This window comes from Saccostrea echinata, unplaced genomic scaffold (assembly GCF_033153115.1).
Source record: "Saccostrea echinata isolate AGI-Se365-2 ecotype Australia unplaced genomic scaffold, CSIRO_AGI_Sech_v1 ptg000001l, whole genome shotgun sequence".
In the NCBI taxonomy this organism is placed as follows: domain Eukaryota; kingdom Metazoa; phylum Mollusca; class Bivalvia; order Ostreida; family Ostreidae; genus Saccostrea; species Saccostrea echinata.
This window is the reverse complement of record NW_026889750.1, coordinates 5,849,652-5,921,740: the sequence shown is the minus strand read 5'-3', so window position 1 is coordinate 5,921,740 and position 72,089 is coordinate 5,849,652. Positions and strand designations below refer to the sequence as shown.

General features: G+C 32.8%; 1 protein-coding gene across 31 annotated transcripts; it reads left to right on the top strand.

The window, feature by feature from the left end:
- Positions 1-15,425: 15,425 nt before the first annotated feature.
- LOC133184031 (zinc finger protein 768-like) lies at positions 15,426-62,907 on the top strand. 31 transcript variants are annotated; one of them, XM_061318923.1, is made up of 5 exons: positions 15,426-15,503; positions 20,200-20,398; positions 20,516-21,810; positions 21,956-22,215; positions 62,504-62,907. In XM_061318923.1, the coding sequence occupies exons 2-5, from the start codon at positions 20,273-20,275 to the stop codon at positions 62,890-62,892; spliced, it is 2,070 nt and encodes a 689-aa protein (XP_061174907.1). In that variant the 5' UTR covers positions 15,426-15,503; positions 20,200-20,272; the 3' UTR covers positions 62,893-62,907. The 31 variants fall into 31 exon arrangements, with proteins under 31 accessions (XP_061174907.1, XP_061174908.1, XP_061174973.1 ...); XM_061318924.1 differs by lacking the exon at positions 62,504-62,907 and adding an exon at positions 59,022-61,001; XM_061318989.1 differs by lacking the exon at positions 62,504-62,907 and adding an exon at positions 56,777-57,090.
- The last annotated feature ends 9,182 nt before the right edge of the window (positions 62,908-72,089 follow it).

The following is a 72,089-nucleotide window of genomic DNA, read 5'->3' as shown; positions in this document are numbered from 1 at the left end:
CTAGTATCACTGTTTGATATGCTTGACATTTTCGAATAAAAAGTTTGCAATGACATGCCTAAGAAATTGTGGCTTCTTCCTTTTTTGTAAGAGCAATTACTTATTTTTTAAAAAAAAAAAAACCAAATTTAAAGTGGATGCAAAATTACGAGGCATGAACTAGAATTAAACAAAAAGGGCTTAAATTCATTCTAAATTTTGAAGTGTTTAAAAATTAATTTCATTTTGTATCAGATTGTTTTGTCATGCTGGTCCTAAGAAGTGTGTTGCCCGATTTCTTCGTGCAGAATGAGGCTATTTTGTGGAAAGAGAGGAAATATATAAAAGGGTTGACTGCGTAGTTGGCCAGCATAACGACCGTGCCTATGTGATAGAAGGTATGTGTTAATCTTGGTCTAGAATCCATAACATTGTACTGCATCAAAAGAACCATCATATTATTTATCACAAATGGCAACTGGCCAAAAACATAGCTAATGCAGATGAGATAAACTTTAACTGTCAATTCTGAAAATTGGCGGTTTTTAACTTCATTGAGGGAGACTTTGGGGAGGGTCTTCAATTTCATCAATTTGGAACAATGTAAGAATAGCAACATACCAAAAATGATTAGAATCATGGGCACGCTAACATAAGTAAAATAGTTTATGAACAAAATGAAGTCGGGGCATCCTCTGATAAAAGATATAATGCATGCATACAAAATGAAGAGAATGCTCATAATTAAGAGCATACCAAGAGAAATTTTGAGCACACGACGACTTGTATGCGAGCAATGAAAGTGGAGAGGCTCAGAGATCAAAGAATAGCGTTCATAGGCCATAAGGACAAGGTTACCACCTGACCACATGATTGGGGTAAAGGTTGCCCAGAAAGACGCAATACAACCGACAACATCAAAATCGAACTCGTTGATCTGGGGAACAAACACGGGCATGTAAATTACAGCACTGGCGAAAAAGTCACTCAAAGCCACCAACAGGATACACATGTGTGTTACATCTTTATACAGGCGACTTTGAAGAATGTTGACAATGGTGGCGATGTTTCCAATCAGGGAAACGACTGTTAAGACAGTGCATGTAGGGATTAACCAGCAGGTTCGGAGCTGAGTGAACTCGTTGATCGAACAGAAGGTGATCTCATATTTTGGAGTGGTGACATTTGGTGAAAAGTTAGAGAGGACTGGCAAATCAAACGTGGAATTTTCCATGATTTGGGTCCTTCTTTTTCTACAAAAGAAACTATAATCCTTTTACACAGATTTCGCAGAGCCTTATGAAATTGCTTAAGACAAGATTTAAAGAGGCTGGGGGGTTGTGGCCATTTTTAGACTATATTGATCTCCTTTAGAAGAAGAGCTCCATATGAAGATATAGAAAATGATCAAATTTTAAAACTAAAATTTTTGAAATTTTTCTTTGCCAAATGATAGTTGACAGCTTAAGATATCATATCTAAAAAATTAAGTTAAATCTGGTGGTTAATTTGTGGTTAATTTGTTGACCCCCCAGCCTCCTTAAAGTACTATAAACATCAATCTGAATATGAATCAAGCATGTGAATTTCTATTTTTTTTTTCAATATTCATTTTGTGAGGGGCAGCCAAAAAAGTGGCAGTGAAACAATCAATTTGCTTTGATAATCGTCTTTTCCTATCATGATATTTGTAATAACTAATATAAAATAAGAATTCAAATTTACAGTTTATGTGTATAATTTGTTGAAAACTGTTTATAAAATTTTATGATATTTGGTCTTGAAATATACTTTAACCAATATACAATTTTCTTTGATCATTTAACACATTACAGCCCGAGAAAAATAAAATTAAAAATTCGAAAATAGGATGCAAGATTTTGCTTTAAAGCTATACTAGATATAAATGAACGCGTAATTTATATCAAAATAAAAAGGGTTTTCTCCGCAAGTAAAGTGGACTATGGAGGCGGGGCGGAAATTATCTAGATATTAAACAAAATCTTACAAGACTCATTGTTATTAATGATCCATTAGAATTAAATAAATAGATCTTGAAGGAAATTAGAAGTAATATTTTCAAATTACGGACAGGTTTGCTGATTTTAATACGGAATACGCAAATCCAATGTTCATACTCGTTACGTGATGACGACTCGAAGAAATGATTCCTTTTTATAAAACATAAGTGAGGTTACGTTGTGAAGATCCTGTCGAGTCCATACAGATATACAATTAAATGCTTGCCAAAATAAATAAATAAATAAAAGTTTCTGAAATTATGAATGAATACCAATGTCTTACCTTTTTCTGATATTGAGCTTTTTCTTCTTTACAACTTCCAAGGATAGACCCTCTACAGAACTGGATTAATGGCTTTGAAACAAATTTAGTCAATTAATTGTGTTTAGACTAGACTGGAATGTTCTTTGCCAAACACGTAAAGTTCTACTGATATTTAAGGAAATAAGGATGGACTTATATACCATCAGAAACATTTCGCCCCCTTCGTATGACTACGCCTATTGTCAATTCACTTTTTATCTTCCATCAAGAGAGGACATTAAAAAATGTTGGATTAAAATAGATCGATATCCTAGTCTATTTGTCTCTCTAAAAACGTGGACACATCTAGAGACTAACTAAACTGATACTGGCTGTTTCTTAATTCATGTCTTACAGAGCATTCCATTTACAGTTTCGTTTAATACATGGAATAGCAGTATATAGGCACACATATCTATCAACATATATCGGGTTTTCTTTGTATGTCTAATGTCGAAGATTTTCTCGCCTCCATTGCCTATGCAAAGAGTCATGTACCTTTGTTGAGCTTTCTGGCTTCCCCTATGAAAACATCAAAATATTCTATATTGTTTTACCTGAAATTAGTGCATTTTTTGGATAGAGTTTTTTTTTCTCTTCATGTATACAAGTTTACGGAGAAGCTGAAAATATCTATCTCTTATTTGACATATCGCACTACAACTAGTTTTTTTTTTTTTTTTTTTTTTTTAAAATAATGGCCATCTTATAGAAAACTGCAAGATTCACGGTTTGCGGTTGTTTAAAATTTTAATATACCTACACTGCATGGGTAAAGATCTCATATGAAATATGGACTTGTTGTAAATAACCAATAAAAAGAATCTTAATAATCTAGTCCTATGGAAGCAAACATTTTTAGATCATTGCCTTCAAAAGGATTATGTACTTTAAAAAAAATGTGATGGCAAACTCGCCTCTTATTCTCTTACATTCAAAGACTAGGGGGTAATGGCAAACTGACCAAATGGGACTTCCTTTTCATACAACCGAAGTATGATTGAAAAAGTTATTTATACGTAGATTCACAATTTTTTTAACCATAATACACATAAACATTAAGTTTCCTAAAATTCTCAGATATGCCATTCTTGAGTCAACTTGATAGTTACAGAATTCGAGTACTCGAATATCGCTTGATCACATCGACTATCGACTTAATATTTTTACTAGATTACTAGTCAAAAATATGCTATTTTATGCAGTTTTTCTAAATTCAGTATAAAAAACTGAGAGATTATTTTTCCTCATGCAGCTCGTCTATTGGTGTTAAAGTTTACACCCTCCTCTGATGTAGATTTTTTTTGAAAGATAAGAATTATATTTTTTGCATACGTAAGTAAAAAAAATCCGTAGACAATTTAGTGTGTAATAATGGCCTAACAATTAATATGAAAAACTTCAGTCAGCAATCGACTTAATGGAAGATTGCATTTGCTGACAAGGTCATTGCATCGACCATAGAACTTGCAAAATGTTTACTTCAAACGATATTGTTGATATCCTTGTTTCATCGACTTGTTTGACAATAGCTTAGCTCGTTTTAGAAATTGTTAGTACGTAGAGCATGATCTTGTGTATCGATTAAGCTGGGAGACATTTACTCCATATGCAGGCGATAAGTTTATATTGCTACATAGATAGGGGAAGTTGACAATAGAAAAGTTGAAATCACGTTTATCATCAAGGTTTGTTGTTAGGTTACCATTAACGTCTTTTTCTAGTAAAATATACAAATATGAAACAGATTTGTCAGACTCTAAGGTATATTTTATTTCAAGATCACTGGGATATAAACAACCCGAACAAGTCGAAATATGAATAGAAGTAACCATTTTTAAGTGATAATACGTCGTCGATACATCTAAATGTCGAGTTAAAGGCCACAACAAGTGTTTTTCTTCTTCTCATGTAAAAGGTTTTTGATTTTTTTTAAAATAAATTCTGCTTCATAAAAATATAACAATAGGTCTGCTAAAAAACGGGCTCAATAATTACCCAATGGAATTCCGACAAATTGTTGGAAGACTTGATCTCCAAAAAACAACATAAGCCTTCAGTGAGTACTCCTACGGACAAAAATAGACGGAATAGTAATAATATGTCTCCACTTTGTTCCGGATGACATTATAAAATTTATTTAGAATGACGTCTTCCCATAGATTCTCATAGTTCCGAATTTCTCAAATATTTTATAGATCAGATAAATAAATGCACTTGGAAAAAAAGTTTCTGTCATCAGAATAAAATTGTGGCAAAGAGCATCTCCTTTCCTGTGCCAGTCTTCTTACTTTCTTAATCTTATAAGTATGTGGATTACACAGGATCAAATTTGACAAATCTTCATTTTTTTTATTTTTTTTTATTTTTTAGTATAAAGTATGTATATGAATTTTATTAGATTAATTCTTCGTTGATTTGCCCATATTTTTTTTTAATCCCTTATCACATTTTATTTGATTTTCCCTTTAATTTCCTCGGAAACTTTTGGATATTCAATGTCATAAATCACTGGTCAGTCATTCATGAATCTCATTATTTTTGTTTGTCTAAAGCAATAATAGGGGATAAATCCTTCCTTGTCAAAATTATTTCAGAATATTCTTCTTGATGAAAAGATTTATGCACATAAAAGAACAGGCCCTTAACCTATCTTTATCATATTTTATACATGTTGATAACATATAAATTGTCATTGGAAATGATGAGTATCCTTTTTTATTGCAAAGTAACCCGATTTTTAGATATAATGTCCATAAAATATGTGGATTAAGCCTTGTAAAATGATATGTTTTTGTATGTTGATTTTTACAACGTTTCATTCACCTAAATAGTCATTTTGGGGGTTTATAATAAAAAACAGATTGTATGGTAACAAATTGATTTTAATATAGGCACAAAATCTTCTTTAAAAATCTTTAAATTGCAAGGAATATTTTATTTAGTTTGAAATGAGTAGTAATCTTTAGTTGTCCTTTTTTATGGAATTTTACGTTTAGATGGTAGCTGAATTCCATAAAGATTATGTCGTGACCGGAAATACCGGTATAAGGAAAGAGAAAGCAACTCTGTGTGGATGATATAGGTGGAAAAATCCTACACAAAGACAAAAAGGAAGTACCCCAACTACCAATGTTCTGTGTAAAATGATGCTATAACAGAGACGAACCAAAATCACTAACAAGATTTTATTCCTTGTTCTGCTTCCAAATTGCTCAGATAAATTAATATGCAATGTACCATAGGCCGCCATGTTTTCTATTGTTTTAACTATGGGTTATCTACACTATAACCTATAGGCGGTGCATGTCTTAAATTGCATACAAAATCAATTAAATTTTATTCAAAATCTTTAATTTATTCTCGGTAGACTTTAGAAGGCTTCTCCATATCGTCGTCATCGTTAAACTTTCCAAATCGATCGTCAGAATGGTCCAACTGCTGTATAACATTTCCAGGTGTAACCGGCTCCTGGGTCAAATTAAAATCCGCTTGAGTAAGAGATAAATCCCCAATACCATCAAACACATTTTTTTTCTAAACGCTTGCAGATATTGAGCTGATTTTTGGTATGTGACTTTTCCTTGATGAGTTATAGATTAAGTTTTGCATTTCGTTCTGCTTCTTTGTTTTTTGACGGAATTATGGCATTTTCAAATCTAAATGGGAACCAGATTACACTTGCCGATAGGGGACTAGTATTGCTAATGCAATACTCTCAGAATGCTTGTTTAAACTCAACATATTTGTAGTACCTTATATCAGCAATTTCTGAAATAAAGTGCTGCAAATATGCTGAATTTTAATGAAATATAAACAAATTTAACATTGCTTTAAAAACATGCAGTACTTAATTTTAAATCAAAAAACGTCTTTGTTTTGTAAATGTACTTTATTCCACGGGGTCATGATTTCGTGGAATCACTCTTTCTGTTCAATCCGCGAGTATAAAATTACGCGGACATCTTGGATTGCCGTTATATGTTTTTAATGAATCTTTAGCAGTTTAGTACGCTGTGACAAATTTCCGCGGAAAAATTGTGACCGCGTACGTAGCGGAAATTAATCCCACGCGGAAAAAAGTACGTCTATATTATTTTAAAATTTAATACAATATGAAAAAAGAATGAAACTGCAAAAAAGAAATATCCTTTTAAACATGTAAACGCAGGGAAAAAGTTACCTTTTGTATTAAGCAGGAATTGGTCAATGTTCCCTTATAAACGAGGTCACACTTAGTGGGACAACATATAAATCCTTAAGAGCAAGCATCTGTTGACAAATAACACAATTTATGAGTTCCTCATTGACAACATATAAGTAATCTTTGGAGACCAGGTCTTCCAACAATCTGTTCGAATTCCGTGGGCACTAATTTTACTTTTTCGTTAGCCGACCTGTTTTTATATTCCTTTGAAGCAGAATTTGTTCAGAAACTTCTACATGAGAGGAAGAAAGCACTTGCTGTAGATTTCAACTCGACATTCAGATATAGCAAAGACGGGTTATCTTAACAATAGCTACTAGTACTTACTTCCATTCATATGTCGACTCGATATATCCCAGTGAACTCAAAATAAAAGTCACCACATAGTCTGTCACATCTGTTTATATAGATGTTTGACTGACTATAGTCGGTAAGAGCCAACTTACAACTATATGTAAACTGTATTATATGTAAACTGTATTATAAACGAGATTACTTCCATTTCATCGTCAACTTTCCTTTTTATGTCGCAGTATTCCACTATCACCTGCATATAGTGTTTATATCTCCCAACTAACTCGATACTCAAGAGCATGCCCTGAGTACTATTAATTTTTTAACCGAGACAGGCTAATGACAAATAAGTTGATATTACAGGAAAAGAAATTCAACAGTTTCGTTTAAAGTCGTCATTTTGCAAATTCTATGGTCGTTATAATGATCTTGAACAATATTAACAAATACAACATATAATTAGGTCGTATTTTGACTGACATATTACTTTAACATGACATCGTTTCCTTTGAGATACTTTTTTTCTTGTTAATAAATCCTTTCAGACGTCCCTCGTAGAGCCTCTACATTGTAAACCACTCATTTATTCCTCGAAAATAAGTTCGATACATTTTAGGACTCTAGAAGAAATACAAGTACTTCCGGTTGGGATAATAAATGTGGGATGAAACCAGAGACGTCCAAGTTTTCCATTCTGAGGTCTTTGGTTTTTTAGTACAGTACAACCTTAACCGGAAGTTCCTGTATCACGTCTAGAGTCTTAAAATGTATCGAGGCAATTGAGTGGTTTACTATGAAGAGACTCGATCAAAGACGTCTGAAAGGATTTATTTGACAAGAAAAAAAAAGTCTCTCAAAGTAAATAATGTCATTTTAAAGTAGATTAATGATTGATATATTAACAAAGTACGAGCTTAAAACGGGGGTACCTGAAATTGAGTTAGGTACCTTGTGGAAAGAAAAGGAAGAAGGTGACCCCATATACGAAACAAGTACCTGTGGTTTATGACCTATTCACATATTTTGTATTGTTTGTAGGATTTTTGAGATCGATCACTGTTAATCACCATCACCTATTTCATCTGAGGCTAAGGGAGGGGAGGGGGGGCATATTCTCACTCTCTCTTCGATATTTTTAGGCATAATAACGTTGGAGGGTTCGACCAAATCGCAACAGAAAGTTGGGGGATCATGCCTTGGTACAGTTTATGCTTAGGTAAAGAGAATTCAAGTTTTTTCACTGAATGATGGAATGCCTCCTAAAAAAGGGGAAATAATCCAATATATATATATATATATATATATATATATATATATATATATATATATATATATATATATATATATATATATATATATATATATATATATATATATATATATATATATATATATATATATATATATATATATATATATATATATATATATATATATATATATATATATGGTCATATTCTTCTCAAAATTCAATCGGTCATAAAAGATTGAAGTTATGTAACATGTTAACTTATCTAAAAGTACTGACACGATGTTAATTCAATTTTGTTAAAATCATGAACCCCGTCGGTAGGTTCGGGCCACAATAAGGAATCGAATAATTACATTGAGTATACAGAAAATTCAAAACGTTCTCAAGAAGAACAGTAGAACCATGATTAGGGATATTAATATCAAATTATCCAAAGGAGTGCATATTCAGATTTGTTCAAATCATGGCGGGAGAAGGGGGAGGCTGTGTAACGTAGAATATTGACCCGGGGTTCATTTTCAATGTTGAATGAACTGATTTCCATTCCGGAGTGATCCTACCTCTATACGAGCGATAGAGTGACTTTTCAAGCACGCACTTGCTATTTACATGACCATGTGACCAGAGAATTTAAGGATGCGGTAACTTAAAGGGCTTATCATCTGGATGATGACCATGAAAATACAGACACAGAATCGGACAAAGAGGCAGAAAGAAGAATATTCAATTTAAAACCCAAGAAACTAAGTACTGTACGAAAATGTAGAGATCAATCTGAGTTATGGAATTTTAATATTTATAGAGTCGTTACCAAAAAAAAAAACCGAAACGAAAAAAAACAACAAATGTAAAGACCAAGACTTATAGGGAGAATAGTGAGCAATTTTTTGTGAATTTCCATCCTCGATAAGATAGAAGGAGTCAATCTGTGCTTGACATCTGATTTAAAAGAGAAATTTGAAGATTTTGACTGGTCAAAAGGCATGGTCATTGCCGTAAAGGCATGCTACTGGAAGAAGTTGTCAGATACAAGTGTTTTGTGTGTGAATTAAAAAAATGACCAAACCCGTATTTTTCAACCTGCACTAAAATTACAGGCAATAGGAATAAATTTCTATGTCTCAGCATATGTCTTTAGATAGTGTCTAATTACCTGTCAAATATATCATAGATATCTCAATTCACAAAAGTTATGCCCAAAAATGATTCTAAAAATGTCAGGAGTGCAATACCTTTTTGTGACATTTTGAAGATCCGTGAAATAATTAATAATGGTTTATGGTGGAAATGTAGACTTTCCTGAAAATATTCAAAGTATTGAGCTTTAAATGTAGACTGTAGCAACTTTTGTTTGACCAAGTTGTGGTCATAACTGATTTTTGAAAGAAAAAAAAAAGTTATACCATGTCAGGAGTGCAACAGAAAAAATGTAGTGTTGTCAAAAAAACAAAAACAAAAAAACAAACAAACAAACAAACAAACAAAAAACAAAAACAAAAAACAAAGAAACAAATTTTAAGATAATTAAGCCAAAAAAGATTTTTCAAAGTTTAAAACAATAACCGATATACAAATTTAAAACTTAAAAATGTTACATAAATCACAAGCAGCATTAATGAGAGTCAAGTATATGTGCATACCCTATAGGGTCAGGAGTGCAACATTTGATGTTTTGTTCCTCAGCATGAAAAAAACTTATCAGTATATGATTCTCTGATTTTTATTTTGGAAAATAAAGACACAAAGAACATTTTTAACAAAAAGATTTATCAATTACAGGGTCGGTGCGTGTTTCAGATCTATATTTATATGGTCAGGAGTGCAACACATTCTTAAAAGATTCAAATTATATGATGAAAAGACTTCTACTCATGCTAAGAAATATTCTTTAATTAATAATGATCTATTTGAATAATTTAGTACTAAATTAATGACAGTTTCATCATTAAAATCCTTCTCTTTTTCCATTCTATCAATTCAGATGTGTTTACGTCTTTTTTTTTTTTTTTTTTTTTTTTTTTTTTTTTTTTTTTTAAGAATGTGAAAAGTAAACACACTGAAAAATGTTATAAAGTTCATGTGATTTTACCTCAGCTTCATTGAAACAACAGAACAAGTTCTGATATAATTTTCGCTACACAATTCTTCTTTAAAGACTCCCATGGTCTTGGTTAGAAGTCCAATAAATATGTTAGAATTATTACTGATCAAATAGGAATAAATATAAAGAAAAAAATGATGAGTGGAACGTTTCTGGTTGACCTCAGTTGCTTACAGTGTTATTCCTGTGAAGGAAAATATACTATAAAATATAATTTATCTTTTAAATACTAGTAAATATTTTAGCTAGTTTTTTGACATTAATAGGGAATAATTCAAGCTATAAAGCCAAGTTTAAATACTTTCATGTGTTTTAATTATGAAGTATTGGACTATAAATATTGCACAATTTCGTTACCACTTGATGTTGCCAACACTTTATGAATTTTTGTGTTCTGTGGTTTTAATTTTAAATTTTCTGCAGTCAGGAGTGCAACAAGATAGTTTTATAGTTGTCAATGATCTTCATTAATTTTATCTTTACTACAAAATAAATTGAAAAAAAAAATGTTTGATACTATTTGATGTTCAAAACATTATGTCTATCAACTAATTACTGACATTTTACAGTCAATTCAGAGAATAGTTTTCATATCTTATATTAACACATATTTTTAAGTACAATGTATATATAATACACATTGCAAATAGTCATATTTTGAAGACTTGAAAATATGAAAAACTTGCTGTAAATGATAAAAAATATCAAAACGACGAACTGATTTACAACCTAATAATGGGTTATTGTATGTTATAATTTTTAAAACAATGTTAAATAAAATCGGATATCAGATGTCAGGAGTGCAACACAATAATGTAACATAGGGTCACTTCAAAATCTAGTATTTTTTGGAAGGAAACTTGTTTGTCAAAATTCTCTTTTGCCTTAAATTTTAAAAACTGGCTTAAATAAACAAAAAATGATTTGGGGGGAATTTTATTGTTACATATTTCTTTCATATTAAAACTTTTAAAACCAGAATTGAAAAAATAATGTAAAATAACAATCAAAAAACCATTTTCCCCACTCATACAAGAGAAGAAAATCAAGGTTTAGATCTGATCATCTAACAGAAGAGAATCCACCTGAAAAAAGTACAGGGCAATGCAGGCATGTAGCAAGAGGGGGCCTGGCCCCCTTTTTTCAACGACTTTTTTAAAAATAATATTTGAAATGTTAATTGAAAGGTCGGTTGGCCTTGGGTTTGGGTTCTGTAGTAGTGTATGAATAAAATTTGGTACTGAAAGAAGTTGGAACCTAACCCCCCCCCTCCCCACACACACACACACACACCCTCACACACACACACACACATCCCCCTCCACCCCCACAAAATAGGATTTTTTTCGGACAATTTTCCTTTTTTTTTTTTTGCTTGTCAAGTTTTTTCAGGTAAGTTGAATTTTCTTCTCTCTGGCTGCCCCCCCCCCCCTTTCAAAAACGATGCTACGTCCCTGCAATTATTTGAAAAGACCATCTAAGGAAGAGAAAGTTTCAAAACAAGAGATTGAGAAGGAACCACCTGTTAAAAACACCAGACTATGGAAAGACCCCCAAAACAGTAAGGTTATTATTTTCTCTTTTAGATTAAGAGCTAACTTGTCTTAGTTGTCTGTTTAAAATAAAAAGGATTATCTCCCCCTTCAAGATTCCTTAAAGCTAAAAATAATACTGAGTCAAGATTGCTATTTTTTCTCCATTTTTTTCCATTTGGAATGCTTTAATTTGTGTATTCTGTTCTAAGTCATTTGAAAGAAAATATCAATATCTAGATTTATAGGTATGTAAATATCAGACTCGTAGGAAGCAATTTCAGGTTAAGGAGGCACAACCAAACATTTTCAATTTGGGGAGGCATTACCAAACATAAAAGGGGGGTTACAGACGTAATCACATGTATTAAGGGGACACCATCTATGAAGTATTTTCTGTCGTATATCATACAAGATTTTATTTAGTCAAATTTGCCCCCCCCCACCCCCACCCCCCATCCTCTCAAAAAAGGAGGAGGATACATCCCAAGAAATTCTGCGCATTTTCTAACCATGGCAACACCATTCATCAAAACCAAAAACCGATGAACTAATTTATGTATCTTAGTATAGTCTACTTGTGTGCCAAGTTATATTGAAATCAGACCAAAACTGTAGGAGGAGTAGCGTTTTGAAAAATTGTTTGCAGACAGACAGACAGACAGACAGGACGACGGACACCTTACTAACGCATAAGCTCTTCTGGTCTCTGACCAGTAGAGCTAAAAAAAAAAACTGGAAGAAGAAATTTATGTATATCAAGGAACTTAATATATTATTAGCATACATATATATACATGTACTGTACATCCCCCAATATATTTAATTTCTTCAATATAATTAAGGAAGGTTATTAGCAAGTGATCTTGGATCTCATGCAGGGTCTTCATTATTCATGGGCCATTGAAATTGATTCTCATAAGATATAGAGACTGAAAAATTTGACATTTTCACACACTTAGAAAATTTTGATGTAACAAGAACTGAAATACATTTCCATGCTTAACAAACATTTATGACTTCTGCGTTTCTGTAGGAGTGAATTTAAGTTCAGAACCAGTGCGCCGCCTTTGCCAACGCAGCCTCCATTTTTCGAAAAGTCAGATTTCAAACTGGTGCATATAATTATATAAAACGTTATGAAATTTTATATTAATCAAGGCATATGCCACAAAATATGAGTAAAGGTAGTTAACAATGCAATGTCAATAATTTTTATCCTTACTTTTGAAATTGTGAGTATTAATTTTTTTTTTTTTGTGTAAAATTGAATATTAAATACCGATTTTTACATGCAATTTTTTGGTACTGCGCCGCCTTCTTAAAACAGAAACTGAAATATTGCATTTAAAATATAAGCTATATATGGCGTAGCTGAGCTTAAAAAAATTAATAAAAATACGAGATTGGCTGTAGTTGAACATGATATTTGTTATTTACGTTCAAATTAAAATTTTCACCGATTTTGAATTTGAATAACCCCATGATTCTGTAGTTGAATTGACTTTAAACTGTGTCTGGTATTTATAAATGCGGAGTCGATAAATAAATCGATAATTGTTTTAAATTTCTAATATCTATGAAACGTGATTGATATAAATTGTGTAATTTACAGGAAAATCCTATCTTTATATAAAGAAATCAAACAAATAGAAAAATCTTTTTAATTTTAGTTTGTCTGAACTTATGAAAAATACGCCATATCCCATAACTTTAAGTAGGGTTCAAATTTGTAATTACTCAATGCTTGTCGATAAGTATATAAGTAATTAGTTTTATGTATGTACAAAGTTTCATTAATTTATGACATCGGGTTCTTTCAAAGCTATGCTTGTCTACGGAATTTTGGGACAACCATCGTATTATTACAAATATCAATGAGTTCATGAATGAGGACATTCATGTACACGAAGAAAATGAATTTCATCCTAAACCTCACTGTGATCACAAAGGGAACACATTTGTTCATCTTTAGGTATTTTTGATATATATTCGGCAAAGTTAGTGAGGGGGACAAATATTTAAGCAAGGAGTCACGAGATTATATGATTTTAAAAAAAAAGAAAAAGAAAAGCCCCCCCCCCCCGTTCCAATATTCTGTTCTCTGATTGATGAAAACTTTTCATGTTTTCTCTCTCTCTCTCTCTTTACTGAAGGTTTTGATAGACCTATATCATTGAAATTAAGGTCAAGATCTAGTAAATGAGTTTAGTCTGTCTTTTGGTGCTAGATCCATTATGACGTCATAATTGATTCAAACTTACTTTTTCCCAGTATTTTATGGCTATAATAGAACTAAGTAGAAAATGACACATATTCATGGAATTCAATTTGAAATCATGCCAAAAGGAACCCCGATACCTATATTTAATTTAAAATCATTTTAAAGAAGAGGTCAAAAAGATGTGAAAAACCGTTTACTGAGAGACTGTAGCGAATATTGATACATTTAGTTTGTCTGAGATGGAGAAAACTCCCATTTTTATACGTGATTTTCTTCATTTTTCATTGAAAAAGGCAGTTTAAAATATGTTTTTTCATTGAGTTTATCTGAAAATTATGCCCCGATTAATTTAGCTATAATTGAAAAAGATTATTAAAGGGATTTGTTTCTCAAAGGATGACTGCACTTAACGCCTATTTTTGGGTCTTTTTCGGTTGCTTCTGTTGCTTTTATATCTAAACTTTATTTCACTTTTGTATGTTTATGAAAGAATCCTGTCAATTTGGAACCAAATTTAAATCTTAAAATGATTGTAGACTGTGATACAATAAAATGATTCAATGTTTTTGTCCTTACTGCTTTCCAAATATAGTGACTTTACACTTACCTGCCCTTGATTGAACATTAGATATGCATGAGAGGTGGAGCTAACATTGTAAGAATGGCTCTAAAATTAGACTTGATAAATAACAATGACATGTTTGGAAAAAAGAACGTGATCACTCTTTCCAATCTCCCTCTCCATTCTGTATGGCACAAATACACTTCTGACAAAAGCTTCAAAACAAAATTAACAATATGAGCATGTCAACGAATTAAAGCAGATTATATACCAATGCCAGATGACTTAATGTGTTCGAACACAATGTCCTAGTTAGCACAAACATGCTACCTTACAAGTCACGTGACGGAATTTAGTATTCACAAAGTTACCTGAGGTAAGAAATCACGTGGTGAATTATAATATTCAACATGTCACAATCCTTGGTTACAACACAGAGAGCGAATGTAAGAAGAAGCAGTTTTTTTCTCTTTTTAACCATGAGCGCATGTTTGTCTATTAATCTCCTTTTGACACATTATTATTTATGCAAATATGCAACTACTGTTAAGCGTAGAACAATAGACAAACATGCGCTGACTATGTATAAAGTCAGTAAAAAAGTGGGCGTCCTCATTATCGAACGGAGATTCAAGAAATTGTGATGACCCCTGCCTTTGAAAACAGATTCGAACTTCGTAAATACACACTTTTATTAAACGTAATTACATTAAGTTGTAGATTGGATGTTGACCATTCTTGCAATGAAAAGAAAAATTCATGTTTTGAAAGTTTATTTTGTCGCAAATTTCGTATGTCCTTAAGTGCAGTCATCCTTTGAGAAATCTGTAGGCACTCTTCATTTACTAGATCTTGACCTTAAAGATACTTTATCAAGTAGAACTGCTTTGTCCACATGGCCACATTATTTATTCATGTGGAGTGTGACGTACTATCACGTGACTTTTAATCCCGTAAAAATTGCAAATGGCCGACAGAACAAAGAGAAAATTGTGACATCAAATCAGTCAAATTTCTACAGAAAGGGGTAGGTTTAACATTTTAGTATTTTATAGAATGTATAACATTTATTGAAAGTGTAGAATAATTGTGTTGTCGGTACAATCAAACGCGCGCAAGGCTGTAAGAAAGTGTAAACGCTATGAGGAAGCTATCCGCCATGCCCATGTTGAGCAGGCCAGGCAAAAAATTAATACATTGCAACGGTATCCAGTATGTGTATGTGTTCTCTATTATTTACGAAGTTTTTTTTATCAATTGAGAAGATGATGTTGTTATGAAATATGCATTTGTACTCTAGAGAACATTGATAAGATTTTAGCTACAAAGGGGGATAATTTATTCGGCACATTTTTAATTATCTGGGGATTTGGAAACTTTTTGATGACCATTTTCATAATTTAAAGCTCGTTTTGTCTGAGCTTCTTGGGGGAAAGTTTATTCATGCCTCAAGCATGCATATTAAAAGAGATATATAAAATGCATTGCATGATATGCATACTGTTTTTTTCAATAAAGACAAAGAGAATTTTACCATCTTTTTAAAAAAAAAATGCAAACACTTTAAAGTTTTTTGGCACCATAATCATAGGTGGCATCAGAGTGATGCCCCTTTGTATAAGGCCTAAGAAAAAAATATGTTTCAATGTTTACGTTGCACAAAAGTCGGGGGTGAGACTGAAATCCATCATTCTGAGAAATGATGGATAATCGTCCTGTTTACTAACCATGGTAACTCTGTATTTTCATAATTTTTGTCAGTATCACTCACTATCGTCATATTTCTATTTTCAACTTTATTTCTTATACCCCAGATCATATATATATATATATATATATAAGCAAGTTTTGATTTACCACTGAAAGAAGAGTGTTTAAGTGAGTTTCATTTCATCTGGGTCCCTAATTACTGCTGACCACATGTGTTGAAAGATCAACATATAGGGTGAAAGTTGTTTTTTATTGTCAAAATGTCGAATTTTGGTTACACTACTTTTTCATGGCTTTTACCTCAGTAAAGATGTACACCATCATGCAATACATGTACTTGTAGAGAAATGTCTTGACAATAAATTTTTTGAAACAAGAAAAAGTAGTGCTTGATCCTTGTAAAACAAGCAAGATTTTTTGGCAGTAAAAAAAAAAAAAACAAAAAAAAACCTGGAAGTCAGGAAATGAATTTTTACTTACGTTCAGTGAGCAGACATAGACCAGTGCCTGGGAAGGTCAAGCAACAGGTGGGGCCAATGGCCCCACTGTTCATAAAATGATGGGGCCATTTTGAAATTTAAGGGGCCGAGGGGAAATATATTGGGGCCATTCCAAAATAAATCATAGTATGATGCTATAGGATAATGCATATATCTCTAACAACAAAATTTAGGAAAATTAAAAAGAAAAATGCGATAGGAATTGACAAGTCATATGACATTGACTAGTACAAATGATTTTTCCGTTTCTAAGAACTTCAGTCAATTGTCATCTAGATTCTAACCAACTAGTATTTAGAAAAATTATATTTAAACCAAAAGCACCTTTTTGATTTAGAGATCACGGGACAGGCTAAAATACATTGTAAGTGGACTTTGTTGAAAAGGTTTTTCATTGTATGGTATATAAATTTTCCATGTGCGTGACTTTCGTAAAGCTGTGGTCAACCATCGAAAACGACTAGACAATTACAAATCGAACACCATGAAAAAAAAAACTATTTCTTTGCCAGTGGATGTCAATATGCCGAATGATGGTTCCGATTTTATTATATAATACATCACAGATTCCATCTAACTTCGATGAAGAATAGAGATAGCGCGGACTGCGATGAACTTACAAAGTAATAAAACATGCATACCCGCATTTTGCGGGGCGCGCCGCATGGCGCTGCGCACCATTATTTCATTGCGCCATTTTTCGACAGTATGCGCATATGGCGTATGGCGCGGCCCCTTCCTAGGCCCTGATAGACAATAAGAAAAATATATATAAACTCATGAAATCCTTCACAGTTTTTCAACTGACTGAAAAGTGATGAGTTAAATATTCAGCAAGAAAAATTTTGATGGTATTTCTTCAGTTCGAACCCTGCTCTATTAATTTGGATGCTTGCATAAGGCCCCAAACTGTAATTGCTATATTTTGTTTAACAACTGAAATTTTATATCAAAGTCGGAGAGAGCTTTTGAAATTGTTTCTCATGTTCAGTTTGACGTCATTGAAATCTTTTAGGCTTTTTTAGCTCTACTTGTCAGAGAGCATATATATGCAGTGCGTAGTACATGTATATACAGTTGAACTTTGGTATCTCAAACACTGATATCCTGAATACTGTGGATTTGTTGAAGTGAATTGGACGTCCCAACCACTTATTCTCTAAGTTTTTAACTCTTGATATCTTGAATGCTCAGATTTCTATTTTTTTTTTGCCCAATTGAGTTTGAGATAAAGTTTTACTGATTACGTTGGCTTTGGTAGTGTACATACATTTTATTTTTCCTTGAATGTGCATTTGTGAAAATTGTGAACAAGGCAGAGGCTTAAATAGGGGCTAGAGGACAATTCTTTGAATTTGCTGGTCAATATTATGCATTTTATTGACTGGGTTCTCGGGCAAAATTCGTTTTGTCGACCCCTTGAACCAAACTGTTTGCTTAACAGCCTATTTCATATTAAACATGTCTATTGTACTTTTGGAAATCTTTAACCTTGGCCATAACTATTGAACGATTGGTAATAGGGCTTTCACATTTCACGTGTGTATTTCTTGGGAGAAGGTTTTTCCTTGGGCACTATTAATTTTAACAATTTGACCTTGACCTTGATGTTTGACTTATTTTTGAAAAACTTTTACCTTTTCCATATCTATTCAATGATTGCTGCTAGGGCTTTATATTTCACAGGTGTATTTTTTGAGACAAGACCTTACTGTGGGTACCAACATATTTGATTTGCATTTGAGAAAGTTTAACCTTTGCTATAAGTTCCCATATGGGTAGGGTTGGATACTGGTACACGGTACAGGGTTCGACACTAACTTCTTAAGACTTTAGTCCAGCCGGACTAGTGCTTCATTACTTTTACTAGTCTGCACGCGATTTTATTAGTCCGTCAAAAAAGGAAACATCAATGTTTTTAACATTAATTTAACGTGACAATTAATACACATATTATTTTTTGAAATATACAAAGTATTTACGGGAAATATATTATTCCACAGATTCATTGAAATCTCGCAATCAGCAAGTACGATCGTATTCCAGATCTCGTTTTTTTTTGTCTTTACATTACATCCAAAACGTCCAATATCTTTCTTAAAAGTGTCATACTAAATCATGATTGCTAAAACCTTATACTTCCAATTGATCAGCTGAAAAATTAAGCGCTGAATTGACCCGGCATTGCGTAACTACCCGCCAAAAGCTAGAAATCTAAAAATACACGCGGGGTTTTCCAGTAAAAGTTGTTGAGAATCGGACATCGGTAATTTATTCATATTGTTTTTCAGAAATTTTTATTGGTCCGATCGGACTAATTAGCCACATATTTTATTAGTCCGAATGAAAATGGATTAGTCTGAGACTAACGGACTAACGTTAGTGTCGAACCCTGCGGTACCAATACCGTACCGAATAGTTACTTCAAAAATACCGGTAAAATACCGTTTCATTTAATACCGGTACTAATAACGGTACTTCTTAATCTCTAAAACATTTGAATACATTCAATTTGATTTTAAAAAAACCCATTCCAAACTTGCTTAAATCGAATTCTCCCCTCACTGAAAGGGTAGGCTAACTACATGTAACGAAATGGATTCTTAGAACGATACTTAACTTTCTACTGCCGATATTCGAAGTAAATCAATACGTATATTTTTTTTTTTAAAAAAATCAAAATACATTCACCTGAATTTTATTTTAATTTTACAAATAAAAACTGATAATAAATGTAAATTAAAAAGGCAAAATGTCGCAAAAAATGTGATCTATCCATTATCTAATGTTTCGTCATTTAGTGCGACCAAACAAACAGGGTCCTGGCAACCGGGTGAAGCAGTCAGCCGATTTGTGCAAATTAATTTGTTTGGGATTCGATTGATTTGTTTTGTTGATCATTAGTCAAAGGTTGAAATGAAATGTTTGTAATTTGAATATTAGGAATATCTATTTTTATATCTTAAAAGCATGGAACAAAGTTTATAAGCTCATTTTAGATTATATCATTGAAAGGTTAGTGAATGGTGAAAGCACATTTGTTATGAAATTAACCCTCATTCTTATTCATCAATGCATAGTACCAGATCGTTAAAAATACCGTATCATTTCAAAAATACCGGTATGGTATCGTACCGTTTCATCCTTAACGGTATCCAACCCTACATACGAGGGCATCATTGTTTCACAAACACAATCATCTTGTTTAGTACAGAATTATATAGGAACAAATTTTTAAAGGTATAACAATAAATACTCATGTAGTGCAAATGTTACATAAAAATATAGTTTTTCTTTTTTTATTAATTTTTAGTTTATTTACATAGGAAATACCCTGTCTTTTTTGTGAAAAAGGCAGTAAAGTAAGATGCCTGCTGAATGCACACGACGAACAGAAAACCAAATAAACTCAAAACACAGTAAACTCCCTTCATAGAACACGTACTAATATATATTGAGTTGACCAAATGAGAAGACTGTTCTAAACATTTGTTTTTTCATCTTTTTTGACAGAAATCCAGATTATATTTCAAAAGTTCAGCAACATAACATTAGAAGATTGTAGAAACCAAACACATATCCAAAGATGAGTTATCAAAAAATGTACATGAATCAGATATACTCAAGCTCCACCATGAGTTATCTGACGAACATGTGGAAAAATCAGCTACTGTGTGATGCAGTCATCAAAACAGGATCCATCAATACAAAGGTAGAAAAATCAATTTTGTTAAGTTTTTGAACAGATCAAAAGCACTTTTTGGGAGATTTTGTATTTCATTGAATGTTAAATCGGTATAATGATTGGTATCCATTCTTTTATTTCCAGGCCCACAGACTTGTGCTCATAGCAGCCTGTCCCATGCTGCAGCATCTGGAGAATGCATCCCTTGGATCTCATTTAGAAGTCAGAATGGCAGCTGATATCAAGCAGTCCTCTGTCATTTCTTTCCTGCGTTACCTGTATGAGGGCTTTATGACACTCACAGAAGAAAACTGCAAAGACATTGAAAAAATGGGAAAGCTTTTACAAGTAGAAAGTGTTGTCAAATGTTGCTCAGACTTTTATAAGTGCTTAAGTGAGAAAACAGGCATGAAAATGGCGTCTGGACCTCAGATGAATTTCCAGGATAGTGTTGAATTTCGCCATGTAAGGACATCAGATTTTCAGAAAATGGTACAGGATGTAGGTGTGAAAAGATCAGTTGATTCCGCGAGTCCCAGTGGAAAGCGACCAAGGATACAACGAATGGATGATAGAACATCCATGAGCCACAGCTATAACTCTGACCCTTTTGAAAGGGGTAGAGGATCCACAGCAGCAGATGTGGTAGAAATTTTAGAAGACAGTTTAGAAGTAGTTCACAAAGAGCCAGCTCTTAGAGATTCTGAAGGATGGCCGAAAGAGTCAGACTTGCCCCCTATTAGAACTTCACAATCAATATCTGTAGCATCTAGTCAAATCTCTACAAATTCTAATGACATTCAAATAGTGAATGTAGAAGAAGCAGAGTCGAGGACTCTTGCCTCAAGTTCTCCAGGAGATGTAACTACACATTCCTCTACTTCCCGCCATGAACCCTCACCACATCGAGATACACAATCATCATCATTAGACAGAGTGTCATTTGAATCTCCAAGTGCAAGACGTGACCAGCAGAGATACTCAGACATTTCAAATTTTGGAAGTCATCCATCAGGACCTTCTGCTCATTCCCGCCCATCAGAATCATATTCACCGAGTTCATCGAAGCGTCCTCAAGTACCACCTCCATCTCATCCAACGCCACAAATAAATCCTCCTCCTCTTTCGTCATTCACACCAAAGTTGCCACCTCTTCAGCCAAAGCCTTTTGCTGTTGGTAGTGCAGTGCAGGCTGCCAGCATACCTCAGCCCTCATCCATTAGACCAGCAGTCCCAATCCCAGGCACTCTTACTGCAGTGCAGCCCGTTGGTGACCAGAGCCCAGGGTCCAGCTCTAGTCAGGACAGTCGAACTTCAGACAGGTTTCAAAATAAAGGAGCCAGTGGAGGCAGCCAAGTAGTACAGCAGCATGTATCTAATTCACAGACAATTCAAATTGTTGAGAAGCTCTTGGCTGGTGAAGGAACTTCAGAACAGAGGTAACCCTTTGTTTTAAATATTTCTTAATCAACAACAAGCTTTCAACTTGCTCAATTATTCTAATATGAATTTTTTTTTATCTTGAAACAAAAAAATTTTGGTAACATTTTGAGATCAATTTTAAGTTGTTTTATGTGGTTTTAGTGTCAAAGACACATCAAGTTCCTCAGACCTGGCTCCTGATATTAGTTTCATCAAAGTGGAGGAGTCTGACACTGGTGGGTTAGACATGTATGTAGACATTCCAGATGATGCAAAAGGGGCTCTTTTAAGTGGACAGGAAGAAGGTGAAGAGGATACAGGAGAAATTCCCATTGAATGGACGCGTGATGAATCAAATGAAGGCAGCAATTTAAGTGGTGATCAAAGTGGATCCATGCTGGGTCAGGAGGGAGCGTTTCAAGGTGGGTTTGTTTTGCATTTAATGTTCATGTGAATTCGATATGGAAATTTCATCATTTGCTGTTAGAGGAATGTGGATCCAAGTTAGAACATTTTTTTAAAAATGAAAATAATCAACAATGAATTTTTTTTCCATTCAGTAAACTTCAAATTGTTTTTGATGTTCTAACTAAACTGCACCTTCATCTAAATGTAGTCCTGATGATATCTGCACATGAAATAAGTTGCTTTCAAAAATTAAGAAATTTTCCCCATATGAATCCCCCCTGGCTTTTTGCAGAAAGGTCAGTTTTAATTAAATAGATATTTAAAAGGGTTAAAGACAAGGAATTCACTAAACATGTAATACAAAAGACAGATAATTGAATTGTCTGTATTACTTGTTTGATATTTACATTGATATTGTCTTTTTCTAATTGGACTAAAATGTTGATAATTTTTCCAAATTCGAAAGCCACTGGCCCCCTTTTAAAAATGTTGAAATAAATCATTGGGTAAAATGTATATTTCTACACCAAAAATTCAGATTACTTCAAAAGCATATACAGTGTATTTAAACACAAACAAGATTGTAAATTGTGCAGACATCAACAATTTTTTTTTTTGGAATGAAAGAACGTATGATTAAGCACAGAATAGGAGCAAAATGCAAAAGTTAAAGCAAGGGTGGGGGAAATGCTTTTTTTAATTATATAATTAAATTAAAAAAAATGACCAGAAAGGCCTTGACTCATTCCAACTTGACAGAGAAAACAAGGGTAATGATAACGTAGAATTTCATTTATTTATAATGATTTCAAATCTGGATGAACATTAAGTGTGGGGGTAGCAGAAAATGAAAAAAATAAGACTTTATTAAAACCTGATCTGTGCTTATGAATAAATGTCTAGAAAGTTTTTGATCGAAGAAGAGGAAGGACAAGGATCACCTGGAGAACAATTCATCACAAAACACAACAACACATAGAGTAAATGTTCAATATGTTTATCCCTGTGGAGTTTTTCTACTGTAAAATCATTTAATTTTAATGTGACCAATTTTAATCCCTTAAAAATTCAGGTACATTGCGATATAATTTTGTTGGCAAATTTATCTTCATGAAAGAAATGTTCTGTAGATCAAAACTCTTTGAGGTTGTAAATTCTGTTGTAAATTCAAGAGTTGTAAATTCAGTAGTAAGGGTTTCTTATGAAATGGGCAAAAAAAGAATCCCCACAAAATGTAATGATTTCTGAAGTTTCTTGGGTCTTGGTTCAGTAAATTTTTGGTTCATTTTCGAGTTTTTCAGTCTCGTTTCTTACATCTATTTTGAACAAAAATTCCATGAATCTTCATTTGTTACATTGAATTCACCTTGTAAAACAAGTCTTAACCATGTTAATGTCTTGACATCTGTGTTAAGGACTATTAGGCCGACTTTTGGCAACAACATGATCACTCCAGCTGGTTTCAATAATTATCCCATCCTTTGGTGACAATGTTTTGCTATGGATGAAGTAAATTTTAGTTATGGTTTATTTATCACTGTTAACATGCCCCATTCTTTTGATTTCGATATCATTTTTTGTATAAAACAGATTCTATATACAAACAAGACCTGAACCAAAATACAGAAAAAAGGAACTGAAACTGAACCGAACAACTTGGACTGGGTTTTCGGTTATTTCGGGGAACTGTGACAACCCTAATTCCGCAGTATATATATCATGAAGTATTTTATCAAAAAAAAAAGCATACAGGGACTTGCATAATGAACATATACTTATTTTGTGGCATGGTAAACCACATTTTGTATATGTTATTATTTGTATTATTTGAAAATGATTGTAATTATGAGAAAGAGGTACTGGCATTAATTAATGTTATATGGTGCAATATAACACCAGATGCCATTTACCTTGCTGTTTCAAGTTTCGCATATATTTGTATTAGCTCTTCTGTTCCAAAGCAAGAATAGCTCATGCATTTGTAAGGTGTCTGTTAATGCTGCTCCTGCTCCTCCAACATTAGTAAAATTGATTTTAATATACCTGTAGGTTACTTGTAGATAAGTTGCAAGATATATATACAGTTGAACCTTGGTATCTCAAACACTGATATCTTGAATACCATGGCCATGTCAAAGTGATATGGAAGTCCCAACCAATCTTGAATCCTCGGATATCTCGGAAGTATTTTCTCAGTCCCATGGAGTTCAAGATAATGAGATTTGACTGTAATTCTCTCTGTGTTCCCACTGTTACTTAACTCTTCAACAACTAAGACTGAAAACCCCCCAGATAAAACTGTTCTGTTTAACCCACAATTAGTTAAACTGGTCAGGAAAGTAGTTTTTTTTTTCATCCATTATTGGAAGTTTTTACTTGAGGATGTGGACAGAGAGCAAATTTAAAAAAAATGCTGCTGACACTGCAAATATTGACACCAAAATGAGGGATATTTCAGTCTACACTGCCTATGTTGTAGAGGGCACAGTTGTTGATCAATACCCTGCTTTCAAGGGAGAGAGAGATCTTGATCTTGCCCATCAACCAATCAGCAATTACCGACAAAAGAGGCAAACTCTCAAGCAGCCAAGAGTCAAGAATCTTGATGGCGATCGTCTAGATGAAAAAGCCCATTGGCCAGGACCTACTGGAAGCAGTAATACAGTTTGTGTTGTGTGTAACAAAAAACATACTCTGTACAGAAATAGCCACCCTGGGTGCTCTCTTTCAGAAAATCCATGTAAGCGAACAAAAACAACCATGAAGTGCGTCAAGTGTAATGTGAACCTATGTTGCAATGCCAGATCTACTTGTTTCAAGAATTATCACACCAAAGTGAATTACTGGCTGTAGAAACCCTGAAAGTAACTAAAAGTAACTAAATATTTTGCTAGATAAGAACTTACTTGTGTATTTCTTATAGAAAACAAATTCTGAACTGTTATTTAAAGTGAGGATGAGCATTTTGTAATATCTTTTCGAAAATCAGTAAATTTTTTAATTGTATGTTATGACTACATCGAGATATCAGGGATTTATAAATGCAAGGATATGTTCAGGATAATTTTATCAATTATTTTAAGGTTAAAAAAAGTTTCAATTAGAGAACTTTATAGCAGCAAATATTTATCCAAATATATCGAAAGTATTTTTTTAAAAAAAATTGTTTTTATTAAATACCATTTTTAAAACATTCAGACATTGAGGATTTATGTTCAAAATTTATATGCCTTGTTTTGAGAATTTAATTCTCTCTCTTTCAATATTATAAATACAAAGAAGTAGAGCTATGGTCTTGTCAGAGATATGTTTTTTACCCCCAGAAAACAAATTTTATTGCACTGCTTAAATTTTCAAAATTTGCAATTCCATTTGGATGATTTTGTTCAGAACAACTCTGTCTGGATCAACAAAGGATTAAGGTGCAGTAAAAGTTCCATGTGAGGAACTGCATTATACTGAACATTCAGGAATTTACCAAAAATTCTTATATTTTTTTATTTTCATTAAGAAATATTTGTTATGAATTCAAATACATTCATCAAAAGAATTTCAAACCTTATGATTGAAGACAGCTTCAAACCTTATGATTGAAGACAGCTAGTATCCTATTTAAACACTCATCACTAATCATGCTGTTCCTTTAAAAATGAAAGAAAGGGAATTTTTTCCTAAAAAAAAAAAAAAAAGAAAAGAATGAAGTGCACATACATGCATGCTGAATTAAATATGATTTAGAATATAAAATTAATTTAAGCATGACAACTTAAAACATAGCCGTAGAGACTCAATAAAATGTCCTTATTAGCAGTTTTAATTAGTATGGATTCCATGAACTCTGAAGAGAAATTGCAATATTTAAAGACTGTCATCTCTTACCTTTGGCCAAAGTAGCAATGAGCTTGATTCAGTTACAAGAATTTTTATGCTCCAACCCAGGAAAAGCTCAGTAAAATTTTACATTGCACATGTTTGCAAGGGATTGTAATGTGTTCTAATAAAGAGAAGAAATCTTTCTTAAATTGTTTGTCATTTATCATAACTGTAACTAGGGCTGTCACGGTTCCAAACGTTATTGAGTTGGGTTTGTTTAGTAAATTTTCAATTTGGATTTTTATGACGTCGAGCTCTTGGAGCTCGAACGTCATCTAGCAAGCGCCCAGTTGAAATCGTGACCGGATATGTACGCGACCGAATGTGTCAGTCGATGCATCCGCAATAGAAAGTAGCAATAGCTATAAACCAATTTCTTTGAAAACGCTCGAAATGAATAATAGCTTGAAAATAAAATTGCATCAATTATATCTGCAATTAATTCTATTGCAAAACAACAATATTATGTTTTATTTTCACACAAGAAAAACGTGATGGTTGTTGCGGATGAATTTCTACAGAAAGGGTGCGTTGAATGACATGAATAACATTTCGGAACGATAACCGTGTAACATAAACAACACAACAGGAGGTAAAATAATTACAAAATTACATAAACACGAATACTACAAGACTAAAAAGATTGATTTTCTAAATCTTAGCTTTACTTATACAATCTTCTAACCAACTCTATCCTAGAAACCGATGATATTGACCAGTATTGCTGTATTTCTCCATTTCCTCAATTTCCCAGTATACCGTATACCACGCCCGATCGTAATTCGATCGTAATTGTAACAGAACAGAGTCTTGGTTGTAGTTTAGATGCAATCACTAATACAATGCTTTGACATTGGCAATTAGAAAAAAATATTATATAAATTCATGAAATCCTTCATAGTTCTTCAACTGACTGAAAAGAATTTAGCATGAACATGTTCGACGGTGTCTGGTCAATTCGAACCCTGCTCCATTCGGACCATGACATAAGGCCCCAGACTGTAATTGTGATATTTTGTTTAAACTATTTTTTTAATTATGTTTCCTGAGTCACTCACTTGACTTATTGCTATCTTCAAATTCAAAATGATCTTTTGAAATTGTTTTTCTTCTTCGACGTCATTGAAGCCTTTCAGGCTTTTGATTTTCTTTTTAGTTTGGATCTTTATATATATTTCAATTTCATGAATTAAACTTTAAAAAAACATTTTTTTTACACTAAATTCACTCAAAAATGACCACAATGACTTAGATTAAATATAACTTCTTGACATCTACTAAGCTTGCCTATAAGGGATATATTGTGAAATATAGTCAGCATAGTAGATGACCACTCTCTCCTGCATAATTTATTATCCAGTTCTTTGGTGACGAATGTTTTGTCGTGGTTGAAGTACATATAGTTGAATATTTCAGTTGTGATATATTTAACACTGTAGTCTTGGTCATTTTTGAATTTGATGACATATTTTTGAAAAAACAGATTCTAATGTACAAACCATACCCAAACCAAAATCCAGAAAAATCCAACTGAACAATTTCAATTGTGGTATTATGTAATTTCAGGGAACCATGCCAACCCTAATTATAACATATGTATAACACATCTTGAACTGCAGTAATGATGCATGTCTAAATATATTTAACAGTAACACCCCACAACTTAAGTTGATGGAAGTTGAAACTCTTTTAAGACTGCCTTTATCCTATAATATTCAAAATCAAAGCTCAGGAATGAAGTAATCATAAGAATTTGAGACAAATTAGATTTTCTGACCATGTTGGTTTTAGATCATTTCATCTTTTGTTGGAGGTTGATATAGTCTCAAGAACTTTTTAAATTGAAATTAAGAAACAGTTAAACAAAGGTTTTCGATGACAGTGTAACTGTAAAAATCTTTAATTTGATTGGCTAAACAACTTATTTTATACCTCAAGAAATAAACCTCTAAAGGTAGATGTGATGATTTTACTTGCATACATGCATGAACACACACAAAACAGACACAAACACATACTCATCTTCCATGATGCTGGATGACTGCGGTGAAGCAAGGTAAGTTAGGGTAGGTATATGATGTAGAATGTATCACAAGTAGATGTTCATAAGATTATGGTTTGTAATTTTATGAAACCCAAAATGATGAAATTTCCAGATTTTTTTTTCTTTCAGTATCATATCTGCTGCATTATAAACACAAAAATATTTTTTAATTACATGGATTTCTTAAAAGTTTTGAAATTATTTAAGAAGTCTTTTTTTTTTAAATTAAAAAAAAAGTTTGTCAGTTTTGTTGTTTAAGATGCAGAAAGATCTGATATTTGTTTTAATTGTATTATCACAGAAGTAAGTGTAGAAATCTTTATTACACATATTCAAAAAATTAAATTTTTATATACAGTTATTTTATAATGCATATGAATACTAGACTATTTATGAATTGAAGGAGTAATTGAATACAATAAATGTTGACCTCTTCACTTTGAAGTAATACTGAGAAAAAGGCTTTGCACATGCTTTTCTTGTTTTGTTTGAAATTGTAAGTGGTTGTAAGAAGTTTTCACAGATATTTTTGTCTTTTGTTGCATTACTGTTTTTTCTACACTTACTTTCTCGTGAGCTATGTATATCCTGCAATTTAGAAGTAGAAGTATTATTCCAGTATATATTCTCAAAACCTTATTCAAATGCAATGGTCATTTGAATAAAAACCAAAAAGAGGAAGAAAATACAAAATATAAATCCAGAAATGTAAACAAAGACAAAAATACTGTGTTGATGCTAATGTGAAGAAGGCTTTAAGAGAAGTGTTCATATTTGTTGAAATTGATGGGTTTTAAATGTTTTGTTCCTGTAAGAGGTTCTTTTTGGTGTCTTGTGTGATTGTGATTTTTGGATGATCTTTATGGAAGGGTGTATTGCTGTACCCAACTGATTGGTTGTTTTATTAAAACAGGCTAAGTCCTCACAAAAGTTTTAAATTTCTGTTATTTTTTGCGATTTTTTTTTTAATAAAAGGAAAAAAAAAGATAATGTTACTTGACCTGAAAAAGTAAAACTCGAGCAAACAAACATTAGCAGAGATTTGAAACCTGAAGAAGGATTTGGTCTCTCTTAAAGTACATGTACTACAAGAGAGACCATTTTGAAAGTTAATTTAAATGCATAACTTTGTTAACTCCAATATCTATTAGTATTGCTCATGAATGCCATCAATTTATGTAAAATCCAAAAGTCTCTTCTCTACTTCAGCAGAGTGAAATGAGCTAAAATAAGGAAGTACTGATTTTCTGGGATTAAGTGAATTTATGGATTTTAATTTAAATATATATAGCAATTAATAATAGTAACACTGTAGAAGTAAAGAGATGGAGGCCAGTGCATATGACCTGTTCTTTAGATAAAAACTTCTTAATCAACCTTTAAACCTATGCATTGATTATCTTGAAGTATAAAATGTTTTCTTTTTGTGGAATACTCAGTAATCATTTTGTGTTAAATTAGTCCAAATCTTGGAAAGTTTCAAAGTATCAGTTGTTGAATTCTTTTGGCAATCTTGAATAAATGATAGCAACAGTAAATATTTCACATCACAAACTTACTGGATTGGTTTTCCCTTGCGATTAAACAATTTTCTGTGTTGCACATTGATTGGAAAAGTTTTCAGTATAAATTTTTTCGCTTCATTTTTTTTTCCAAGCTGGAGGCTGTTTAAAGTCTAAGCACAAGTTCCATTTTGGAGACGTTTGAAATGAAGAATGTGATAAAGGCACATTTTCTTTGCTTTTGTAAGTGTTTTTAGCTCACCTGAGCTGAAAGCTCAAGTGAGCTTTTCTGATCACCCGTTGTCCGTCGTCCGTCCGTCTGTCTGTCCGTCCGTCCGTCCGTCCGTCTGTAAACTTTTCACATTTTCAACTTCTTCTGAAGAACCACTGGGCCAATTTTAACCAAACTTGGTACAAAGTATCCTTGGGTGAAGGGGAGTTTAAATTGTTAAAATAAAGGGCCAATTCCCCTTACAAGGGGAGATAATCAAGAAAAGACAAAAATAGGGTGGGGTCATTAAAAAATCTTCTTCTCAAGAACCACTGGGCCAAAAAAGCTGAAACTTATGTGGAAGCATCCTGAGATAGTGTAGATTTTAAATTGTTAAAATCATGACCCCCGGGGGTAGGGCGGGGCCACAATAGGGAATCCAAGTTTTACATTGAAATATATAGGAAAAATCTTTTAAAATCTTCTTCTCAAGAACAACTGGGCCAGAAAAACTGAAACTTATGTGGAATCATTTTTGGGTAGTGGAGATTCTAAATTGTTAAGATCATGACCCCCGGGGGTAGGGCGGGGCCACAATAGGGAATCCAAGTTTTACATTGAAATATATAAGAAAAAACTTTAAAAATCTTCTTCTCAAGAACCACTGGGCCAGAAAAGAGGAAATTTATGTGGAAGCATCCTAGGATAGTGTAGATTTTAAATTGTTAAAATCATGATCCCCAGGGTAGGGCGGGGCCACAATAGGGAATCCAAGTTTTACATTGAAATAAATAGGAAAAATCTTTAAAAATTTTCTTCTCAAGAACCACTGGGCCAGAAAAGATGAAATTTATGTAGAAGCATCCTAGGATAGTGTAGATTTTAAATTGTTCAAATCATTACCCCCGGGGGGAGGGCGGGGCCACAATAGGGAATCCAAGTTTTACATTGAAATATATAGGAAAAATCTTCTTCTCAAGAACAACTGGGCCAGAAAAACTGAAACTTGTGTTGAAGCATCCTGGGGTAGTGTAGATGCTAAATTGTAAAAATCATGACCCCCCGGGGGTAGGGCGGGGCCACAATAGGGAATCCAAGTTTTACATTGAAATAAATAGGAAAAATCTTTAAAAATCTTCTTCTCAAGAACAACTGGCAGAAAAACAGAAACTTATGAGGAAGCAACCTGGGATAGTGTAGATTTTAAATTGTTAAAATCATGACCCCTGGGGGTAGGGCGGGGCCACAATAAGTATTATAAGGGGGAAATCTGGTAAAGAACATCATGGCCAAAGTTACTCAGGTGAGCGATGTGGCCCATGGGCCTCTTGTTTGAAGAATTGGTAATACATTTTTGCTCTGGCATCAGCCTTTATTGAACTCTGTAATTTTAAAGGGATTAAGGTAATAAGGTTGATTGGTTATTTTTTATTTTGTATGTAGGGGTTGTTGCCGAGATGAGCAGTTCCAAAGTGACAAAAGGACCATCCAGTGATCCCAAAATGCTTCAGTGCAGACAATGCTCATTTGTAACTTATTACAAAAGCAATATGACAAGACATTTAAACACTCACACCGATGCCCGACCTTACATGTGCTCGATTTGTAAATTAACTTTTAAGAGAAGTGATCACTTAAAACTGCATCTTCAGAAGCATGTGCGTGGATAGAACATTTTTTTTGGCAAACCCTTTTGAAGTGTTGGTTAGGTCGTGTTTCATGTTTCACTTGAGGGTGGAAATGACAAAATCTTCACCTCTGGATAAGATTGACATTGTGCCTTTGTTTTAAATTCTTTGAGTATTCTTAGTAAAATCATAACTGGCGAAAGTGAATAATTAAGGTTCTATTCCTTTGTTTTTACTGTAGGCCCAGAGAACAGTATCCTAGGGAGCAGTTTGGGATCCAGCTCTTTTACCGTGATAAACATCCCATTGTCTGCAGTATCTGAAATAAGAACACAACAAAATATGTTGCCATTACCACACATTAAACCAGTCACATCCCCTCAAATAACCCAAAATGTTGTGAAAGTTGACAGTGGAAGGTTTAAGGGGAGCATGTGTAAAATATGTGGAAAAACCTTTTCTCAAAGAGGAACTGCAATTAGGCATGTTAAATCAATTCATTTCTTGCAAAAGAGGATTTACTGTCCAAACTGTAACTTAGGGTTTAAACACAAGTATCACCTGAAAAATCACATGGAGTTATCTTGCAAGAAAACGGATTAACAAGAGTGAAAAATCTATAACAAAACTGATTCCAATATGTGTTTCGTATTTGTGTTAATTTTAAGGTTAATTGGTGTACAAATATTGCTGTTGTACATACGTCTTGAAAGTCTTTAATGAAGGCTTTAAGATTATTATACTTGTTGTTACTGTTAAGTCATTATTTTTAAAAAATAAATATCATTACATACGATATTCGTTATCAATTTAGGTGGAAATATCAGTGACAGTTTTGGATCAAGAAAAACAAAGGCTCTGTTAGTGTGTGACAATTGCAGTTACTCATCCTACCTTCGACGGAATTTTGAACGACATGTTTTGACACACTCTCAAGTTCGACCCAAATTTTCTTGCCAGATTTGTCAAAGAACTTACACTCGAGAGGATAATTTGAAAAGACATATGAAGGAACATGTGATGCATCTTTGAGTGTATAGCGAAACCTATAGGTGTGTTGTGAAATCGATGCATTTCGCTGTTATTCAATATTTCCATCAAAGAAATTAAATTGAATCCAGAAAGGAAATATAATTGTTTAGGGTTGCGCTTTGTTTTGGTGAAATTTGGCATATTTTGTCAGCAAGTAAATGGAAATAAATTTGATGCTATTGTTTGGATATGGTCTATTGAAATTGTTCATGTAAGGGAAGTGTAGTGGTTGAAATTCTTTGTTTCTTTTCTTTAGGATGGAAGGAAAAATCGGTAGAAGTTTCAAGGGACATGCAAAGCGATGATGTCCAGAAAAACATCCCCCCTATTGCCTTTCATGCGATACAATCAGATTATAGTTCTAATGTTCGTGGATTATCGTTAAGGGGAGATGAGATGGCTAAAATATTAGATGAGGCAGAAGGGAGTTATTCTGTGCCAGTAGGATTAGATCATCACTTGGTGAAAATTGATACTTTGTCTCAGCAAGGCTTTCAGTGTAAAGTGTGTGGAAAGATATTTGCATTGAAGTCAACAGCAATAAGGCATTTAAGAACTGTGCACTTTTTGGAAAAACGGTTATATTGTCCATTTTGTAATACAAGTTTCAAGCACAAACCACATTTGAAGAGACACATACTGCTGTCCTGTAAAATGAGGAAATAATAGTTGAATAAAAGTTAAACTTAAGAGATTTTTGCTTGATTCATGAGCATAACGATGGCATTTGTAATACATAGTGTAGTATATTTGAATAGATCTCTCCAAAAAAGTTTGTGTGTCAATTTCATGATTTTTGGTTGAAATATAATCGAATTTTTTTTGGATCATGATAAACGAAGGTTTTGTTAGTGTGTAACAATAATTGCAATTGCTCATCATGTTACTCTCAAGTTTGTTTTAGTCTTGTGCCAGATTTGTCAGATAACTTTTTTTGAGAAGACTTTTGAAGGATCATTCTACGCATTATCGAATGGATTCATTATGGAGAAAAAAACTGCTTTGCTGTAAAGTCGATGAATACCCTTCTGTGTTATTATTAATACAGCATTTCCTCCAAGAAAATAAGTACTAGTATAGTCAGAAAAACTAAGTGTAAATATTTCAGAGGGTGCGCTTGGTTTCTGTGAAATTTTGGCATGGTCTGTAAGATAATGAAAATAAAAATTGATTCCAGTGTTTGGTCCATCAGTTGTGTTTTTTGACGTGAAGGAGACATAGTGGTTGAAATCTTACTCTCTTTTCTCTAGGGTGGAAGGAGAAATTGGTGGAAAAGAGATCGGTGATGCAAACCTATGGGGTCCAGGAAAGCTTCGTTTCTCCTCTTTCAAATACTGTTCAAACAGATAATAGTTCTAATGTTTGTGGATTAACGTTAGGAGATGAGATAGCTAAAATATTAGATGAAGCAGAAGTTAGTTATTCTGTGCCAGGAGGATTAGATCATCACTTGGTGAAGATTAATACCTTGTCTCAGCAAGGCTTTCAGTGTAAAGTATGTGGAAAGCTTTCTGCAGCAAAATCAACAGCAATAAGGCATTTAAGAACTGTTCACTTCTTGGAAAAACGATTATATTGTCCATTTTGTAATACAAGTTTTAAGCACAAAGAATATTTGAAGAGACACATATTTATGTCTTGTAAAAAGAAGAAATGATTTATTAAAGCACACATGCATGTTTTAATGATAAATCGGTAATGAATTCATACCACTGTATAACATTTAAATAAATGTCACACAGGTGAATAAAAACTTGAAAGACTTTTGCATGTTCTACGAGTACATCAGTCACATATGCAAAAAGAGTAGTTCTTGATCGGAATATAAACAAGTTGCATGAGAACGTCTCCAAATATAAAGCTACAATGTTTCGTCTTTGTCAATTTAGGTGGGAATTGTGAAGGGACATCATTTGGAGTAAGAAGAACAAAAACCTTGTTAAGATGTCCAGATTGTGTCTATTCCACCTTCATACGTCAGAATTTCGACAGACATGTTTGGACACATTCTAAAAATCGCCCAAAATATTCTTGTGATTTTTGCCAGAAATCGTATAGCCGAGAGGATACTTTGAAAAGGCACATGAGGGATCATTTGGAGTTTACTGCCACTAGTTCTTTGTTGTAGATGGCATTGAAGTACTTTCATTAAATAATTTTTTTTCTTACACTTTTTTGTGACTTTAGAGTGGTCTTTTATTGCTATTTGTAAAAATATCACACACTGAAAGACTGCTCGACAGGATTGACGTCATTAAATTTGTTACTTGATTCCGGAATTACTTTAAAGTGTCAAGATCACTGACGTAACATGCAAGTAAATTGATATGTAGTATATCAATCTATTGTGCGCTTAATAGAAAACAAAATGTATATATGGATCATTTTATGCAGCAGAGAACATTGAATTTATGGTGATTATGGTTTTACTGTAAAAATTTAAAATTTTTCGGATGAAATGCATAGTTATTACGTATAAATGTAAGGTTTTGTGATAGTTGTTCGCATGACATTAAATTGAAACCAAGTAGAATTAATTATTTTTTTTTCGAATAGGAAAAAAGTTTTAACTTGCTTAGGTAAATAAAGATCCTTAATTCTGACACTTGTTATTCCTAAGTTCGTGTTTTTATTCATTTAGGTGAAACTGACAAAGTTTGGTCGAGTAAAGCAGGCTTTCCATGTATTACATGTGGGCAGATTATGGGGTGCAGAAAAAGTTTAAGGAGGCATATGATGAGGCATTCAACTTCCCCGAGTCGTTTCTTCTGTGCAATTTGTCACCGATCTTACACCCGTAAAGATAATTTGTTGAGACATATGCACGAACATAACAAATCTACAGTGACAGAAGTACTTTGACAAAGTGTATTAATAATGTTAGAAAACAGTGAACCATGAATTCCTGGAAAAAACAAACCATGAATTCCTGGAGAAAATAATGGAAAACTAGAGAACCCTGAAACTATTATAAACTGATGTTTGTTTTCTTGTTTCTTTAGGACCAGTTCTTCTTTCGCCATTTTGTGATTCAAATGCTGATAATCCTGGTTCCAGCAAACCAACCTTCATGTGTCCAATATGTGGGCTCACTTCCTCATTTAAAAGTAGTTTAAAAAGACATATGGCAAATCACTCAAAAGCAAGGCCTTATCAATGTGAAGTCTGCCACAAGTCTTTTAAGAGGAAAGATTATATGAAGCAACATTTGCAGTATCACTTTATGAAAGACAGAATTAATCAGGACAGGAGTTGCACTGACAATGTGGAAAAGTGAAACTGCCAGTGAATTCCTGATTATTTTTCTTTATCCTCCTAGGAAAAAATATAATTGTTTCCGATTTGGTTTAAATTTTGTATACCAAAATTTAAGGGGCTTTTCAGTAGTGTTCGATACTGGCTTGTAACAATTCGATGAAATATTATCTATTATTTATTTCTTATCGTAGGAATGTATAGATATCAACTTGACCCTTCTGAGGATGATGGTTATGGTGATAAAGTTTCCAAATACCGATCGTGTCCGATTTGTGCATTGAAATGTCATAGAAGTAGTATTAAGAGGCACATTGAGACTCACTCTGACGCACGGCCATTTTCTTGTCACGTGTGCAGCAAGTCCTTCAAAAGGAAAGACTATTGGAAACGACATACTACGTTTCACCATTCTGAAAATTCAGACACTTAATTACTATTAATGATTTTAATTTTTTTTCTTGATTGTGATTGCTGGCTTTGTCCCTTATCTCAGATGAAGCAGTTAATGTCAGGTCACATATGTAATCCAAATAACAAAGTTGAAATAATATATTTTCACAGTGCCTAACATATTTGTTTGTTACGTAAAATGTAGAACTGACGCCTAAATTCGAATGTCAATACAATCATTGTAGGAGTAACTTTAAGCATTCAGGTGTACTAGTATATCTTACTTTAAATGTTAAAAAAGATGTGCTTAGAGATTATGTTTTTAGTCTCAGAGGAGTCCTTGTAGTTGTGTGATGAAGAAGTGTATTTTTTGATAGCAGTTTGAGAAGTACATTTATTTTTCCCTTTTTAAGGTGTAACCCAGATAAAATCTGAGAGAACCATTGAAAGCTCTGGAAGAGTAGAAAATAAAGATCCTTCCAAAATTAGAGACCCCTTCAAAATGAAAGAATGTCATCTCTGTAATGTCTGGATCCAAAAAGGACATTTTGCAAGACATAAAGTCGTTCATTCAAATGTTCGACCATTCATATGTAAAAAATGTCAAAAAGGCTTCAAGAGGAAAGATGATGTAGCTAGACACAAAAAACACTGTAGGAAAAGAAGGGTTCCCTAATAAATCTCTGTTACGTGTCACATGATTAGAAATTTATAATAATTAGTATTTCAGTTTCTTATGTTGGTCGATTGCTTAAAGGAAATGCAACATAATATGTTAGTTGAAAGGTCTTATCAAAATAAATATATATTGGTTGACAAAGGATCCTCATTTCTTCTTCAGGATTCCAATCCATGTATGTCCGCTGTCCTCGTGATGAAGATGATATAAGGGGAGATAATTCGTCTGGCAACATGGTTGCTTGTCTGATGTGTGGATTTAAGTCTCACATTAAAAACATAACAAGACATATTCGACAACATTTTGGAGATAAACCATATAAATGTCACCTTTGTAATAATTCTTATACTAGGAAGGAAGGGTTAAAAAAGCACATGTCAGTGCATGGAGAGGACGTGTCCAACTAGATGTGTCTCTTGATATAGTCAAGTCTCTTTCTTTGGAAGAGTCGCCCCACTTTTAATTGATAAAGGGTACTTTTGATGTCTTTCACAGAACAAATTCATTGTCTCCTTATCAAATACATGTAATTTGTTTTTGAATTTGGGGCAGATTTTTTTGTGTTCATGTGTTACTCAAAGACTTGAGTACAGAAAATTCCCGGCTAACTCAAGTGTACAAAACAGTGACGTATGATTTCCTGCTTTGGAGAGAGAGAGAGAGAGAGGGATATTAACTTATGGTACCTTGAAACTTTAATGTTCTGTTGTTTACAGTAACATCAAATATTCATTAATAAACGGACAGAAAAAAAGATAATCTACAAAATCATAATGTAAAATTTACTTCTTATTTAAGAGACGGCAATAGGTAATGTTCTACTCTCTTTTTCTAAAAAGTTGTTTGTTGTCCCAAAAGATATTTACATGTTACGAATAGCATTTGTAATGATGCATGAGGGCAATAAATGTGATTAAGAAATGGCATTTGAATTTGTTCTTTTAAAGTGTTTTGTACTCAAGTGTTTTGTACTCGGTCTACCAAAATTAACAGATTTAAGACAAAAAATAAAGGTCACATAAGTTTGGATAGTTTTTGGTCTGCAGAGCTTTTTACCATTTATCACTTCTGTTATTTTTATTTTAAGTACCTCAACCAAAGCTTTTAGGTTCTTAAATTGTTGGTCTACATTTCCATGTTAGGAATAGGGGAAAATTATTAATGTACCTTACAAATGATTAAAGAAAGTAACTTTTCAATTATCTTTCCATTGATATTAATGTCTGAAAAAAGAGTAAAAAGTTAAAAAAAAGAAAAAAAAAAAAAGAAAGGGGGATACTTACAAATAATGGACATTAAAAAGGAATGATAAAAATATCAAATCTGGTCTTAATTGGTATAAAGCACAATCACCCAAATGTTAAAAACCCTAAATAACAAATTTACCAGAAAAGGCGAATATACCTCATTAGGGGGATGAAAAACAAACAAAATAAATAAATAAGATATGTAACAAACAGTATTTTTAGTATTATCACGAGTGTTTTAGTAAAAAAAGGCTTCTGTAGAAATGTATATAGCAGATTAAGAAATGTGATAATTGGTCTCTTTTTGTTGTCGAGTGAACCGTATTTATTCCCTTTTCTAGGTAGTAGTCACTCACCCCTCTGGAGGAACATTCAGTTTTCAAGGCGGAGTAAGAATCGAGATCCCTCTGAAATGAGAGAATGTCCCATCTGCAGAGTTTGGACTAACAAGAAAAATATTGCTAGACATATGCATGTTCATTCAGATTTTCGTGCATTCCGTTGTAAAGTCTGTGATAAAGGGTTTAAAACTAAACTTAACTTGGCGAGACACGAAAACATACATACCAGGGAGCTGTGCAAATGAAAAACGAGATGCACTGAACTCACGTGCGATGTTATTCTCGAAGTCAATTTGATATTGATTGTGCGAAGAATTCGAAACAAAAGAATAAAATATGCTACAGTTTTGTACGTCTTAAAAATACGCCATACTCTTCAGAGGTTTTATTAAAAAAAACCTTAAAATTTCAGCATACCAAATGATGTGCTTACATTTAGGAGTGTACCACAGAAATGGTCTGACATTCCTCATTTTCTTCTGTAGGATTCCAGTCCATGTATGTTCGATGTCCATGCTATGAAGATGAAAGTAACAGAGATAAGAATTCGTTTGGCAACACGGTTGCCTGTCTCATATGTGGATTTAAATCGCACAAGAAAAACATAGCCAGACATATTCGAAAACATTTTGGTGATAAACTGTTTAAATGTCACATTTGTAGGCAATCGTTTACCAAGAAGGATGGGTTAAGGAGGCACATGTTTCTTCACGTAGATGTTTTATAGTAAGAAATGAGTTACAGGAAAGAGGCTGTTAGAAAGTTTGTAGTATAGCTGTTATGTGCTTTTTCAAACTGAAGGGATGCTCTTATATGCTAGTATGACACGGTTTTTTAAAACATTTATTGTGAAATAGAAGAACGACGGACATAGCCTTTAACCTTGGTCGTTTTCTCGTGATAGGGTTGACCGCAGAGATGCAAATTGGATCTATGATGATGGATTGTCCAACCAAAGAGCAGCCTGTGACGTGCAGTTTATGTGGAGTAGTAGTTCAAAGACGTTGTTATAAAAGGCATCTTGACAGTCATTCCAACATTAAAGCTCACGTCTGTCATTTGTGTGGCAAGTTTTACACACGGAAAGACAGTTTACAGAGACACGTTATGTCAGTTCACAAGATGTTTAGTGCCGGTGATGGCGGCGGCGAAAAATCTCAGTCTGTAAACTGAAGTGACTTTGTATTGTTCGAAATATTCTAAGTTTTCTTCTCTCTGTGTCTTTTTGTAAATTCGTTTTGTGGTAAACCGAATTATGTTATATGGTGTAATGATAAAGATGTTTTGTGTTCACTAATTATCTTTTATATGATTAAAGATGGTGCATCATGGTAATGAATATGAAGCTTTTCTTGTATTCACTTGATCATTTAAAGAGAGGAGGTGATTTTACACAAAGAAGTCAATTTTGCATGAGTTTTAAGAGAACTAGTACATACATATTTTAAATTTAGAAACAGCTGATTAAGAAAAGATGATATTTTATTATACTATACATTGCTGAATTATTTAAAAAAGTGATCCGTTATTCCTTTTTTTTTCTTCCTAGGCTCTGCCTTTATTGATTGGCAGCAAGTGGAGAAATGTCTTTTAACGAACAAAGAAGATGTTGTATCTTGCACTGTTTGTGGCACTTCTGTACAGAAAGCTAACTTTAAAAGACATTTGGACATTCATGATAAAGATGTGGCCTACAGTTGCTACATTTGCCAAAAATCATTTAAAAGGAAAGATAATTTAAAGCGACATATAAAATCACATCTGTCATTACGAGTGAAGGACAATATATAATTTTATAATGTCCATATGCATTATTGTCCATATGCTTTCAATTACTCAGTGTGACTGTTTTTGTAATGATGAGATTGTATATATGGAAATACAAACAAAAATATTGGAAAGTAATTTAATTCTTGATGGTATCATAAAGTAAACCAAAAATATGGTTGACATAATTTGTAGGTGGAACAATGCTCTGGTGGTATTTTAATTGGTTTCGTATGATTTTCACGTTCTGTGGGATTGAAAAAAAAATTCTAGAAATGTTGTGCTTGAAGGATATATCTAGTCTCAAAATAAGGTTCAAGCTTGTGTTTAACATCTATATATAAAGCCCTTGTGATTCGTTATACAGTTAAATTGGTAATGGGGAAACTATTTTAATATCTTTTGTCTTCTGTAGGACCTTTAAAGGTGATGCACGGAAAAATAGGTGTAACCGAGTCCTCCTCTTCCACCTACACCACATGTCCATTGTGTGGATTACAACTTCATAAAGCGAGTCTTAAAAGACATATGATCCAACATTCGGACATTAGACCATATGTATGTGCAATATGTAATAGGAAATTTAAGAGGAAAGACTATTTGGAGTCGCACATGCGTACGCATCGGAAGACTAAATAAATGAAGAGATTTGAAATTGCCCAAACACACAATTTGATTTAACAAAGAATTCGATGTTCAATAACTCTTAAGCTTTAAAAACTTTTGACTGATCTCTGTACATTTTGAAAGTCTTCACTTTATATTGTTAATTAAAAGCAATTTCGTTGATGATTTTTGTTGGTGTTATGAATGTGTTCAATAAGCCGATTACTTTCTATATATGATACACACTATTCTGTATAAGGAGTCTGTTTGATTTGGAGTACATTGGTAATAACAGCATTGGAACAGCAGAGGAAGTCGTTGGAACATTGTCTTCTGTTTTTAGATGTTCGTGTAAATTTTAATTCAAAAAATGACTGAAGGGAATCAAGTATCTCTGATATGTTTTTTTCTCTTTCTCTTTAGGAGTACCGGACATGGACTTCTTCACGACAAAATCTAGAACATCGTTTTTGTACTCTTTCACATGTTTACTTTGTGGAACTGTGCTGAAAACCAAACGAAACTATCAGAGACACATGGTCATGCATTCCTCTGCTCGACCACACGAATGTAGTTTATGTGACAAAACCTTTAAACGCCAAGATCATTTAAAGAAACATGTCGACTCTGTGCACCTTAAAAAGAGTTCTTAAGGTGCATTGTAGGATTTGCACTGTTAATATACCTTTTGCTAAGGATAATTATATATATTTATCTAAAAAGATTTTTTTTTGCAATTTCGGTACACATGTAGTGTTGTGATTCTAAGGTTGTGAGTAAAGATATTACAAGCATGATATGAAAGTTCAGGTTGAAACGGGAGAAGACTAAATATATATTAACAATTTTTAATACGTACATGTATGATGTAATTTTATGGAGCGAGTATTTATGTTAAAATGTAACGAAATTACCGGTTATCTCTTCTACAGGCCAGCACAGGCACCAAATACCACAAACCACTTCGTTCAACTCCGAAAAACACTGTGTTTGTCTTATCTGTGGATTCAGAACATTATATAGAACTAATTTAACCCGACACATGGCCAATCATTCGGAGGAAAAACCACACAAGTGCGAGTTTTGCTTGAAGACGTTCAAAAGAAAGGATTATCTGAAACAACACATTTTGTATCACAAGGATGTCACGCATCCTCTTTATCAGCCTGAGGCTGTCTGATCTGATTTTTCGAAGAAATACTGTTTGATTGAAGTACAAACCATTGATACTTGTATTAGTGGTTCAGAGTTCTTTCATGAGTATACTAGTATACGTTTTTTTTCTTGTTTTTAATTTTATTGAGGGATTTAAGCATTTGATGGTTCATGTTAACCTTTAAAACACTTTTTTGTTGTGTAATATATTTGTATGATTTTAACATTCAGTAATAAAGATTTTAAATTTGTCATTGTAATTCGTCTTATTTCTCTGTAGGACCACAAATGGAGCCAGAGATATTCCCTAATCCAATAAGAACTCACGGAAATCAATCATACAAGTGTCCGATATGTGGCTTCACTTCAATTTATTGTGGTAGCGTCAAGAGGCACATTGCGTGCCACTCAACTAAGCGGCGTTTTCAGTGTAATCTTTGTCCAAAGTCATTTAAGAGAAAGGACTACTTAACACAGCATATGTATTTGCATTTCCCCGACAAAAATAAGACCGACAATTCAAAGACTTAGAATATTGTTCCGAGGATTTTTGTTTGGAGATGTCTTTAATTTTTAAAAAAAAATTATGCGTGTAATTACTTCTTGTGAGACTTTTTGATAGAATTGATTTGAATTTTCAAAGTTATTATTTATTGGTTGCTGACGCTGAGCATTTCACTATGGACACATGTTGTAATTGGAGGACATGGATGACATCTGTATTTCCTATTAGGCACATATTGTATTTTTTGCTGTTGCATTTGATATTGAATACAAGAAATACCTATCTGCTAGTGCTTTGATTTAATATGTAACCTCCAAAATTTTCAATTTTAATTATTTTCAATGTAGGATATGCTGAGAAATTCAGTGATTCTTGTATTCGATTGGAGAATAACAGATACCAATGTGCGATTTGTGGGCGAACATCTCTATACATGAGTAACTTAAGACGACACTTCTCTACTCACCACTCATTGAGACGATTCCAGTGTCAAGAATGCGGGAAAAACTTCAAGAGAAAAGACTATTTAAAATTGCACATTACATCATTACATCAGACTTTTAACGAGTCGGCGTATTTGGATCCCAATACATAAGAAGAATGCAAATAAGCAATAGCTTTGCAAATTTTTTTTGGCTTCTTCTTACAAAATTAGAGATAAAGCTATATATGTTATATATTTCAATGTTATTTAGACGTTGAAATGTTTCTGTGTTCATATGTTTGAGTCGTTATCTATGTTCATATTATTAATAAATGAAGAAAACTCACAAGTCGTTGGTGTAGTCTGGTGTTTATTTGCATTGTAGAATACTGCACTATCACATCGTGTGGAGTGTAAATTGCACAAGATAGGACTAAAATTTTAAGCTTTTTTTTTTCTTATTTCATAGGATATCTAAATGAGGAGATTCCATCCCAACAATTCCCTTGCAGAGTTTGTGGTCAAATAATGACAACAGAGCAGCAACTTAAAATTCATTATAGAACAGAACATCGAATAACTTCTGTTTGTCATTGTGGAAAATACTTCAAAAGCGCCCACGCCTATAGATATCATTATAAAGTTAAGCATGAAGCGGATCGGCGTCTCCACAAGTGCCACATCTGTGGTCTTACTTCTGAGTATTTCCACAGCATGAAAAGACACATGGCAACTCACACTGATAGGAAAATGTTTCATTGCAGTAAATGTAACAAAAGTTTCTATAGAAAAGATTCATTACGAAACCACTGGAGAACTCTACATTGTTAACCTCACACCTGCTGAGTTTCGTACATGTATGACTTTTTAAAAATGTGTTGTTGTTTTGTTTTTTTTTTTTAAATTTGCGAGATGAGATGTCACTTTGTCACAAGATTGTAATAATCAATGTTGAAAAACGTGTTTGCCGTTTGTTATCGTCGAAGGTTGTATTCGATTTCTGTGGAACAAAACCGCATAAACAATTGATTAATTTATTCTCATAATTGTTGATTGCATTGAGGCAAAGTGGAAGAGGTTATTGGGCTTGATATGGGAAGCTTTTCTTTTCATTGAAAGATCAGAGGTCGAAAGTGTTCCCATCGCAATATGATTTGCCTTGATATATAATTGTAACATGAAAGTTGTTGGAGTTTCAATGATATTACGAAATCTGCATTTTTTTTCTTCGTAGGCTTTGGGGTTGAAGGTGATTTCCACATGGATTCAAATGTCATAAATTGTGAATGTGGACGAAGGTTTGATTCCGTAGCAACATACGAACAGCATTGTAAATCAGATCACGGTGGACAACTGTACCCCTTCAAGTGCCCAATATGTTACAAGAGAATTCAGCATCTAACTAGCTTGAAGCGTCACATGGCAGCTACGCATTCTGAGCAACGTCCTTATAGTTGTTCATTGTGTCAAAAGTCGTTTAAACGAAAAGATGTGTTGACGCAGCATTTGTTTTGTGTGCATAAAATTAAGCGAGGGAAGATGGCCATGTAGCCATTTGATATGAAATAATGACTTTGCGCTTAAAACCACCCTAATTTGGCATATGTGAATATGTAAATATTCCACCTGAAATAATCTTCAGATTGAAATCTTATTGTCTATTTTTTGTAGAATCGTTCTGTATTAAAAATGAATTTTATTAGACGGGGATTTGTACATTTTAAAAACAAGAAATAGTTGAATTGTGAATTAGAAGTAGAAAGAATTAAAATAAACATCTTTTTAAAACTGGTGTTTTCTTTCTGTAGGCTTTCCTATGAGGAGTGGAGAATCGAACTGGGATGAGGATCTGTGTTGCTCTATTTGTGGGAAATTATTTCATAATAAAAGCAATATGAGACGTCACTTACGTGATATTCATTCAGATAGAAGACCTTTCAAATGCTCTCTTTGTGATAAATCTTTCAAACGAAAGGATGTGTTGAGGCAGCATTTTTGTATAGTGCACAAAAACAAGACAAAATGAGAAAAATATGAAACAATTTTCAGAAAACCATGAAGTAACAAATTACTTTTTCTGTCTGTAATAAAAAGTACCTTTTTTTCTCCAGGAAACATGGAAGATTATTCTGAAATCACAGACGATAACAGTATTCAAAGAATTGTTGCAGAAAAGATAAAGGATTTGTACTGCCCTGTCTGTGGAAAAGAATTTAAAAATCTTCGAAATTGCCGCCGTCATTTCATTGCACGCCATTCGCTAGAGAGGCCGTTCAAGTGTTCATTTTGTGACAAAAATTTTTCGCGTAAAGATATACTAAACCAACACGTTATGGGTGTGCATAAACTGCATCCGAGTTCTTGTTTTCAAACTACTTAGAAAGGAAAACATTTCAATGGAGAGGTGATTTTAAGCTTTCTAAAGCAAAATTAAATGAAACAAAAGCAGTTTCTGGGGGCTGTGCATGGTATTAAAATGTTTTTGTAAAAGTCTTTTCACTGTTAAGAGGTGTTTGTGTACCATAACTCCAAAATATTACCTTTGATATCGTCATTAAAATCTTATGTTGTGTAGATGAATTGCTTGGTTCTTAATAAGCGGCTTTCTTGCGAAGCAAATAAAGTTAATAAGTTTGATTACTGTGTTAAAATCAAAGTCAACAGACATTTTTTAAAGATATGTATTTGGTGGATTTTTAAATATCACTGAATGGACGTATTTGTGAAAATATGTTTATTTAGTTTCGAACGAATGGTACAGAAGTTGAATAAAAATTCTTTAAAGATTAATAATCTTCTTTAAATTTACATGTATTAAACAAGTTTTAGACTTGACTGGCCTCTTGGCCAATTATCGGTATCGGAGATTTTTTTTCAAGAGGAAGCACATATTAAGGAAGTGCATCTCTGATAGAATGTGAATGTCGAATATAGACCAGGCGCATACTCTTTTATCAGCTTACGAAGATTTCATAAAGGAAATAATGTTTGTTAAGAAAGACAATTGTATGCATTAGGTTCAGTTTCGATTTGGTGATATTTCAGGGAAATAATCAGATTTAAATGAAGGTTAAATCAGATTTCAAATACAGTTTTTTCTCTTGTCAGTAATTGACCAATAAGAAAAGATAATTTTAGGTTACGGGTGTATTATTTCACAAATTACCAAAGGTATGCCTTTATTTTAACAGATGCTCTTCGTATTTTGGATGAACCAAAGGCACGCCCAATTCGATTTTTGAGGAGTGTTCGTTACGATACCATTGTTGAATTGGTGTTGGGAAGGTTCAGAGTTCCCCAGAAGCTGAGGAACAGGGAACAGCAGAATGCATACCTACAACATTGGCGGAATAAAGACAAATTCGAAGTGAAAGACGGAGAATTGTATCATATGGGACAAAAAGTTTTCAGACATTGATGAAAAACGTTTTGGATTGCAATTAATAAGCGTTTAATTGGACAGTTTGCAATGATCGCCGATTTCATGTAGTCTTTTTGTCGAGCTCAGGATGTTCGTTAAAAATGTTGCTGGATATTTGTTGTGCTTAAATGGGTAGTGGATTTGCAGTGAATTTTTTTCTTGGCTTTGGATTGCCTGTGAAGTTTATACATTATATTTTTTAAGTTACTGTTTGTATTTGAACAGGTATTTCTGCAGTTTGTAGGTTCGGTGAATTGTTCTCGGTTCTGTAAACAATACCGGATTTGTATTATTAAATACGTAATCTTTGATATTCATTTGAGATAGATGTACCATTTCCATTTGTTTTATTTCCTTAGGATCAAAAGAGCAAACAGAGAGGACTAACGACGGTTCTTTTGTGAAATGCTACATATGTGGAACCTCTTTTGGCAATGTGGACGAACTGCTAGAACATGAAAAGCATACTCGGAGTGTACTGAATTGCTGCAAATGTGGAGAATATTTTCAGAATCGTCAAGTACTAGACGCACATGTACAGAAATCACATTATACTGCAGAACAGTTTATTTGCCCTGTCTGTTTCAAATCGTTTCAGTATTCGGGAAACATGAAGCGGCACATGGCAACGCATTCGTCTGAGAAACCCTTTTCATGTCCATTCTGCAATAAGTCATTCAAGCGTCATGATGTACTAAAGCGCCATTTGTTAATTCACGACAAATTTTTCTGTTAGAATTTGAAATCAGGAGTTAAATGCTGTGTTCCATAGTAGTATATTACACTGAATAGAACTTATCTATGTGTAGTCATGTTTTCACAGCGCAGAACTGGGAATATTCTAGTCATTTTAAACATAAGGAATTAATTTGAATTGTAAAGAAAGATAATTTATTCAGTTTGTCTTAGTTCTCCTTTGCTCTTGTCAGCTGTAAGAAATAGTAAGATGTTTGTGGTGATGCTAATGCTCTTTGACTGAGAGGGATTGTTGATGTGATGCTGGCTTCGTGTATGCAGTTAAAAGGTAGAATGTATTCCTCCTCAGTGGTCCGATGACAAAATTAAACTCTATATTTTTTGTTTTACAAAGGCCTGTCTTGAAAATGTGCTAATTTTATTATTGAATACGGACAGTTCAAGAAGGATATGCTATTCACCTGTTTTCCTGTATATTACAGACACCACTGTGAGAATAAATGCAGCTTCTACAACCCTTTGTCATCTTTGTCGGATCACATTCCCAGCTAATGAGATTATAAAACACCAGCGAGAGCACCATGCAAAGGACCAAAGGGGTGTTTCACAAACCAAAAAATTTGTTTGCAATGTATGTGGGAAACCACAGATAAGTTTTGCTCATCTTCAAAGACACATGACAACGCATTCCTCTGAGAAACCCTTTTCGTGTCCTATCTGTAATAAGTCATACAAAAGACATGATGTCATGAAGCGCCACTTGTTAACTCACGCAAAAGCAAGGCTTGTTAGGAAGGATTTTTAATCGTACCTTATTTATATAAAGGAGGAGTTTAGCTAATCCTTTTTGTAAAATGCTTGTTTCCCGCTCATAGTTCAAGTTTCTTGGGTGTATTAAATATGTGTGATTTTATTTTGAGTAACAGCTGATTGTCTATTGTGTTTGTACATAAGGAGTATTTCTGAATTTTCAATAAAGATGTATTCATGCTTTTTGTCTTGTTTGTTTAAAGTATCCATTCATTTCATAACTATAAAGAATGAATTTGAAACGAAAGACTACTGGGCCACATTCATCGCTATGTCACATCTCTTTTAGCAAAGCTCTGGTCCTATGTAGTGCTTGGTTTTGAACCTTAATCATACTGATTCTTGTTTTCTTTTAGCCATGTTGTTCTGGAGAAAGCCTGCAAGACCTTATGTAAAATTACAGCCCTTATCTGTTCCAAGGACTTTAACAAACGTGAATCTCACCTACCATGGATGTTAGGAAATTGAAATAAGAAATTGTTGTTAATCAAAATATCTTAGAAAAAAGTTCTACATTCTTATTTAGTGATTTGAACGTTATTGCAGCTACATCCCGACTCCCAAACTTGGAAGAACTTGGAATTTGCACAATATTGGGATGCTCATGCCTTGCTTGTTGTCAGAAGCACATTCAGATTTTTATTATCTGTATCCCATGCATACGAAAGTGTCTACAATAGCGTATATAAGCCAAACTGACATTCTTCCGTTTACATAGCAAAAGATTTTTATTATATGTATCCAAAGCACAAGAAACTGCATTAACAATATCATATATCAGCCAAGCTGAAATTCCTCCGTTTCCATGGCAACGACGGCCATATTGAATGTTACATGCACAACTACACATGGTGATTATTATTACTGATAATATTTGGTAGAACAATAACAGGATGTACGACTTCGTTCAGGATGACATATAAAAAACTTGTTGGCAGGGAAGTTTCGGTTCTTGCAACCAAGCTTCATTACAATCATGTGTCAAGTTTCTAGATAATGCGTTTTATTAAATTTGCTTCATCAATTTTAATGAACATTGTTTTAATCAATGTATTTAGAGTATTTCGAGTGGTACGACATAGTTATTCAAGAAATATCACAGGATCTGCCAATGATCAAAGTACTCTAAAATTGAATAGACCCCACTTTATTCATAACAAATTTCTGCTGTAAAACTGATGACAAGGAGTATATTTTACTTCATCGTAACAGAGAGTTATTGGTATTATTGAATTAAGGCTTCACGTTCTGGTAATATGTCCATTATAAGTTCTTCTGTTTGTTTTCAAGATTTCAAACAGTTACCCATTCTCTATTATGTTTAGTGACTTGAAAAGAACTTGGTGCTCTTGAGACTTCTTCTGTGTTTTGATTTTTATTTTCCCATTGTCAGGAGAAATGGAATGGTCTATTGAATTATTTTTAAATTGTTCTACATCAGCAGGATGGTCAAATTTGAGTAAGGTCTTGTTTAATTAGATACACATTTCGTTGTCGATGGTATCGATACCATGGCCAATAAAAATAAAATAATCTGTTCAAATAATCTTCTTTCAGTTTTGTTGTGATTTGAACCAGGCCGTGCTCAAGCGTAAAGAACATCAAAATGCACAATACTTTAAAAGTGTTTTCTGAATTATTTTTTTCTTGGAATAATCTGATATTTTCTTAAAACTTCTTTTCCAAGCTGAATTGAACAAAATTGATATATGACTGAAATACTACCGACTCGGCGTTAAACAATAATCGATCAATCAATCAATCAACAGTAAAACTTTATGAGAACTAGTAGAAAATAGTACTTGTAAGATAGCAAACATTTTATTAATCGTTTCTTATGAACTATGATTTAACAGAAGGCGGATAGACAGGTTTCGGGCAGTTAAAAAATATTAGAAGAGGTAAAGAAAACAAATATTCAATGCATATATGATACATAGACGTTGGTTAAGAGTATATTCTTTCTTTGGTTAAATACCACTTAACTGGGTAAGACGTACACAAGGGATTAGACTATTCACCTGTTTTACTGTATATTACAGACGCCACTGTGAGAAATAATCCTGCGTCCGCAACTTTCTGTCATTTTTGTCGGATCACATTCCCAGCGAGTGAGATTGTAAAACACTACCAAGAGCACCATGCAAAGGACCAAAGGGATCTCTCACAAACCAGAAAATTTGTTTGCAATGTATGTGGGAAACCACAGATAAGTTTTGCTCATCTCCGAAGACACATGATTACCCACTCTACCCAGAGAAACTTTGTATGCAGTTACTGTGGTGAAACGTACAAACACAAATCGAGTTTAAAAGACCACATTAGAAGAAGCTGCAAACGTGTACCAACTGAGGCAAAATTTTCATGAAATAGATTTTTGTTGATGAGGCAAGAGAGAATTTCTTTTTCAATATAATGTCCTTGCGGATCAATTATGTACACTTTTTGAATACAATGGGTTTAATGTTCCGGTCAAAAAATATATTCTTTTTATCAAAAATCTTTTTATGAATTCATATGCAAGTTAGGAGTATTATTTTGTTGTTGTTGTTGTTGTTGTCGCTCTTGTTACTTGAGGTTCATTTGAAACTTAAAAATTTGGATAGATTTTACTGTATCAATTAAATCTAAATACTTAAGATTTTCCTTTAATTTAAGATTTAAGGGCGTAAATCATTGACATGTTGGCTAAGTTAAAATGATTGAAAAATAAGTCTTATCAAGTTTTCTCTCGATGTAGGTATGCAACAACTTGACAGATTAGATGGGAGATCTTCTTCTGCATCTGGCATGTGCCCTTATTGCAAGCATGCTTCCGTGGATCTACGAAAGCACTTTGAAGAGGTTAACAATCATGGTTTTGCGAAAATCTGCCCGGTGTGTGTGAAGGGATACACAAATATAAATAGTTTTCAGGTTCACTGGGATGTGTATCATAACCGGATGATTAATCAAAAACACAGGTGCTCCGTTTGCGGAAAAGCAAATCAAAGCAAAAGCCACCTTGCAAGACATATGAAAAGACATTCAGAACAAAGATATTTTACTTGCTCGTTTTGTTTTGAAGGATTCAAGCATAAAAGTAATTTAAAAGATCACATAGCAAGATGCTTAAGAAAACAAAATCAGCAATCAACAAATAATTAAATTAATCATGTGATTGTATACTGTTGTATATGAATTCCTTCAAATACGATGTGATGTCTGTTGTGGCATGTATACAGCAAGGGCAGTCAGTTTTTTATGGTGTCAGTGGTTTTTATTTGTAAATAAAGTAAAATAATTTAGCTCATAACCAGATGTTTGCATACTTAAGTGAAAGTAGCATTTAAGGATAACAATCTACGGTTCTTCAAGATTTATTTGTAGTCAATCCGTTTGAAATAAATTTTATAAAATGGGTTATGTAATTAGTTTGTCACAGCCAACCCTCGACTCTCTAAAATTCTTTAGCTGCATAGTAATGCGAGGACGGGGTTTTTACGCTTACAAACCTTATTTTGTCTGAATTTAGTGTCGCTGGCTCAAGGTAAGGACACGAACCCCGGTTTTAAGCAACATCTGTTTAAGGGTACAGTCCCATATTTCTGTGTTCGTTACAGTCTAAACAAAAGGATATGTTCTGAATTAAAAAAAAAATTGGTCTATAGAAAAGAACAATTTCACGGAAAAAAGTAACATTTAAAAATCAGTCTAATGTTTTTCAAATTTGCAATTTGAACCTTAAATTTATCACTTGCAATTTTGAAAATAATATTCAAAGTTGGGTAAAATAGCATTTTCCCTGAAAAAGCACTTACCTTTCCATAAATGTTGGCCTAGAGGTCCATCACGGCAGGCCTGCCCCTAAATAAAATTATGATATTTTGATAGGATGTGATCTAAAAAATAATTTAAAATAGGATATTTTTCGGGGCACGCCTGACCTGTCCAAAAATCACATCGCTGATTCTTGATACATATGTTTAGTTATACATTTTGAAATGGTTCGAATCCACTTTTCACTACACTTTTACAGTTTTGTCTTTTCAAACTATTTTAATTTTTATAGGGGCTTGACAAGTGTATTTTCCTTCAGTTATCTTTCTTTAATGCATGTTTGTTTTTTGATATAAAATACAGAGAGAAAGGAAATCGTAAAGTCTGTGTTACTACTACACAGTCTAGCGAAACTATACCTCATTTTAAACAGGCCATGTAGGTCTGAGCTATATTTATAACGAAGTGATCCTTTAGCTTATGGAAAGATACTAGTGTACAAAAAGAAATTGGATCACCCTTTTCGTGTTTGGAAATGGAAAAGGTTTTTCAAGATAAGGAAGAAAATGGATAGATTCACACGTTGTGGAATTCGAACTTGCAAAGCGCACTTTATGTAAAGAAGGAGATATCCTTGGATTTAAAATCCTTTCTAAACACGATCTTCTGTGTTTTAATTCTTATACGAATCTATATCCTTCCAGTTGTTTTGATTGGATTGTTGTATCATTCGCTGAAAGATTTCTGAATTTCGATTATCAGAGCCATAACAATTGAAATAAAGGAAATTCTGTATGCTATATGATGCATTGATTGATGCTACATCATTTGGACATTACTTCAATATGGAAAAGTTGGGTTTGTTTTTCGTTTTTTGCTTCTTTGCTGTTGTGTTTGAAATTCTGCATCTGTAGATTAGTGATGTTTTGTCAAGATAGGAGAGAAATGGAATTGTTAATTCTGTAGATACATACTGTTAAAGGCAGGGAATTATAATGATGAAGCTTTGTCATGTTATGCGTCTTTATTATGAAATTTGTGCTTTTATTCTATGAAATCATTTTATTTTGTCGAGGGCATTTTTCTTGGACTTTAAAAATGGATGTTATGTCCTTGACAAACGTTTCATAAAAAGGAATACTTTTATATATTATATTCGCTAAGTTGTAATTCCAGGGTAAGGATACCAAAGAAATACATACGAAATATAATTATTGTATTGTGTTACTTGATGTGCGGGAAAATCAAACATAAGCAGAGGACCTCTTGGTCTTGGTTTTCTTGGTTTTACTAGAACCGAGCACTCGTATATTACAGTCGGACGTGTGTAATTTTCGGAAACTAACAATGATGCGGATAATTTGAAGAATATTTATCATAATGTTTTTTTTTTTTTACTAAATTTTGCTTAAAGTCAAGATTTAGTAAATGAAGAGTGCCTACAGATTTCTCAAATTTCAGAAACAAATTTCTCTAATAATCTATTACAATTATAGCTTAATAAATTAAGGTGTATCGGGACATAATTTTTAGGTAAACTCTACGAAAAAACATATTTTAAACTGCCTTTTTGAATAAAAAATGAGGAAAAATCTGGTAAAAACATGGAGTTTTTTCCATCAAGGACAAAGGAATGTTTCAGTATTGCCTACAGTTAAAATGATATTAAATTGAATATAGGTATCGGTGTTACTTTTGACATGATTTTAATTTGAATTCCATGAAAATGCGTTATTTTCTACATAATTCTGTTATAGCTGTAAAATACGTGAAAAAAGTAAGTTTAAATCAATTATGACGTCACAATGGATCAAGTGCTCACCAAAAAGACAGCCTAAACTCATTGACTAGATCTTGACCTTAACGTATGTCAGTACAATAAATTTTAGAGAAGGCAAAAATTTTGACAGAAACAATGCACATAAGTAAATTTACTTTTTTCAAAGCATTTTAAAATGTACAGAAGCTTATTTTCTGATCCTTTATGGTGTATATGCTACTCGTTGTCTTTAAATGATGTTTGGAATTAGAGTTTCATATTATAAGCAATCACTAAAACTTCCAATCGCCAGTAGCTGTCTGTTGTTTACACTGACGGTCGTTTTGAAACGTTACTGTACTTATTATTAAAACAATCGATATACATTTGTTAACTCTAACATGTAGCTATTGTCCAAGCTTTAAAAGTGGTAATTCTTATCCTATGTAATAGTTATATTTCTTTTTCCTTATTTTTGGAAATAAAGAACACTCAAAATATTTGAAGGAATAAAAATTGCGTAAGTATTCTAAAATAAACAAAATATAAAAAAAAAATAAATAAATAAAAATTTTAAAAAGTTTTGAAGATGTTATTTTAAAAGTCAATGTCTGAAACATTAAAAATATATAGTAATGCATTAAATTGTATAATTAGATGGGAAATACTCTTGTTAAAGGACAATTGATTTCAAAAAGAAATTATACGGGCAAGAACACGAATTGGTTTCAATATTGAACGATGTTCGTTTGACTTCAAAGACCTTTACACTGTGATTAAAGATCTCTGTTCAGTACTTGATGATCACCGTTGGCTATTTTCTATATTTACAGGACCGCAGGGCAGAGGAATACGCGACGCACTAGTAACACAAAAAAGGTCGATAAGGACAGATGTACCCTCCCAGTTTGAAAATTCTCTCTGTAAATATTGTCTGGTAATTTTTCCGAATACCCAGGTCTTGTTAAAGCACTATGAATCGGTACACAATCATGGATTTGCAGTGATATGTCAAGTATGTGGTAAAGGGTTCAAGACCATCACTGGTCAACAACAGCATCAGCGCATGGAACACGAAGCTGGGAAAGATTGTCCACGTTGTGATATCTGTAATAAAGCATTCTCTGCAAAGTCTGTGTTAATGGTGCACAAAAAAGTCCATTCTGATCACAGACCTTGGAAGTGTTCTTTGTGTAAAAGTGAATTCAAACATAAGCACGTGATGTTGCGTCATGAAAAGTCGTGTAGGTTGAAACATTCAAAATAAGGAAAATGCATATAACTGACTTGAAATTCGTATAGTTATAAAGAGCACAGACTTGACTTCTATTTTTCTTTAATTTAGTTGGCTGCTTTTTTTCAATGTTTGTTGGTGATATGCAATCTTTCTTTTTCTCTATAGTTGAAGGTACAACTAAATGTATTTTAAATGCTTCAATATGGAAGAAAATAAAAATAACAGATAAAAGATCACGACTGTGTTTTCCTTTCACATCTGATTGTAATGAAGACTTGTGTGAGAATTTAGGTTTATTAATAAAACTTATACATACCCGAAAACTTTAAATGAGATATCAATAGAAGTTAAAAGTGTGCTTCAAACAATTTAATAAAAAGTAAAAAAAAAAAAAAAAGATATACACTGACTATAATGAAAATTTGGTTTATTCGTAGGTGAGGACTCACCTTCCGTAGAAACGGCAGCTGCCCAACACAACGTGCCCCCTCAGTGTTATGTATGCAATACATATTTTCAATCCATTGAGGGTTTGACAAGACACATCCATAATGTTAGATTCCACGGCTACAAGAAGATGTGTTTACACTGCAGTAAACCATTCAATTCTCGATCAGCGCTGAAATATCACCTATCAACTGCACATTCGTTTTATAGCAATTTTAAATGTGATAAGTGTGACCGAACATTTCCAACAAAGAGCTACCTTGTGGACCACTCCCGGAGTCATTCTGACCAGGCTTGCTTTACATGTCCACACTGTAAAAAGTCATACAAACACAAATCAAATTTGGGAGTTCATTTGAAATATAATAAATGTAACAAACAATGAAAGAAATGAAGAGATACAATAGAAGAGAGTTTTTAGTTTCTTTTATAGCATATATGTCTTCATTTGGTTTCAAATGTTGTAAAATAAACACAAAGAAAATAAGTTGTGACAAATATTTTTTTAACCTCATCCGCTTGTTTTTTTTTCGGATACCTCTTTCATGTACCTGAGCGAACTTGAATTTTGTGAATAAAAATTAAACAATATCGTTAGTTTTGTATTGAGTATTCAGTATTGTATAATGTATAAATGTAAATATTAATGGGTTGCTATTAAAATCTTTCTAAAAATACTGAAATGAAATTTATTATTTATTAATTTTTTATGCATTCAGTTTTGTTAACAATCATGTGAACGTAGATAATTGAACAGCATACATATACATGTATATATTTAAATCAGATCATGACAAAGCGTATCGATTTTCATCCTCAGAATTTATATTCTGAGAATATTCCATTGTGACATAAAAGATGCTTGTTTGCATTGCTAATTAAGTTTGGTGAGTGGTTATTTAAGAAATAAAGTCCGCGTTATCGTGAATGTTGCAGGATAACCTCCGAGGTCGAGAAATGTTGTCTGAAATATAAAAGCCGAGGCGTTAGCCGAGGCTTTTATATTTCAGACAACATTTCGAGATCGAGGAGGTTATCCTGCATCATTTACGACAACAAGGACTTTATTTCTATTCTACTAACGGCTCTAAAATACAGTTGATCGTTTTCTCTATAGAGAAACGAATTAGATCACCATGTCGCAATTTCGCTGTTCCATTTAACACCAGAGGGTCAATCGATTGCATTAAATGCAGATGATTTCAGCTTTCGTTGGATTAAAAATATCCTTTAATTATTTACAAAGTTGCTTGTATCATATATTGATTAATTTTTATGAATGAAAAATAACAAAACCAGTTGTCTATTTCATTGATTTATCAGTAAAATCACGGGAGTGTAAATGTTGTGGGGAGGTCCATAGAACAGCCCAACTTGGCTATAAAAACGGATATTTATCAGCTGTTTCAGGCAATACACACGTTTAGACTGCGGAAGACGACACATCGATGTGGTTTATATAAGTATTAGATTATACAGTGAAATATTTATTTCAACTGTACAGATTTGACATGTGTTTCTGATCTGATAATTTTTTGATGACGTTCGTGATTTATTGGAGAATAATGTCCGCGGCATTTCTTTGATCTCGGCAATAATCGTAGTAGAATTATATTTATTTTCTTTTAAAATCAGTAATGGATTGATCTGGGGGGGTTTTTTGCGTGAAAATGAGTTACCAAATAAAACCTTTGAATTGCATTCTTGGGGGAATGAGAGTACTTCTCAGTTATTAGAAATCGACGTAAAGGTTATTTTATCCAATTTTTCCTCTTCTATTACAGGAGAGATAGTTGGAAAGGTGGGACAAGTAAGTGGAGATCACGTTCGGTGTTATATATGCGATGAAGAAGTATTCCGCCCTGCATTCAGGCAGCATCTAGTAAAGGTTGATAACCATGGCCATAAGATAATTTGTATGAGATGCGGAAAACCTTACAACTCGAAGACAGCCTTAAAGTATCATCTCTCCACTGTTCACAATGAAGGAGAAGAAGTTCACTGTTGTTATCTATGTGGGAAGAGTTATCCAAGCAGAACACACCTCAATAATCACATGAAGAGTCACTCAGAAACCCAGTAGAAGTTGTTCCAGGTTGTACAAGTTTACCGGTAATAAGGGATCTTACTATATAAATGTTTACGGACAGCTAGAAATAGGAAAAGGAAAGGAAGAAGTTCTCTACGATTAATGCTAGTAGTGGAATAACAGCTTTTTGAAAAGCGCTTCTATGTTAAAAAAAAAAACAGAAACCTTACTTCACAAGTCATGTCTATTGTTGCTGATTAGCAAAGTTCTGCAATAGGCAATCTATTTTAAGTGTCATCTATTTGCTAAGAAAAATGTTAGTAAAGAAAATATGTGCTTAAACTTTCACAGGAATAATAAAATCTTAGGCAGAAATGCGAAAAACTGTGGATTTTTTTTTATCGTAAATCAATGCTTGCAATTGATTTTTCCTTGGAAAATAAAAGTTATATTTAAATTATTATTCCAAATGTGTTTTCCCCCTTTATGCTCCATGATTGAAGATAGATTCCTAAAAAATAGAGACTTCCTTCAAAAAATTACATTTTGCACAACAGAAGCTTATGTCGAGGCGTGCTCTGACCCACTTCAATAGCATTAAAAGAAGGTCAATGTATGAGGAATTTTAAGCCTTTTTATTTATTTTTATTTTAATCATTTCAATTTTTGATCAATTGATAGGTCTTTTTTTCTGAATCTTCGTATGGATGAAAATCATGATGTGGGTATCTATCCATGCAATTCTGTTACTTCATTCGAGTGAATTGGGTGCCTTATTCGGAATATCAATTCCTATATGTTCCTGTTGCGCTAGTGCAAAGTGCGTCATCTGATGAACATTTTCATCTTCATCTCAAAAAAGTAATTCTAACCAAATACAATGTATTGTATATGAGGGGAAACAAAAAAAATTGATAAATATACAATATCTTCGAATTCAGAAAGGTTTGTTTTGGGACGCCCATATCTGTATAATGTGCTAGTTGGATAAAAACCTCACTTGATATTAGTTTAGTAAATCAGTAGCCTGTAAATGTATAGTTCTGTAATGTTTACATCATCATCATCATAGGTTGGCCTTTTGAAGTGCTGGGACTGTCTTTCAATTGGGGGTAAATAGGTAGAAGTACCTCTGGTGCTACATGTATTTAGTAAAAAGATTTTTGTCTCTGTGTATTAATTTTGGAATGTTTTGGATAAAGATATCCTTTAAGTTTGGAACGTTTTGGGTTGGGATATCATATTCATTAACCTTAGAATGTTTTAAGATGGTTTGTTCATTGAGTTTAAAATGTTCTAGGGTTTGATAAGGTGGCCTTTTTGTAGTAATAAGTAGAAGTTAAGTTTTCTGTGCAATATTTGGAGAATGGTTTCGCTAGAGAAATTTATTTTGCACATTGGGTCCATAAGTTAGTAAGTATAAATTTTGATGCATTGAGGTCAAATGTGAAATGAAAGCATGGAGCTAAATTTGGTCCATAACTTGAATATTTAAACTCATACTTGTCTAAAAGCACATACATGGCTATAATAATTTTTAGCTATACAATTCAAGGATATTTTCCAAAGATAAAGGTCACTTTGAACGATGGATAAACTCAATTTTTAAGGGTATTAGTTTATAATAGATAAACACGAAAAGCTTGTGAGATTTAGGGCTGTTCACATTTGTTTATTATTTATTCCTTGAAGGTTTTTTAACTGAGGCGAATATAAGGACCAGTCGCCTATTGTTAATAAGAAAAAGTAGAATTTCAGACATACAGATAAAATTCTCCTGTAAAGAGTCTTTATTGCTTTCGTTTTGATGTTAAGAGTTTATTTTATATAACTTAAAATCTAAAAGAAAGAAAAAAAAGTAAAATTGTGTTTGTTTTACCATTTCTGACATTTTCCTTGCTATATATATATTTTAATTAAACATCAAAGAAGAAGTTTTATAGTATTGTTAAATGTTATGTTTTAACGGTAAAGAATATATTCATTTCATTTTATTTCAGTTTATTTCCTTGAAACAAATGAAGTTTACAACCCGCCTAAGACTAAGGTAAGCCTTGGGAAGAAGAAGAAAAATTTTCCAGACAAAGAAAGAAACGAAGTCACCTGCCACACCTGCCGCAGAGGATTCAAGAAATCCAAATTTAACCAACATCTATTGGATGTAAATTACCACAACTTTGACGCAGATCTCGTCTGCTCTCTGTGCGGAAAACCATTCAACTCCAAAACTGCCCTAAAATACCACCTAGGTACCACTCACTTAGTGGGAAACAATAAGTATCCTTGTAAATCCTGCAAGAAAAAGTTTCCATCTAGAACTCATCTTAGCTCACATTTGAGGAAGAATCCTGACCATCTAATCTTAAATTCCTCGGAAAAATAGCGTATGGCTGTAAAACACGATTCTATACTTACATCTTATTCTTTGATTGATAGATTGGCATCAGAAATGCATGTAAGGTGGTATGAACACGTTATACTTGTAAATATTGTACAAAAGGTCTGTAATAAACGTTCTCAAAACTCATAAGTTCGAATACTCGCGAGATGAAAGGTGATTTGAACTTGAACTTGCTTGAAGAGTTTTTTGTGTTTTTCATGGTATACAAATTACTGATCTGTAGTTCAAATGGAGTTAAACAAACGCTCTTTTAAAGAGAGGTAAAATTGTACAGTTAATCCATTTTAGTAAGATTTCACAAAGATATGTACAAAGTTGTACTTGGGATGTCAGTAATCAATTTCAATTACTAATGACAGCTCATCCTCGTGGAATCAACCACTTTAATTTTTTCTTGATCCCAAACGACATGTAGCATATATCTTCATCAAGTTGATATCTTGCTGCCCTTAGAATTTCTGATGCTTAATGGTCAAAACACAGCAGTTTACATTTAGGTTGGTCTTGTCCAGTGTGTATCAGAATAATCAGCTGGTGTTTATCATTTTGATATTGAAGGTCACAAATTTTCAGACGAGATAATGATTTATGAAGGATATGGTGAAAACACTTCAGATGAAATATGCGACTGATCCAAAAAGTATTGTCATTTAAAAAGGACCAAACTGTAAAGACTGAATTGTAGAGAACACATTAAAAAGTTATGTCATCAATTACAAATATTAAATTGATTTTTCAATTTTGACATAAATACTGTAAATCACTTTTTATTCGCTAGAATTTTATTTTCATATAATAACGTGACACTTTCTGTTTCTCGAAAATTTCATTCCTGGGTAATAAGTATTATTAAAGTTTACAGAGTAATGACCGAAATTCGTCTCTCTCATAAATGCAAAATAGCAATTTTGTAAAAATAAGGTGTTGCGAAAATTACATGATCCAAAGTAGTGCAGATAGTCAGTGCTTAGAGTTTGTTCCTGGATAGCTTTCGTTTCAGTATTTATGCTCTCTGTGACGCATTAGTGTTCTTAAATGGTTGTCCAAACTGGCTTATTCATAGGAAATGTTGAGATTAACGTTGAGGTTTCAAAATGTCTGAGTTATTTTTGTTCACAAAGAATTTTGTTTTATTCGACAACGGTATGTTATCCTTGAGTGAAAGTCATAGACAAAAGTAAATATATTTGAATGTGAAGTGCAGGGAAAGAGTATTTTAAGAATATCTCATTGTTTGCATTCTTCAGAGGGAATAGGGACCATCACGGACATGTACAGTTCTAGCCCTTTTTAAATGTTTTATGAAAAAGCCAAATTATCAAAACCAGCTTTAATACTTGTATGCCTTGATGTAGAACTTAATAATTCCAATGTTGTATATTTAATAGCGTTGAGTGTTTTTTGAATGTGTCTATGTTAAAGCTTTCAAGATTTTTTGAAGATTGTATATTACATGGAGAACCGCGGGTGTTTCTTGAATGTTTAAAATCTTAATTTTTTCTTGACATATTCTGTTGTAATGCTTTAGATTTATTATTAAAAAAGGAGATTAGTAGTCAATAAAAATCTCATTTGATCACTTATTTGTTATTTTTCCAAGGAGTTAATTATTATTTGGGATTTAAAAGGCACGAGAAAGACAAATTATGTACTATCTGTGTTTTGTTCAGTCTAATATACATATATCCATTTTCGTCCATTAAGAGATGCTGGGAGTTGTAATTGCCAGTAGAAATTATATTTTTTAATCATATTCTTAATTTAAGACGATGAACAAATGGATGCAAGTCATGCAATTATGCCGTCAAAATAGATTTATTCATTCATTGCCTATATTATGCTACAGAACAGATAGACATATAAAATATAACACCCGTATTGTCTAAAAAAAAAGAAATCGGTTTAAATAAAGGGTTTTCCCCATGTATATTTTCAAGTCAGCGATTTGATTTTGTTTCTGACTTAAACAGTGCAACATGAAAGTGATAATTGTCCATCATTTCCGTATTTTCTTATGACAATCTGTTTTCAAATATTGCAATAATGCTATTTAAAAATGTATTAGAGTTAGTTTCTTCGACTCCGAAGAATGCAATAATTTTCTGTAAACGACATACTTTATGATATAGTTGTACTAGGTACCAAAATCAAGATAATGTGTATTCAATGTATTTCAAGAGGCCACTGCGAGTGTCTGTTTTTTTCAAGAGGTCTTTGTATCTCTGCTCTCAATTTTGTTGTTTAATTGGATAATGATCTTGATTATTGTTCATTATTTTCTTTTAATTTAATTTGTAAGAGATCATACCTGACAAAAGCCTACGTTGTTCAATAGCAGAATAATTTACTTAAAAATGTGAAATTTTTTTCTTTCATCAGAGCAAGAAGTTAGTACAAATAAAAATATAAAAATCAAACAGCCATTGTCCAATGGATACAAAAAAATAGAGAGAATTATATTATTTTAAATGCTGTTAATTGTTTTATTCACATGGTAAGAAATAACCTTATGAAATCCTATCAGACACTGAGAATCTACGAAAGATAAATATTTTTCTAAGGTAGACATTTTGCTTCACTTCGTGTACATAATAATTTGAATGAATAGGAACATTAGCAGTGAATTGGGATTTTTTGTGTTTGTGTCTTAACACAAACCAAAAAAGCTCACTTACGGACAGATAATACAAACTTTTTCAAAAATCATGGAAATAAATAAATATATATTTTTTACAAGTAAAATGATTAAGTTTAACTGCACAGAGTTTCTTTTTTTCATGAAGGTTTCTCGTTAATGTTCTATAAAGTGATAGAAAATTGTGAAGATTTATAGGGGTGATAGCAAAAAGGAAGAAATTTGGACGTCATAGAGTCTACGATTCGTTAATATTTTAGATATTTAATATATGCATAATTTACAACGTAAAAATATCCAAAAATATTTATTAATCCATGCATCCAATATTTTTTGTGTAACATGTGTCAATAAGTATCGTATTAATCGTTTAGAGAATATGATTGAAAATAAAATGCAACAATCAAAAACATTTCGATTAACAGAAGATCACTTTCTTTTTCCAGTTTCTGAAACGAGAGGGGAAGATTTCTCTAAAAAGACCAGATCGTGCATAGTATGCAAGGAACAGTTTTTAAACGAGTCAGCTTTCAAGAGACACCTTCTTGAAGAGAAATTTCATGGAAAACCTCATTTATGTTGGGAATGTGGACGTGAATTCAGTTCTGTGAACGCCCTCAAGTATCATGTGACAGCTGTCCATGGACAACAATCCAACTTCAAGTGTCCAATCTGTCACAAAAGGTTTCCATACCAAAGCTTCCTGAAAAAACACATACTTTCACACAACCAAAAGGCTTTGTTCATTTGTAGTCGCTGTGGTAAGGCATTGAGAACGAGGGAATCTTTAGGGTACCACTTGAAAAATGTTTGTAAAATAAGCAGTTCTGAGTAAAAAATAAAAATGAGCTCACAAACAGTTTATCTTTTCTTTCATTCTCTTTAAGTAGTATGTCATCTTCAGTTTGGGCAACTTCAGCAAAATGCATAGTTGTAGAGAATAAAATATGAGAATACACTAAAATGTACCACATTTAAGACTGTACTCGGCACAAACTTGTATTCAGGGGACAATCTTTCTACTTTCCTTCTTCCTTTCCTGTTGTCATCTTTTCTTGACTTTTTCTTAATACGCCTAGATTGTGAGCATGCCTATTCAATCAAACCTTTAATGACCAAAGTTTGAAGAATATCGAGATCCAGAAAAAATGCTTTCATGAAACTCCAATGCAAATCGCTCGTTTCAGGATCTTTAAAATTAGATGTAGAGGGTGTGCTTTTTTGTTATACCTTGAGTAAAAGCCATGTATAAAACAAAGGTCTATATTTGAGTATTTTAGATATATGTCTGCATTTTTCATACACGGAGGCATAGGTCCTCTGGGAGTATATAATGTACAGTTATAGTTTATTTTTGATGAATGTTTTGTGAAAGAGCCTAAAGATAAAGAACAGCTTCTTTTATGTATTCGTTGATGTACTTCTTAAAGCCAGGGTTGTGTTATTATTATGATCTTAGTTTATATTTGAAATCTGTTTGTGTTTAAGTATATTATTGAAGTTTGTGTATTGAGAGTCACATACTAGTAGTGTGTATTGAATGTTCAGAATCTTCATCTTACTTTACATATTAAATTCTTTAAATTGATGAATATCTTTGAAAGTTTTGAATTCAATAAAAACACACACTGGTGTAAAACACTTCATCCTTATTATCTTTTTTCAACGATTCAAATTTTGGGAGGTTTGGTGAGGAGTGGCAAAGGCAAATCTGATGCAAGTATATTATTTTACTGTTATATCAGTGTTGTTCAGTCGTATATGATGACATCCATCCTTGTCAACTTAGGAATATTTAGAGATCTGAATTTCGGTGAAATTTTATTTTCTTTACACAGCCATTTGGACCAAAAAGCAAATCAAAACAAAAATGCATGCAAATTTGCTGCCAAACCTGTGATAGGTGTCATAAAGATTTCTCATGTTCCTTGTCGATTTATTGCTATGGAACAGATAGACATTTAAAGGATAACTTCTTTTTTGTCAAGTGATGCCAAAGAAAGAAATTGGTTTTAAGCGTCTTCATGTGTATTGTATGGAAACTAACATTTTAAAAGTTAATTATTGGAAGGATTCCTTTATTTTGTTTAAAGTTTGTAAACAATACATACCAAACTTTTAATTTCATTATTCTACATCTCCTTTTCTACTTATGATATGGAAAGATGTTGATGTCCTTGAATGAACTACGGATAAAAAATGATCTTCTTGAGGATATGCTAAAATTCAGATTATGGTTATTTTAGGTAAATGAATCATGACACCCCAAAATGTCCCCATCTTATTAATGGGAAATTAATTCATAAATTATTAAGATAAAGAACAGTGATCAAGCTCAAATTACAAATTGTGATCAGAGCAAACACGGACCTCTAAAAATATCAGAGGTGGGAGCAGGTGCCACGAAGGAGTAAGATTCCCCCTTGGACCAGTCACCGCCGCTGTGTGCCCCTTGTCGTAATCGAGTAAACGTGAAAAAACATAGACAATTCAGCGTAAGATTTTCTGATATAAAATCATAAAGTTTGTACAAAGACAGGTATTTTAAGTGACATAAAAGTTGATCTTTTATTTACCAGGCACTTCATAGACATTCCAATAAAATGTGACAAAATATGATCATCATTTTATTAAAAGAGTTTAAAAATGACATGATACTTTTTTTTACTTCTTTTTACTGTTACAAAACAGTAAAACAGCATTTTAACTTGAACAGATATATTTGTGAAATTAAAACCACCGCAATGTACTTAACTTTTACAGCTATTGGTATATTGTCTCACCAGGCATTGAATGAGAACGAATAAATGACTGATGTTTTACTCAAAAGTAGACTCTTTTGTTTCATTTGACATGAACTTTTATGTGGCAATGGATAGGTCATATGTACGAATGGAGATTCATATGAGACTTCACATGTTGCTAGTGACTTACTTTTATTTTTAATTAACTCTATTAATGATTCAAAGAATTTGATAGTTATAATTTGTTACAATCAAATATATTTTACTGCAAAAATATTCACTTTCAATTTTTAATTACAGAAAAAAGAGAAGAGCTGCCAGTAAGGGACAGATCGTGCATCGTTTGTAAGGAACGGTTTTTAAATGAGTCTGCTTTCAACAGACACCTTCAGGAAGTGAAATTTCATGGAAAACCGGATTTTTGTTGGGAATGTGGACGTGAATTCAGTTCTGTGTACGCCCTGAAGTATCATGTAACAGCTGTACATGGACAAAAATCCAACTTTAAGTGTCCAACCTGTAACAAGATGTTTCCTTACCAAAGCTTCCTGAAAAAACACATGCTTTCACACAGCAAAAAAAGCTTTGTTATGTGTTTTCGTTGTGGAAAGGGACTTAGAACAGGAGAATCTTTAGAGAATCACTTGAAGAATGTTTGTTTTAATTAAGAATTCATAGATGCAGAATTTATATTTTTAAATTCAGTTGCAAAGTTTGTCATCAAGGTTTTATCTCCTCCTTGCCCCTTGTTCATCGATTTAACTCGATATTGGGTAGGTCCAGCAAGAAAAGCAGTTACTCATGTATGAAAAAATACAATAAAAAGTACAAAGTTTCAGAATTAATATATAATTCCAAGTTCATATTCACAAAAAGTTTTTTATCAGAACTGAAAATTATTTTAAAAGCCATTTTGCCTTTATGTTCACGACATTAAGGATTCTTTATTTTGAGTAGACAGAAACTATGATTTGAAGCTATGCTTTGAAGGAAAATATGGATTCTATTCTTTCACTTTAGTAGGAATGTCAACAAGAATCACTGAAAACAGAATGCATTGAATTTGTAAATCGGTTTAATCTCAACTAAATGTATACATGTATGTCAAACGGGATGACTTCATCTTTTCCATCGTCAGCTTTCCCTAGCCTATTTATGCACTATATATGTTTGTATACTATTTCACAGTCAATTGCATAGTGTTGATTCAGTACGCATGACAAGTTCTGAATACGATGATTTTTAAACCGAAGTAGGCTACTGACAAATAAGTTGATGTTAGAGGGTTTCAACTATATCCTTAAAAGTCATCAGCATTTCACAAAAGTCTTTAATCGTTAATATGACAAATACAACCTATCGTTGGGTAGCTTTTGACTGATATATCCATTAAATTGTTATGCCCTTGTTTTAGACCAGTTAAATACAAAAATAATTTGCCAATGAACGTTAGAATTCTAGAAAAAGATTTACCATCATACAAACAGTCCTTCACTGAGTACACCTTTCCGTAGACAACGATAAGAATATTGGATTAGAAACTAGGCACGGCCTTTCCCTATGGACGCAATGACAGTGTTGATAGTGTTGGGAATCTTTCCAGTCCACAGTGTAACAATGTTAAATGTGATGGGACTTTTTAACCATACACAGAGACCTAAGCGTAGTCATGGGCATCGGTCTTACAATAAACTTTTAATACACGATTTCTCTTTTGATTCATTACTACCTTATGTAAATCAACAGATAAGTCCTCAGAAGATGCTCGAGTTTCTGATTGACAATATCTATGTGGTTTTTGGAGACCAGGTCTTCCAACAATCTGTTCTAATTCCCATGGGTACCAATTGTGCCCCGTTATCAGCAGACCAATTTTTGTATTCATATGAAGCAGAATTTGTTCAAAATCTTATACGTGAAAAGAAGAAAACACTTGCTGTGGCCTTCAACTCGACGTTTAGATATATCGACGACGTATTATCAATTAACAATGGTTATTTCTATTCTTATGTCGATACGATATATCCCGGTGAGCTTGAAATAGAAGATACCACAGAGTCTGACACATCTGTTTCATATTTGAATGTTTTATTAGAAAAAGACGTTAATGGTAATCTAACAACAAAGCTTAATGAGAAACGTGATGACTTAAACTTTTCAATCGTCAACTTCCCTTACTTATGCAGCAATATACCTTCATCACCTGCATACGGGGTTTGTATCTCTCAATTGATTCGATACGCAAGAGCAGCACGCTCTCCGTATGAACAATTTCTAAAACGAAGCAAGTTATTGACAAACAAGTTACTGAAACAAGAGTATCAATAGTCTCGTTTAAAGTCGTCATTTCTTAAGTTCTTTGGTCGATACAATGACCTTGTCTGCAAATACATTTTGTCATGAAGTCAAATGCTGACTGACGTTTTTCATACTAATTGTTAGGCCATTATTTACACAGTAAATTGTCGACGGATTTCCCCTTATTTCCCGATCATGACAAGGAGCACATGGTGGGTGTACCGGTCGGCAGGGGATGCTCACTCCTCCATGGCACCTGATCCCACCTCTGATGTTTTAGAGGTCCGTGTTTGCTCTGCTCCAAAATTTGAATTGTTAAATGGACTTTTGAGCTTGATTACTGTTTGTTTTATCCATATATTTCATTCTTAAATCAAATCGCCGAATTATGGCTGAAATATTGCCGAACAACAACAATCTTAATAGAAAACTATATATCTTGCTGTAGTGTACTTGAAATCTGAAGGTGAATCATGAAAAATGTAAAGGTTTAAAAATCTCCTTTCCCCAATTATACCTCAGGCAATAACTTTATGCGCTTGCATTCAAAGTCATGGACAAAAAACTAACAAAAATCGTATCTCATAACCCAATGACATTGATCTTTGAGATGTCTCATTTATCTTGATGCAAACATAGGTTACTAAAAAAATATTTTAAAATTAGAATCCATACCTGTTAAAAATTCCATTTTAACTATATATTTATGACCGTGTCATTGTAATAAACATATCACGCGTTTACATGTTTGTTCAATTTTATTCGCGCCGGAAATAAATGCTTGGGTTCATATTTTATGTTAAAGTTCTGTATAATTTGATTGTCTCTTTTCAATTAAATCCAAAACTATTGTAATGCTAGCCATATTTGCAGCTAAAAGTGAGAGTTTTGTTCATTTATTTGTTGCGTTGTGGTAAGATACTTGATACACAACTTGAACGGGTCAAGAAACAAGTCACAATGTTGAATTTTGTAAACTCATTGGGGTTTAACATTGAAACTTGTATTAACAAGAAATACGGTCAAATCAGTGGAAAGCTGGGATGACTTTTGTAGAACCTTATAAAAATATTATGTACTCTCAAAATTTCATTTTTTTTTTTCTTCATTTTTTAGCCATATATCAAACCCTAAATTGGCAACAATAAAGTGTATGTGATTGGTAACTAAATGTTTTCTCTGAATTTTCCTCTCTTCAATTTTTACTAGACTTTTTAAGAGGGTTTTAAGATTTGTGTTATAACGCAGTGTTAACAGCAACTACAAAATATCTCTAATCAATGGTTTCAACTTCAGAAGAATTAGTAAAAACAAATGAATGAATATATTTTTAGTGTCTATTGCCTGCATTTGCTGATCCAAGGTCATTCATTATTTTCTGAAGATTATAGGTAATTAAGTTCGTTCTTTTATAAGTATTAGAAAAGCTTTAGTATATTCTCCGAGTCGAAAGTACCGTTAAATTTGCCTTACGGTCCGGTGTACAAACACTGAAAGTAGCATGGTCCAACGTTAAATGCCAAAGATATAGGGCTTATATCTATAATAAAATAACTGATGATCTTTTTAAAGTCATAAAACTGAAATCAGTCGTTTAAAACATAGGATTATCATCTCTTATCTAAACCATTGTTCACATAATAGGGAAGCAGAGGAAACACATGACCGAAGGCTGTACATGTCGGTAACTTAAACGAATAACGACATTTTGACATTGAAATCGTTATTTCTGAGAAAACACATAAAGATCGTTTTCCCAACTGGGAATGGAAGCCTGGACATAAATGTAAGAATTTGTTGAATATTATGTCTTTCGACCAGCACTATTTATTTATGACTTAGGAAATTCTAACTTTAGCCTTATAACATGTATTAAAATAAATAAATCTTCAGTCCTCCTTCTTTCCAGGAATGTTACATAAGAAAACCAATGTTCCAAAAACTAGTGTCGCTTGCTTTGTATCTCCATTAAAGATGTAAATAAATCTAAGAGTGGTTAGCTTTTTATTTACTACTAGCATGAAAGTTAATGCATTTACCTGCAAAGAAAAAATGGCATCCATGGATAGTATAAGACTGCGAAACAATCAGACATCAAAGAAAATATGGTTCCAACCCTCAAATGAATAAACAAATTGAAATTATTAAAACTAACTATTTATCATTTTATTAATACGTGTTTCTAACAATCCTCCGAAAGAGATTTCCATCTGCCTTTACTTCAATTGTTAGTCTACACAATCCATTGTAGAATACCGATCCCAATGTATTTTAATAGTATTTAAATGTAAGTTAATGTGGTAACTTAATATTATACAGTTTCAAAGTACAGTATCATGAGCTCATAAACATGATCAAAATCCTGCCTCTCAAAATTCAAACCTCATAAGTGGAATGAAACTACCCGGGGTATTTTCTGCAAAGTAGGTCAAAGGTCAAGTGGATTGTAATGCTGGTCTTTTTCATATTGTTTTATGACAAACAGTGCACATGCTAAATGGCATAGACTTACATCTTTAATGTCAAAATATGCTGTATATCGGCACTATGAACTATTTTGAAAATAATAGGTCAAAAGTGAAGGTCATGGGTCAGGAGGTTGGTAACCATGGTAGTTTACAAAATCCATAGTTCCCAGTAATATATGTTATAAATATCATATCCATACCTCTTACAGTTTTCGAGATATATATGGTGTGACAGACAGACAGACGTCGGGTAGAGAGATCCTTGATTGCCGCTCTGCTCTGCAAGCGACACAAAAATCAACCTGTACAAGTTCCTACTCATGAAAAAAAACAAACTAAAATGCAGAAAATATCGTTCTATGTTGTTTAAGTTAAAGAGTTTTACAGAACATACGATAAGACGTATGTTTCTCAAGATTAAAAAGTCTGTATTACTGTTCTAGGCCTGTGCAATACAAACCGTTTCAATTACATGAATATATAATATTCTCCATAGACTAAAGAGGGTTATCCCTCAGTGCACATCTATTTGTTAAACGTTACATCCAAGTACATGTATCCAATTACTCGAAACAGAAACTAACACGTATAACGTAGTGCACAACCATTTTTTCCCCTGAAATTCATATAATTAAAAGATTGTTTTACCATCACAGCAACCTAATGAATGTGAAAGGTTTGAATTCATGTTGGGTAAGTACATCTATATCAAAAGTTCGATATATATATATATATATATATATATATATATATATATATATATATATATATATATATATATATATATATATATATATATTATTTGACCATAAAATACGGTTTTTAAAAATGAAGTTTTCGAGGAAAATCTCATTAACTCTGAGACACGTATATTGAAATACAATGTATCACGAATTACATATGCTTATAAATCAAGCAATTTATAATGATTATTTTTCATTGAAAAATAACATATGACACCCTCAGAACGAATGGTTTTAAAATTCTGAAAAATTCTATTGATACTGAAATACATTTCTGTAAACGGTGTTTTACTCACATTACGCATTTTGTTTATTTATTTATTTGTAGCCAATGGTTTCGATTTTATTAAGCTTTTTAAAAATTTTCATACAAAATATGTTTTAAACTTTGCGCTTATCAGAATCACTAGACTAGAAAGACTAGAAAGAAAAAAAATTATTTTTAATGATATATAATTATTATACATGTATATGCTTGATTTAAAAGCAATTTACGACGTGCATTTCTGTGCCGTTATCAACGGATCTCATTAAAGAAATTAAAGGTAGAAATATACATTTTGTTTGCTTTTCGCCTTTTTATACAAATATATTGTACATAAAGATACTAAGACCAGAACACTTGAATATTTAAATCATTTATTTCGAATAATCATTAGAATGTATCCTTTTTGTTTAAAAATGATATTTTTCTGATGCATGATATAAATTTCGTAATTTAAACCATCGTAACTTAAATTAGACTCAACAATATATTATCTAAACTCTTTAGTTTGCAAATATGTTTTAGTTTAAAATGGATGTACTTAATCTTCTGTATATGACACTTATCGTGATGTCAGTGGATGGTCAGGGTATACTTGATGGATCTAGCCTTTTGGGAAAATGTCCATTTGCAAACAAAGAGGATTTGGAACTTCTAATTAACTCCGCAGCCAAAAATATTGTCGTGCCTCACTTACACAATATGGAGTCTCGGAAAAGTCAATACAGGATGGAAATGAATGATTTTAAGAATATTCTGAAAGAGAGTGCAGAAAATAACATTATGGAGATGAAATTGTTGAAATTAAAAATCAAAACGTTAGAAGATACGATTAAGAAGTTACAGAAAGATGTGGAGGCAGAGGCAGTGAAACAGGGTAGGCTTGAAAATTGAGTAAAATCTGGTAATTTATTATGGATACATGTACATGTATATCTTGATAAGAATATATTACTTAAAAGTGTTGTATGTTTACATTTGTAGACTTTTGCTAATTTTACTGTGAAGACATTAAAATTCATTTCATTTTCATTGATATGTAAAAATTCTATGTTTGATGGAAAGCAATTTCGAGAGCAATTTCTTTGCTGTAAAATATATTTATTCTAAATTTGAGTACATTCGTCGAAATGTAAATTCAAGTGATTAGGGTGCTTATATACAGCAACTACAAAAAGGAAGAAGAAGAGGAAGTTTGGACCCCCTCGCAAGTTAATTATGATTCCACTGTCTTACTACGAGGGTTGTCTTAGAAAAACGCGAACATTTTCAATATTTTTTGTTTCACTAGCTATGAAGTTAAAAATTGGTATGCACCATAATCAACATTTGTTACATAATTCACAGAAATTTCAATAAAATATCTCAATAAATAACATTTTTATCTTTGATCAACGAATCATTCAAAATAGCTGTCGACGCAACACCGACGACGTCAAAAACGTAGCTCGTGTAGTTTTTGAATTTGTTCAGGAAACGTGCATCTTTAAAAATTTGTTCGAAACATAAATTCG

Excerpts from the sequence above, each read along its gene's own strand:
- LOC133184031 (XM_061318904.1), top strand. The coding sequence starts at position 20,273 with ATGAGTTATCAAAAAATGTACATGAATCAGATATACTCAAGCTCCACC. Across the intron at positions 21,811-21,955 it reads GAAGGAACTTCAGAACAGAG|TGTCAAAGACACATCAAGTT; the intron begins GTAACCCTTTGT and ends ATGTGGTTTTAG. Across the intron at positions 22,216-54,141 it reads TCAGGAGGGAGCGTTTCAAG|GACCGCAGGGCAGAGGAATA; the intron begins GTGGGTTTGTTT and ends CTATATTTACAG.